This window comes from Sinohyriopsis cumingii, unplaced genomic scaffold, assembly GCF_028554795.1.
Source record: "Sinohyriopsis cumingii isolate HCF-2022 unplaced genomic scaffold, ASM2855479v2 utg002588l, whole genome shotgun sequence".
Taxonomy (NCBI): domain Eukaryota; kingdom Metazoa; phylum Mollusca; class Bivalvia; order Unionida; family Unionidae; genus Sinohyriopsis; species Sinohyriopsis cumingii.
Window position 1 is genome coordinate 179,155 of NW_028316249.1, and position 55,670 is coordinate 234,824.

General features: G+C 33.8%; 2 protein-coding genes across 9 annotated transcripts; both read right to left on the reverse strand.

Annotated features, from left to right (window-relative positions):
* Window positions 1–7,867: 7,867 nt before the first annotated feature.
* LOC149770161 (uncharacterized) lies at window positions 7,868–19,065 on the reverse strand. Of its 5 annotated transcripts, none has more exons than XM_089949310.1 (8): window positions 16,992–19,062; window positions 16,427–16,732; window positions 15,621–15,890; window positions 15,165–15,335; window positions 14,357–14,380; window positions 12,417–12,515; window positions 11,305–11,798; window positions 7,868–10,396 (listed from the first exon to the last, which is right to left on the reverse strand). In XM_089949310.1, the coding sequence occupies exons 1-8, from the start codon at window positions 17,167–17,169 to the stop codon at window positions 10,274–10,276; spliced, it is 1,665 nt and encodes a 554-aa protein (XP_089805436.1). In that variant the 5' UTR covers window positions 17,170–19,062; the 3' UTR covers window positions 7,868–10,273. The 5 variants fall into 5 exon arrangements, with proteins under 5 accessions (XP_089805436.1, XP_089805435.1, XP_089805438.1 ...); XM_089949309.1 differs by having other exon boundaries at window positions 15,075–15,335; window positions 16,992–19,060; XM_089949312.1 differs by lacking the exon at window positions 12,417–12,515 and having other exon boundaries at window positions 16,992–19,065.
* Window positions 19,066–24,767: 5,702 nt separating this feature from the next.
* Window positions 24,768–50,395, reverse strand: LOC149770162 (uncharacterized). 4 transcript variants are annotated; one of them, XM_089949315.1, is made up of 12 exons: window positions 50,269–50,395; window positions 47,879–47,956; window positions 44,150–44,473; window positions 42,042–42,172; window positions 41,378–41,555; window positions 39,909–40,034; window positions 38,026–38,109; window positions 34,733–34,867; window positions 30,139–30,261; window positions 29,088–29,138; window positions 26,783–26,885; window positions 24,768–25,856 (listed from the first exon to the last, which is right to left on the reverse strand). In XM_089949315.1, the coding sequence occupies exons 2-11, from the start codon at window positions 47,922–47,924 to the stop codon at window positions 26,842–26,844; spliced, it is 1,242 nt and encodes a 413-aa protein (XP_089805441.1). In that variant the 5' UTR covers window positions 47,925–47,956; window positions 50,269–50,395; the 3' UTR covers window positions 24,768–25,856; window positions 26,783–26,841. The 4 variants fall into 4 exon arrangements, with proteins under 4 accessions (XP_089805441.1, XP_089805440.1, XP_089805442.1 ...); XM_089949314.1 differs by lacking the exon at window positions 50,269–50,395 and adding an exon at window positions 49,278–49,371; XM_089949316.1 differs by lacking the exons at window positions 38,026–38,109; window positions 50,269–50,395 and adding an exon at window positions 49,278–49,371.
* Between the last annotated feature and the right edge of the window lie 5,275 nt (window positions 50,396–55,670).

Sequence of the window (55,670 nt, forward strand, 5' to 3'; positions counted from 1 at the left end):
AAATCCATCATTGTACTCTCAGTCACCATCTATAATCAACGCTCAGTCGTAGAACACCTCCATGTGTGACATTTCCACACAACGGAAGCATCCATTTGTGTGTTCATGACATTTTGCCCCACGCCAAGAGATTTCCAGGTAGTCAAAGTAAGGACTAGTGTCAATCCGGCTCCTGATTATTTTGTCATTCAAATAAAATCCATTACACTGAACAATGATTGCTCGTCAAAAGGAAGGTAGTAACAGCGCAGACACCATCTCACATGTTTCAGGCAAGCTGAGCTTCAGAATCCCTTTCAGGAGTATCAAACCACAACTAAAATATTTTACTTGATTTCCTTCTCCCAAGGATATAAATCTAAACAATTTTGGAGTAGGTACCTCCTGACGTGTAGGCAATTTCCCTTTGAACGTCATGTATTGACTTTCAGAGTCGCAATAGCCAGGCGTAGCTACATAAAATGTTTATTCTTTTCTTATTCGAATATCTGGAAGACATAGTGGCGATATAGAGTGCTTTGCGTATCCATTGATAGTATTTATATGTAGGTGCAGTCATCAGCAAAGAGTTGAATTAATTCCTATCATGATCTCGGCGACGTAATAGGAGAAACAAAATGTTCCTCATTTTGTGCTCTAGAGTACTCCAGAAGTTACCTTACGTGAAACACGAGGCGTTCAAATTTGTAAATGTAATCAACTACAGAGAAGATTTGGGAAGACTGCACCTACGAGATACAGGACCTTTAGTAAGCTACATAGGGGCATCATTAATCAGTAATGACACATTAGCTCATACACCCATTATAAAAATGTTTTGAGCAAGAATCTCGAGTTTACGATCAACGTCAATAAATTGTGATAGTTTATAACGTTTATTAGAATAAAGCTACAATGATCACTGGGCTATCGCGTTGTTCTTACCATGTGAACTTCAACGGAAATGGTTGCTTTCGATGACGTAGTTCACCAAACCTTGAGCTTGAGTTTCCCATTAAAAACGTTTCGAGAATACGGGAACAAGTATAGTGCCTGAATCAAGTGAACATGAGAGTTCGGTAAATGGAAAATATTGATGTGTGTGGCTGTCTGCAGACATTCACGTTCGTGTATTTACTAATATATTACGTGACAGTCCATTCTAATATAGTCTCACAAGGGATTTTAAACAAATGTTAAATTGCCTTGAAGTGGTTAATGAGTTGCTTGCGTTCTGATAGTCAACATCAACGGTTTAATTGGTTGATGTAAGACTCGAATGGACTGGGGAAGTAACGAAGGCCGCTGACAAATAAGTGTAGCTGGTCTGCAATAAATGCATAAAGCGACGTGTTCACTAGTCTTCCCACCCATAGCTGATTGTCAAAACAGAAACTGAGCAGTTGCGCGAACCGTTAATGCATTTGGAGTATGTGTGTCACGTCCTCAGACTAGTGGAAGATGTGGAACAATATCCCAGTATCAAGGAGGGAATGGGTCTTTTCAATATAGCTGAAGAATTAGTAGTTGCGTTGCTTATGTTATATGAAGTTCAAGTTTTTGTGTACTCGTGTGCGCGCACGTGTGAGTGTGTACAATTTAGAAAGAGGTTACTTTTTATAAGTTTCTTAAGACATAGTCATTATTACTAATATTGAGAGAGGGAGAGAGACAGAAGGTGGGTGGCTAGAAATAACGTTATGAATCAAAGAGAGATATTGAATTATCATTTTAAGGAGTGTCTTAAGATAAGATGGCTACATACCAAACAATAATAATAATAATAATAATAATAATAACAATAATAGAAATAATAATAATATTCTTATTCTTATTCTTATTGTTAGGTCCCCGAGTGGGTAAGTGGTCTAATGGGCTCGCATTTACCGATCACTGCCATCTCACCTCTGTCCGCGTGTGCTAGTTGCTTCCCATGGGTCGGGGGTTCTTACCAGTTTCTGTCTCCACCACTACAACAACAACATCAGCAACAATCAAACCTCAACACTATTATTAATATTTCATGACAAAAGAAGATTTTGGTAAAGGCGGTGGAGGTAGGGAATTAACCTTATGCTTCGATGAGAGACAGGGAATCGGCATTAGAGAGAGAGAGAGAGAGAGATCTTCCCGCTTTAAGATACCTCTAACAGTAGTCACACTGATTAAGTAAAATGTTACTTTAATTTACAGTTTTTTTTAAAGATATTGTAGCGCCATTTCTGTTCGTGGTTGTAAAATCTGAGTGGATAAAATCTTGTGTTTAGCTGTTTTTCTTCGGGGGGTAGCATCTGACATTTGAGCTTTGTTTGATGGGTATCCCATCATGGCACTGCACCTCCGTACACAAAAAAAAATGAACAAACAGCTCTACAGTGTAAGAATAACTTGAGAGTGTTTACTGTCTTATTCTGCACTCTTGTTCTTCAGCCAAACCATTCATTTAGGAAAACAGAACAAGTAAAAATATAACAGTGTATGCTCTGTTTTCAGTTCTTCGATTTTTAGAATGCTGATACAACAAGACATGTTTCTCACTGTTCTCCCGGCCATGGTTGATGGGATTTTATAACATTGTGTGTTGTCTCAAGGTGAATGCAGAAAAACATGACACATCTTAAATTTGAGGCATACAGCAAATGTTACAGCAGTCATTCGACAATAAATATAGTACTTCTTTTTTAAACTGATGAAAAAAGGAACTTGCTTTTTGTTTTGTCTACAATTCGTTTATGCGACAGTTGTATCAACGCTACTGCTTTTTGTTATTTCAAAACGTTTGTTATTTGATGTTGTATGCGACTGCTACCTTAATATACCTGAAGTAAACCATAGTAAACATTTGTTTGAGAAGGACTTCTAACTAATGTGTCCGTACTTGTGCATTTATTTTTCAACAGATGCGCGAATCAATTGTCAGAAAGATGAGACTGAAAGGGTGTAACGCTGAATTTCTATGGGATATTTGAATGACGTGGCCAAGTGTCTAAAGCTCTCGCCTTTACAGATCACTGCCATATGTCCTCTTTCCGCGTGGATTAGAGTCTCTGGCACGGCTAATGTGGTTGTTACTTTAGAGTTTCCCTGGTTTTATGTATAGTTGGATTATCCGCCATGTAGTGTATGGTTATCTTGTACTAAGAGATGTGTTTAAATTCTTTTGTCCATATTGTAAATATCGCCTTGTTTAAATACATGCTTATGACAACGCCACTCAATCATCACATACCTATTTAGTCGTACATTCAAAACCTACCTCTCCATATCAGTTGTAATGTCCGACATGTTATTCACGATTGATGTCAAAAAGGAAATCGGTAATACTCACGGAAACTCCCTAGTCGCTCTAACACACATACACACACACACACACACTATACTTCATACTGTTGTTTGGTTCTTTTTCTGTCCAATTTTCTTATCCTCTCACATGTCCGTTTCCTATCGTACGACTCTGCAGTAGCACGAGCTAAACACATCTCTACTTGGTCATAGTTATCTGGGCGATACTTGTTTTGATACTGCAAAATTGTTCCAACAACAAAACAACCTCTTGGGGGTCAAACATGTATCATATACAGAATATTTTTCCATCTATTTGTTGGACTTTTGGACATATTAAATATTGTCTATGATTTATAAAGAAGTTAATTATACAGTGTAATGAACAATGTAAATTCGATCCACACAGTATATTTCAAACTGACAGTCTGAAGTAATCTTCATCTGGAACTTGGATTTTTCGTTTCAGTTTTGCTAATATTGATCCATATAAATCGATAAAAAAAAGAAAGCTGATTTCTCTGCGAGTACTCGAGACTTGAACTTTTAAATTTCGCAGTGTAAGTTCAAGCTGTAGCTCAACATTTTCTGGAGGTCACTTTTTGGGTAAGCTGATTGTAGCAAAATCTTTCCAAGCTATCAAACGACTTTCTTGTTTTACAAATTTTGATGGTTTAAGTAGATGGTATTGGCTCAGAAGTACTCGTTTGCTCTTAAATATCTCTCGAATGAACTTCTAGCATTACTTCTCTGACCGTATGAGGTGACATAGAACGTCGTCGTTATCTTTTGACTCCTTCTAGTTCTTATTGGAAAGGTTCATCCTTTTGATGATGGTGCAAAATTTTATTTGATCGGGACACACACAAATACATATCTTAAGATAATACTCTCCTTCTGTTTCAATCTGTGAAGACGGAAGAGTTACAACAGATCACACGTATCATTAAAGATTTGAAAGTAATTCCAAAATACAGTTCCAACAAGATTTCTGATTCATCCTCTCGAAATAAAAGTCAATGTTACTAATTTGCCTGTCAAGCGAGGGGACTTTGGGTTCCAGAATTTCTCAAACATCAAGTAGAACGAACCACTAATAAAGACAAAAACAGGGACAAAAGAAAAGATACCAATTATTTTTATTAAGAAAAATGGCGTCTTCAGATTGTCCCAAAAAAAGAACAAAGAGAAGGAGCGTCCAAAAAGAGAATTGAACAATAATAAGAGCCCGTACCAGTAAAGAAATTTACAAAAGACGAGAGAAAGCAGAAGAAACAGCAGCAGCACAGCAGCAGAAGAAAAACCCCATACCGCTGAAGAAATTAAAAAAGAAATACATAAAAATAAATTAAAAGTAACATTATGATGTGTTTTGAAATTTCATTGTGATTCCTACTGAAGATAATGTACCAGTTCACATACATTTGTTAGCCTGTGAGTCTGTCACGTTAGCACATTTGTGTAACGGTGTAAGACTTGTCTGTTTTCCTTTTGAAGCGGCATGAGATACTCTTAAAAAGGTAATTTATAAAGTAAGATTTTTCTTCTAAATTACCTCATAGAAGTGTTTTAACAGGAATCAACAGAGAAAATAATAAATTATGCACAAGGTTCTCCTGACAAATGCACGTACCTCATAGTTCATACAGATTATCACTGATGTAACCCTAAGCTTTAATCCATCTTCTCCGTAATTAGTACACAATAACCTTGAATGCGCACTATCGTTGTTCCAATAACCTGCATATAAATTTCAGTAAGAACGAAGGAAAGCAATCAGACTAAATTGGGCTGCTTAAGCAATTGACACTGGTTCAGAATGTTTCTACTGGTAATCCTCATTGTTTAGAAGCAAAGCCCAGGTAACTTACATACTATTTAAAGAATGGTTAATTCCATTGATTTTGGTATCTGATTCTTCGGTGTAATTTGGGATAGAGACCTTGGTCTCACTTCATATGTACAACACTAAAGAGACTGAAAGTTCCACTTGGTCATTTTTACTTCTTGGACTTTAGAAGTGAACTGAGGGGATATAGCAGATAACCATTTTTAAATCTTTTAAATATTTTATAATTCATTTATAACACTTGTAGAAGCTAATATTGTCAACACTAAATAATGTGTATGCCATATTTTAATGACTGCTCAAAATAGTATAATTTCTATTAGTTCAAGTTCGTATTTCGATCTCAATGGAGCGTCCATTTCATCAGCGGTAAGCATCGGGCACTAAACTGATTTTCGAATACCACATATAAAGAAATTTCAATCGTACTACCTGAAAATAATTTATAGGTATGCACATTCTCTTTTTGGCGCTTGTAGCAAATGCAAACAACTACAGCTGATACCGCGCCCGAGTTTAGAAGTACTTAATGAACCGTAGAGAGGAACCATTGTGATGTATATTTATCGTATGTCAGATTTGGTGGTTTGGTTCATAACTTATATCCGCTACACTTGTGTTTCATTTAAGAGACAACTCATCCTTGGACCGATAGATTATCACATATCGTGATTACCTTCCCTGCTGATACAAACCCGATTCCAGCAATAAACGTGCGTAAATTAAAGGTTATAACTTCGTTAAAACATTTAAGAAAATATTGGGTGATGCAGCTCTTAATCTCATAATGTTTACTGCTAATAGATCATCTAAATCTAAACTAAATATTCAAAGACTATATAAAACAAGCCCTTTAGGCATACCCGCTAATTGTAGTAGTTTCGAGTTACACTGGCATAGTATGGCATTTGTTTGCAGAGGCACGTGTGTATTTCAATTACCTACAGACTCAAAATTCCTGTCATTATCAACCACATAGACCAGAATATATATGTAATTATTATCCACCGATATCCCCAATATGTCATATTCATTGTTTCCCTTACTTCTTTCGAACCGTACAAGTAATCTCGAACTCAATCGACTATTTCTATACAAATTATTTAAATATGTTAAATTTAAAAGCATGTAGTATTATACAACAGCACGTACTATTGTTACTACTACTACTACTACTACTACTATCCCTACTACTGCACTACTGTTGCTAATAGTGTTATACGCAGCAGTACGAATACCTACTTATTGTCAGAAGCAGCCAAGCTTTATCGGTATCATTGTCGCAGTCTTTTTCATTACCACTACCACATCATCGTCAGCATTATTATCATCATCGACAGGTTATTTCATTTTCTTTTTCGGAAATTGTATCAGTTTGCGATAATGGGATGCATTTAATCACCGATCACATCTTTATTACTATTTTGATTGGTAGTGTGTGTGTGTGTGTATGTGTGTGTGTGTGTGTGTGTGTGTGTGTGTAAGAGAGAGAGAGAGATGGAGAGAGTATGATGGACGAGTAACGGGACCAGAGATAGAAATACGAAGGTAGGATGCAACATTATCAGTTTAGATAAGAGATACATATTTCTCACCCAGGCGACAGACAAATCTAACTGTTTTGCTAACCTTACTTTTCTTATCTCAGTCTAGTCGTCTCAGACCAGTCGTCACAGTCAAGGTGTCAACGCGCTAAGAACTACTTTTAGGAAAAAAGAAACCATTGTTGTCTTATGCTGTGCCTGACGTAGTTGTTCTAAAATAAAACAACAACAACAACAACAACAGCAACAAATATATAATAAAAACATAGTAAATTAAGTTCAATCCATCTTTGAGAACACACCATAACACGCACTTCGAGAGAGACAACGACACAAACGCATACGATGTCGAGCATTTTCGGTATTATGCTAGTCCGTTCCACACAGCATGGTCAATTTTATCCTACATACAGGCCTAGCTCAGTAAATTTTCAGGTCAGCGCCATTAAATGTAACTAAAGCTACCCAACTAGTTTTAAATACTTAGTGTGAAACATACTGTTAGTTACATTTAATGACGCTGACCTGAAACATGACTGTGCTACAGACAGGATAAAATTCTCAATGCTGCGTGAAATGAACTATATCAGAAAACACTGATCCGTGCATATAGACTAGAGACCTATACACTTCACAGCCTCCCAACTCTCTTAACAACTACGAAAAACTTAGTAACAGCTATAAATGTTTTATGTAAAAAATGCTTTATTCTAATTTTGTTAAGCATCTCCATTGTGCCCTGGTTGAATAAAAAATATACCTACAACATTTAATAACAAATAATGCATTTATCAGCCAGAAGGAATCATTTGCCCGTCAACACATTAATCCATAAGCAAATTTCACTGTAGCACTTACCATATTTCAGGACAGGAAAATAAATCTTCAAAGAATCTGTGAACTTGAAAGTTTAGCACATGGTTATCCGCTAGAGCCCGTTATTTGGAGGATATATTTATACACGGGGGTAATTTTACAATCAATATTAGGGACAACACAAGTATGTCACAAACACTTTCACCTCCTCCACAGAAAAGAATAGTTATATACGATAGTGACACAAATCCCTAATTACCCATGAATAATCGAAAGCAAGAGATTACTCTTCGTTACAGCTTGTACTAAGTATAACTACAGTAGAGCTGAGTAGAAAATATCGTTCTATTATTTACAATATAACCTTTCAAACTTGGAACAGATGAAAATAAAACAGTTTCTTGTAATAAATATTAATTATTTATTGTCAATTTCATATAACATTCATAATTTAAATGTGATAATACCTCATTACTATGCGACTTTTTATGTTGTTATTTTTCTTTGCTCACGCGTATATGCTGTGTACTTCAGACGCAACGGTCACACCACAACCATCATTAACATATTTATATTTGTGCGCCGCATGTAAACATTGATTGTGAACACTAGTGAAGAATTCTTTTTTCTTTAAAGGAAAATATTGGGTGAGAAAAATAATATACGTTGGAGTTTGGACCGAGACAATGAAGTCCCAGTATCGGGCAAGCCTCGTGGAGAGAGAAATAATAAAACCCTTTGACTAGGATTTCCTTGTCTGGGTCCAAACCCCAACATAGATTATATATACATAGGTATTGTCAGAGAGGGAGATGGATATGAAGATACATTTCTTAAATGGATATAAGTTCTCTAATTAGGATTCACATTCCTTAGCATAGGAAAAATTAAATCCACTTGCACAAGAAATCTCAGAGAAATCTGTTACAAGGATATATAAATCAGGCTATTTATACCTTTCATGGTATTTTTCTGTATTACGTCCTAAAGGCTGTAACATATTTGATTAAACTTGATTCACCTGGATGAAACGAAAACAGATTGTTAAAAGGTCGATCATCAAAAATTTGCACGTTAACATATCCGTTCTGCTAACGGAAGGTATTAAAACAATGCGAATAATGTAGACAAAGTCGAATATGTAATCAGCCTTAAAATGTTCATGTTGAGACAATAAACCGATGCTTGTTTTTATGAGGATGGTTACAGCAAATGCATATTTAATATATGTACCTAGTTAACTTAAAGAGTTTGACACTTATGGTTTGGTTTTGTGGCTTCAACGCCGTTTTATCATTAGTTAATTAAGACCTACTGGAGAACAACCGAGCCACGGGAAACTACTGAACTATAGACAAACTTTCTCACATACCCACGTTGGCGAAACGCGCGACTCGAACCCAGAAACAATTTGATTGAAGGCTAAGGTAAATGCAAGGTACATATTTGAGGAGAACTGCCAAACGAGGGTATGTACTTAGTATTTGTTATGCCAACAAAACTAAAAAATATAATGTATGCTGCTTGAATGACTCATTATTGCATTAGTTCTTCTAAGCTTTGATATAACCTCGCTTGAGAATGTAGTTATCTGAGAATATGAAAGAGTACATATAAGAAATGTCAATGGATATTATACCAATGATAACTTTCAACACACACAAAACAGAGTAGATATAAACTGTATAATGTAAATAGATGTTGACAATAAAGAAACATTCAGTTCAACACGAAAATATGAAACAATTGTTAACTTTGGCAGAGCTACATCCTGACGGAAAATTAACAATATGTACGTGATATCCGGCTATTGTTATTTTGAAAACAATGAAAATGAACTCGATTACACTTACAACGACACATCAAGATTCAAGACCTTGTGATTTTATTTATTTCCTGCTTCATGCCAACTTAATATCCAGTCTTTAGGACTTCAAAGAAGCAGTAGATATTTTACTTAATTAGATGAATCGTTTACAAAATGCTCACGTAAATATGTCACAGCTACTCCCGCATCCAGCTCTTACCCATGATGGATATTAATCCATAATACTGTTTCCGTCTAGCAAGAGTGTGAAACTGGACAGTTGCTTGTACAAATTAGCAATACCTGTCGTATCAATAACGGATGCCCTGTCAATATGCACTCATTTAGATTGTGGTTATTAAGTGTACCAGGTTTCAAGGCAATCTATCAAACTTGTGTTTAGAAGACTGTAACGGACAAGCAAACGCCAGAAATCATACATACCCGGAAGAGGGTGTGTACAAATTGATCTGGCAAATTCGTGGAATGGCGCAATGGCAATAAGCATGTTAATGCAATCAAAAGCATATGAGATAATTTGTAGACATTCTTGTAACCATTAATACGAATTAATGTATTGTAAGTTTCCTTCCAAAGTATGTATGGCAAAATGTATATACATAAAAAATAAATCATTAGACTATATATATATATATATATATATATATATATATAATATATATATATATATATATATATATATATATATATATATCCTACATTCATCGTTAGATGCCTGTATTATCCGTATTCATCATTGTTTAAAAATATTAATTGGTAAAATGGGTTGAAATTTTTTGTTTGTAATTAATCAGTTGTATACGTGGCCACAATAGCTGACAATATTAATAATGCAGAAATAACAAGTGATTGATCAGCCTTGATGAAGTGTGATCCGTTTTCAGTGCACATCAGACTATTAGTGGTGCCTGTAGTTTTAATATTCTGCACGTGTGGGGATTTCCGTAGCATCACAAACCACATTTTTGCCTTAGTTTACGGACCAGGCAAAATAGCATAGTCGTATTCATAGTTTCCTTTGTTAGAGCTTCCAATGTTCTCCTGTACTTTTGAATTAGGTTCCGTGACTCTAGCGTAGTCGTAGACCAAAACGTCAGTCTGTTAGAAGAAGGTACAAATTTAAAGTCATTACATCATAATTATATATATATATATATATATATATATATATATATATATATATATATATATATATATATATATATATATATATATATATATATATATATATATATATATATATATATATATATATTCAAGAACTTTGTTTTGAATGCAGTATATATTTAAGCATCAATTATCATATGGTTAAAAGTAATTTACACATACTTAAAGTGATATCATCAGTTAAACGTTCGTAAACTTAAAAAGCGGATGAAATAATTGGTAAAGCCTTATTTTAATGACCTATTTTGGTATGCATTTTTAAAAAGGAAATAAATACCCAAGGTGAGTAAACACCAAACAGAAAAGATATTAAATACGAATTTGGTTGACATATGTATAATCACAAAAATTATATCATATCTCGATGCAAGTTTAGGGGTCTTAACAAATACTAGTACAATATAACGTTTACAAATGGTTGCGCTTTGCCTGTGTGACTCGCTATGGTTGATTTGAGATACCATGATCGGCAGAGTGTTGTCTGTATGTTAATTATGTCATTTTCTAGTCGCAACAGTTTTGTCCACTTTTAGGACCATTTAACGCCATCATGTGAACATCGAAATGATTTAAATTTATTTTCAGAACAGGATGAAAACATAAATGAAATAAACTTCGTTAAATCAGTGAGTATGATCAATCTAATCAAGAAGATTCTATTCCATTATTCCAGTTGTTCGTTTTTGGTCAATGTTTAATTTGAAGAAAAAAATCTTTTAAAAGATTTAAACTATTACAGTTCCTTTTGTATTGTTACATTTTTCACACTGATACGTGGAGAGAGAGAGAGAGAGAGAGAGAGAGAGAGAGAGAGAGAGAGAGAGAGAGAGAGATGGTACCTCATCTATACTATAATATGGGTCATACTGGGTCTCTAGCCCGAGACTTCCATGTGAAGATTCGTTTGTACCTTGAGATTCTGCGCTAGCACATTGATCAACATTCCTTCCTTTCTTGACCTTTCGATCATTTGAATGCGTTTCCACAAGACATATCCGTGTAGCAGTCCCTCTCATACTAAGCCAGACGCCTTTCTCGGAACCATACACAATGCCCTCTGAGCCATCACTGTTGGCGCATCTTGCAATCAACGTTTGCCAAGATAAGCTTTGTCGACCTGGATTCCAAATGTCTTTGGTGCAATCATCAAGTTGGTTCAAGCTCTTGGATTTGCGGTATATATTAGGATAATGTGATCTCTGAGCTCTCCTGCATGCATTCTCTTGCTTTTGCGGGATGGGAAGGGGTTGATTTTGTTTCTCTATTGTTCGCAATTCTTCACGTGCTTCTTTATTTACTTGTTCAACGCATGGATGATATGATATATGAGAACCTACAACAATTGATTGGTAATATAGGAAAACAGAAATCAGCTTTAGATGTGCATAAATAATCATACACTGAACTGTATCTGAAACACTTCCGCCACGATAGTCATACATAACATTGAAATTTGCATTATATGTTTCAAGGAAACCTGTCAGTTAAAATCTCGAAAATGTGAAATATTTCTTCATACAATCCCAATCGTTAGAACAAATAATTTTACAGATTTTAAGATACATATATTTTATTTAGGCTCACTCTCACACTTGTGAGTTTCTTAACGTAGTGTTGTTTAAGGTACTGAATACAAGTATTTAACTCAAACGAAGTTAGTAAAGTGTCCAGTAGCTGTACGTATATTAAATGTAAATGTATTATCAAAATAATTTTAGTTAGGTGCATACATATAAAAACAAACGACTAAACCATATGGATGTTTTCACTGATGGAATTTAACATTTGATAGCGTCTGAGTGCTTCATACGATCGTAGCATACCATATTAAAATTGTCTATGATGTTCCAATTTCAAGACAGAATTGCACAATGGTGGATTAATCAATATAACGATCAACCTTTCCACTGATATACACAAAAAAGATATCTGAATTGTGAACGTCATATACCTAATTTTATACTGTTGTAACATTTCTTTTTCTTTAATATTAAAAATCCAACGATGACCATGAAGACGACAGCTATCACCAATCCCATTCCGATAAATTCTGGTGAGGGACATGGAAAAAGAAATGCATATCTTTGTTGCTGAGCTTTTCAATACTAGGAATCAAATTGAAACAATAATTCATTACGAAACAAAAACATAGCTTATCAGATTAAAGACTGCAGGAATAAACATGTATACAAAATGACACAATAGGGACACGTTACGATGAACTTTCAAAATGGTGAACGCATAGAAAATTAATATATCCTGACAAGTCATTCCAGGCTATACATTAAAAAACACAACTCTTCATATTAATGTCATTGCAGTTTAACAAATTAATTTAAAATTTATATACCACTGCACACTTCTTAGGTTAACAGTAATTTTAATTATGATTCGAATTTGATACTATTACCACTACTACTACTGTTAATAATGATAATAATAATAATAATAATGATAATAAATTCTTCTAAGGTCAAAAGATGTCCGTTGTCTTATTGTAAAAACTTTGATATAATCAGTACTGTTCAAGAATTTGATTAAGACTGCATTTTAGCTTCGTAATTATTCTCTGTTTGGTTTCGACTTGTTAATTAGACAGAGATTATCATAGGATGGTTTATTCGATTCCATGTTTGGACTGCAGTTTTCATGATATATCCTCTATATATTTTTTCTTTTCCTTCTTAAACCAGCCACTGCTATGTCAGTCTGAAGAAAAAATCCAAGCAGTCAGTTTTATGTTGTCTTTAATAATATCTTAGTAAATGTTTATGTTTCACAACAAACAAATAACATAACTCCATCATAAACGTCGTGGCCCCGGATGACCGAGTAATCTAAGGAGCTTGCCTTTACCGATCACGACGTACCTCTCACTTTTGTCCGCGTGGGTTCCAATCTGGAATCGGCAAACGTGGGTGTGTGAGAAAGCTTGCCAGTAGTTTCACGTGAGTCGGTTGTTATTCTCGAATCTTCCCGAGTATTTCCAAAATCATATTTACTGACCGCCATGTATAGTTTATATTGTGCTTGGTTACGACGTTAAACCCACAAAACTAAACCAAAATCTTAAAGGAAAAGAAACTTTCTAGTTTGTTCATATTTTAGATTTAATAATTATCAAGCTTGAAGAGATTGAATCTAAACATATCCTCAGTTTTAGATTTTTTAAGAAATTCATATTCAGTATAGGAAACGTGGATAGTTGTACTAAAACACCTCATCAGTTATTGAAAATGCAATTAGATCACGTGAACTTGCATTAAAACAAGATTGCCATAAAATCAATATTATGAATAAATCCTTAAATTCAGACATCCCATCACTACTCAAGTGCTGCCTGAGATACGTAAACTTTGACTTAAGCAAATCTGAAGATGGTACATAATGGTATTTATTTCACTTTGCCTTTTCCGAATGGTAACGAGATTCAATCTAGTTCCCAAGCAAGAAACGAATGTTGACCCACACACATTATGTAGCATTACTGATAATTTAATAAATGACACTGTTTATTTGGCAGAATGCTCATCACAATGACTACAGAATAACAGTACATATAATTATGACATAGTATGTATTTCCCAAAATAATTTATATTATGTATTTTTCTTGATTTTTCCTTGTTTCATTGTGTGATAAATTTATTTTGATGAGCTTGATAATGAGCTTTCCCCTGTTCCTGTAATATTTGACATTTCTATTTGATTAATTATTTGCAGAGTCTATCTTTTGATGAATTATTTGCAGAGTCTATCGTTTCATTAAATACGTCGTCAGAATAGACAATATATGTTTACCATTTCAATCTATGCTGCAGCAGTTGGTACATTTTTGTCTATAAAATATCTATATAGTCTAAGTAATGGTCAAAGGTCCTGATCATTTTACCTTCTGTTTGTTCTGGGCTTGAGTCTGAAATAAAATCAAATACGTTAAAACTATAAGACACTATCAAATAAGTATAGCTTTCTGTATTAAACAGTATGTGCAGATCAGAGAAAGTAAGTTGTAAACAAGCAAAATACACAAAAACACGAAACTATATATATGGCTATTATTCTATCTTATAGTTGAATTTAGCAGACTTGACCTTTGTCACGTTAGCAAGATCTGACAAATTATGTCCAAGCAAATATTTACAGATGTGTCTGCATTTTTATGTTTAAAAAATATGACCAACTTTATAAGAACAAAGATAACGGTAATGAATTGTATCAAAATGTATTTTTATTGTTGGAGTAGGGTTTAACGCCATTTTTCAACACAAGATAGGCTCTACATGGCGGTCAGTATAACTGGTGGAGGAAGAACCCTGGAAAATCCAGGGAAGAACCACCGACCCACGAGAAGCTACTGGCAGGCTTTCCCACGTACCCACGCTAGCCGAGCCTTGGACTCGAACCCACGCAGACAGAGGTGAGATGGCAGTGATCCGGAACGGTGAGCGCTTTAGACCACTAGACCACTCGGGCCCCTCAAAATGTAATGAATCGCATCTGAATGTAATGAACTGAATAAAATCTAATGAACTGTATCAAAATGTAATGAATTGTATCTTGATGTTGATCGCTGCATAAATGTAGAAGGCTGCTTTTATACGAGTTACCTTCTGCAAGATGGAGGTAAATGGGGTATGATTTGTTCCTTATGTCTGTTTCCTTATTTCTTGCATTACAAATGTATTGTCCCGCCTTACTTGAATCGAAGTCCCTGATGATTAATTCTTCGTTGTCGCTATTGGTGCACCCTTCCCACCAGAAACTACAAACCGGGTAGCAATCTGCGGAACACTTTACTGTGAAATCGTCATTTTCATTAAGGAAAATATGGTTTTCCTTGACATCTAAATCCACGTTGTAGGGTCCATCTAAATGTAAAATAAAGCACCATTAGCGCCATGAAATATGTGATCAGAATCCTGCCATATCCCATTATATCTATCTCTATTCATGTAATTCTATGTGAATTTATATATATTTTAATTGGTTAGCTGAAAATATATGGTTGATCGGTTGCCTGTCGGCCTCTGACCATTTAATTCGTCTCTCTGTATGTCCTAAGATACTCGAAAGTATTCCATATTGACAGCTGGAATGTTTTTCTTTCCAAAAAAGCAACACAAACTTTAGCAAGTAAAGGTATGTATACTTACAGTATGGATCAATAGAGAAAGTTTCACTTGTTACGCAACATCTGTTTTCTTGGCATACTTCACATGAAAAAATATTTGATTTGTCAACCGTCCATAAACTTTCAAACATTAGAGTAGAGGCATTTGCAATAATGAAGCCAGTGGAATTGAAATCTGTCCCATTCAATTTCCATTGATAATTCACTCCATCGAGTTTACCAGGAAGAGGACATGATATATTCAGTGGCTCCCCACGGATTATTTTGCTTGGTTTTCTAACTTGCAGCTTATCTGAAAGTCAGTATAATATACGATAAAAATAAATTGAATATTTAGCAATAACAGTTGTATAAATTCGCTCCCTTGGCAACTCAAGTACAACAGTTGTATAAATTCGCTCCCTTGGCAACTCAAGTACAACAGTCTATACAACCGATCATAAGTGGCAATAGTTACAGTTAGAGACATTGCTTCTACTTAATTTGAACAAAGGCAGCAGTACTATAGGATATCACTCCCTTTTAATAGCAATATAACTTGTTTTCCTATCAATAACAATCCCATTAGTTTTATTGTTGAGCGCGACCATTGCATGACATAATCGGTTTAATTTTGTGTGTTGAATATTTTATTATTGATTGAAAGTAAATTTCGACCATATGCTGAAAAACATAGTGTTGCCTGTTATTCTAGAACAAAGTTAGTTGGTACAATTCATTCATCTTGAATTCTAGTTTGAAAAGATATATCAAAAAATGCTCTTACCAGAGCCATAGTCAATATAAAAATGGATATTGATACCTTTTTAACCCTTTTTAACAACTTACCTATGACTATTAGTTCTTTGGTGATATTCTTTCGATGTACAAATCCATACTTTATCTCACTCATGTACACTCCACTGTCTGCCTTTGTTACGTTGATCAAGGCCACATGTAATATTTTGACCGCTCCATGCGTCTGTATGTCACATCGTACGTTAGAATCGTTCAGTTGTTGACAATATTTGTCATGCACCCAGGATATTTTGACTCCACTTGGATTCAACACCTTCGCTGTAACGGTGTCAGTCCCATTCCACAGAATCCATTCTAAGGTCGCATTGCATCCAGCGAAGGCAAACATTCTATCTTCTTAAGCAAATGAATTCTTATTTAAAACATAACCTTCTAAATATTATATTTAAATCTTTGTATAATTGACAACTGTATATATATATATATATATATATATATATATATATATATATATATAAACTGGAGATTGCAGTTGATTTTAAATAAAATTCATGGGTTATAATGAATGCGATAAGTATGAATGCAATATTTGATATTTTTAGGTGCTTATATCATAAAGTTCATCCATTAGGTTATCTACGGCTTGCATACTTACTGCTATCTTTCTCGTTTCCTGTAATGTGGGTTATGTATAAACAAAGAGATAATACTCTAATCCAGAACATCTCTAATTGCGAATCGAAATAAAATTGCACGCATATATATCTTCTTTTAAATAAGCAAAATACTAGCCAAGGAAATGATTGTGAATACCACGTCACGCTTCCGACCATAGAAAAACTAAGATAAAGAACATTATGTTATCTTTAGATTATTTGCCTTTGGGAAGCAAGGAGATAAATACAGTATAGCTGTCTCATTGCCGATTCTTATTTTTTTTGCAGAGTTAATGTCGATCAAATGAAGCATTTTTTTGTAGGTCTAATACACAGTTCCTTCATGATGAATGTCATTTACTATGGCAAGGTGGCGCTTAATATGGCAATAATTAATATACCTCAGTGGATCATGTGATTTTATCTCAATTCAACAGGAATGAGGTGCAAAATATAACCTGCAGGGTACAGGATGAGGGATGGAATATATACCGCTCAATAATTAGAACCGTATGAGAAGCATTTGATATTACCTGTTAATGATATGCTATCATAACTTTCCTAATAATTATTTCTTTCCTAAACTCTTTAAGATCCAGGTGAAAACAAATTTGTTCTTTCATAAATATGTCCAATTTTAATAAGTTATATATGTCCACGACATATTTTATCACAACCGTAATTCTATTGAACGAAACAATCACCCACGTCTTTGAGTTAAATATTTATGGCAAATAAAAATGAAAATCTGATTTTATATAAACTTTTATCTTTCTACCGTGCTGCTATGCAGCTTAGGCATTGTCTGTGTCAGTGTTTGAAATCGATAATGTGTCAGGGGAAAATAGACAAGCGGAACTAGTGTGACTGCTGAAGGACAGCATAGCCAGCGCTAAATAAATAAGGACCCTGACCATAGAATTTGCCAAAGGCTACATGATGAAAAAGAAAACAATAAGAGAAAACAAACCGAACAACTTTTTAGTGGTAATGTAAGTTAAAACCTATGGCTTTAGGCGTTTCGAGCTATTATGAGCCAGATAGACATCGTCGTGTATAAAACTCGTCCGCCCACCAAATCCCATATTTGTTTTATTTTGCTTTCCCTAGTACGAATGGAAACAATTCTCATTTTCTATTAAAGTCGCACCATCATCCCAGTCTCTTTCTGATAGGACTTAAGTAATTTTGACCTTTTGAGGAAGATGCGATGTTGACTATAGCTTATTTCTAAATTTTGAACGTTTCTCGCCGCTAACTTCCTCTTACATGTGGGAAGAATATATTCTTTTAAAATGATACGTGTTGAATATAAGACTGGAGATTATTTGGCATCTGCAGGTTTTTTTCTTCTAATTCTCGATGGAAAAGGCGAAATAATTTTCAGGATCAATATTTATTATGCATGACTTCTACATTTATGAGCTGTCAATTAATTCTTCACTCATAAGTTACTCAATATCCATGCTAAGTCCATTTTCATCAGATGAAATTTGATCACTATTGGCTACTGACGAACAAAAAACGAAAACAAATAAAAACAGAATTAGTTTATGCCCTGTTGTTTATAAAGGTGTTAACCTCAAACCTAAGATTTTGAAAAGAATTTCACAAACCCGGTCAATATATTGATCAATAACAGAATGTGTCATTTGACTTGTTGAATTGGTTCGACATAAGTTGCTCACAACACGTCTCAGAATTGATGGTTTTAGATATCAAGTATATTTCAAAGTCTTGGAAATTTGTGCATGATTCTTGCTCATTCTTTGTGCCATGTTTGACATTTTACAGACCTAAAGCATAATAATTTGCAAATGAAGATATAGCGAAGTAACATACTCGCACATGTAATAGTAATAAACCAACATGCTCTCTTTCACTATATATCTCTCTCTGTCTCTGTCTCTCTCTCTGTCTCTCTCTCACCTATTGCATATAGTTCAATAGACGTTAGTTACTGGTATACACAACACAATTTGGACACAACTGAAGTCCCTATACTTAATTAATTCCGATGAGCGTATTTAAATCTTTCAAGAATGTATATATATATATATATATATATATATATATATATATATATATATATATATATAATGTGTTAATTTCCATGATTATATATTGACATGATCATTTACCAAATTATATATTAAATACTAATTTTCCTTGTACTAGTGGATTTGCATTTTAAGATGATGGTACTGCTTTCATTAAATACGTTATATATTCAAGATAGTAGACTTTTGCTTTAGTATGGGGTCATTTCATTGATTAAATACACTTACCTGGAAGCACAAGGCTGATATAATTCCTGATTGGTTGGTAATCGAAAATTCATTCAAAGATCTGACATTTTTTACGGTTCGGTTTTACCTAGAATGAATACGACTCCCATTCATTTCTGTATTACGTCGTACAGTTTTATATGTGATAATTGGGAAGGATGTTTTTTTTATTTATTTAAATTATTCACGTGAATTACAAAGTGCTCATAATTTTCGGATATAGTAGTTGTATTGGATTTACTGTGAATTCGTTTAAGATATGTTTGATTACATCATTGTGATACATTACAACAAATGGTACATCAACACAATAGACGCAACTTTATTCAGATTACAACTTGAACTACACACTTTTGAATTTGTGATAGAACCTTCAAGACTAGTTAGGATTTCATAAGCCATCAAGGAAGCTATTGTTAACTTTTCACTTTGTATTTTAGTGAAATAAAATATTTGATCAAACCTATGAAGCTCATTTTTGCTCGTTTATTTTACTTAGTTTCAGACAATAGGGTGGTAACACTTGAATAACAGAATGTATTTTAAATGGATTCATTAATTCAGTAACAATGGTATATTCTTAAATAAGTTTTTAGGCTGATTTCATTTGAATGTTGTAAGCCAATATTTCCACTTTAAAAATAAAGACGGTGTGGTATATCATATAAATGAATATAATTAGAAGTAGCGTAAATATATTGCTAAACCTTTTAAGTATCCTGAAAATTTATATTAAGCTTGACGTTTCAGATGCACATGCGACTTCAGATGTTTAGGAAGACAGACGGAAACCAATATACATATAATTTGTACAAGACAATGTTATCATATATCCTATAAGCTTTTGTGAACAATATATGTAATAATTAAATACACTTCATGCTGCTTTAGTGCCAAGGAATGTTCGAATGTGGGGCGATAACGAGCTGAAACAAGCTAAATATTTTCTCATTTGTACTTCCAAGTGACGAAGACATTGAATCTTGCTGTATTGAGATACATTTTTATATGATTCGTGATTCACACTTAGTCGAAGATATAAAAGCTGTAAAATAGTGGTGGTCGGCAGCTTATTTGATCATTCTGTACATTATCGGTAACGTAAAGAAATATATTGCACGGATTCTTCGATCTTTTTATAGAATGTCACAAATATAGTCCATACAGCGAAATCAGCCCACTATACTACTAGATTATGGAATGTTCCTGCTCCAAAGAGCTCGTCGAGATTACTAACAAGCTAATGTCAAGGTACAAATCTACACCAGTTCCTACTACCTTCTCTCCAGTCGACCTTCTAGCGATGTTTGCAAATTTCTTCCGAGACAAAGCACAAACTATTAGAGATAACCTTGACACCACAATATTTCAATTGACTCGTCGTCACCATACAGTTGGGATACATAATTTGAGCGGCAACCATTAGCAGCCTTTGAACCTGTCTCTATGGATTTCGTACGTAGAATCCTGATGAAGAGTGCATCAAAGTCATGTGAACTTGATCCAATTCCAACATCACTGCTTCTTGAGTGCTCATTAATACCTCTCTCTCATCCGGGAAATTCCCAAAATTTTTCAAAACTGCCACTGTAAATACCTCTGCTGAAGACACCAACACTAGACCATAACGATTTAAAGAAATACCGCCCAGTTTATAATCTCCCATTCATATCAAAAATCTTAGAAAAAGGTTTTTCTATCCCAGCTTGTATCTCATCTAAATTCAAACAGTCTTTTCAGCAATGTACACTGTGCATATCGCCCTTGCCACAGTACTGAAACTACTCTTCTAAAAATAGTTAATGACATTCTCTCTGCGTTGGATAGCGGAAAGATTACAGTCCTCACTCTCCTTGATTTGTCCGCAGCATTTGACACAATAGACCATGATATATTACTTCACCGTCTCCAACATGTATTTGGCATTCATGATACAGCTTTGCTGTGGTTGAAGTCCAACTTGGTCAACAGGACACAAATTGTATCGGCAAATGGAGAACACTCCAGCCCAGTTGATCTATGTTGTGGTGTTCTTGGACCTGTTCTCCTCATTCTGTACACTCAGTCGCTCTCAATTGTTATAGATCATCATCCACTGTCTCACCAAATGTACGCTGATGACACCCACATATACCAATCTAACCACCCAGCTGAAGTTGATGCTACCATCCAAGGTGTAGAGAGGTGCATTTATGATGTGAAATCATGGATGACATGTAACAAGATGCTGAGGAATGATGATACAAATGAGGCCATTCTGAGCACAACACAAATACTTTCTCATTCACATCCTTTACCTCAAACAATAAATATCAGCAACACCACCATTAAATTCACACAATCAGTACGAAACCTAGGTGTTAGTCTGGACAGTACTCTCACATTGCACCAACATGTCATGAACATATGCAAGGCTGCATATCTTGTGCTGAGACGCATCAGCTTCATTCGCAAATATCTTTCAGTTGATGCCACTAAAACATGTGTGTGTTCATAAGTACTTTCAAGACTGGACTATTGTAATTCAATTCTATCTGATTCATCTCAATATCTACTCAAAAAAGTTCAAAAGGTTCAAAACACAGCTGCTCGGATCATACTTAGAGTACCACGATCAGAGCACACCTCCCAGTTGTTCTGTGCCCTACACTGACTATCCATTCGATCTAGAATCAAACACAAAATTTGTTCTCTGTGCTGTATTTCACTGACGGAATCTAGTCCAACGTACCTAACCGACCTCACCCATGTATACACACCAGCAAGATACTTACGCTCTTCTTCTGACAATCGTATGCTCATTATTCCTACTATGACAACAAAGTCATATGGTCAGCGTTCTATTACATACCAGGGCCTAGCAAAGTTTAATGAATTGCCCAGTGAACTTAGACACAAAGACACAGTGATCACATTCAAGAGTGCTATCAAAACTCATTTATTTTGACTGAAAACTCAAACTCAGGGACCTAATAATGTTTCCTACCTTACATATTCTCAGCATGTTTGTTATGTTTTCTAATTTCATGGTGTTTGTTTTGGTAATCAAATCATTTTATATAAATATGTTGTCTAATGTTGTAAAGAGCTTGGAGCGTCTAAAGATTAGGCGCTATACAAAGCCCTCATTATTATTATGATTAATTATTATTATTATTATTATTATGGATTATCGTTGATTTTAAACATCAGTACTATGCAAGGAGTGAATTCACGTATCTTTGACCTGTTACATTAATCTATGTGCTTGTAAAGTATAACATACTTTCAATTAACTCGGTTATTAGTATGATACCCTATCATAATAGCATTATTATTTGCACCTAAGTGATACTACGTAAGAGGCTCTGAAGATTCTAATTTTACCGTTTTTGTTAACATTAATTCGTATGCATTAGTGTCTGTGCATTTTGCTGATTTAGCTGGTGCTATGTTTCGTCAGCTTTGCTTTGCATTATTTGTAGTTGTCTCCCTTGCACTATAATCTATACATGCAATATGGTACATATATCAGCGAATTAACTATTCCGTTGCACAAGCTAGAGCATATCAGTGGGATAGCCATGTGGCAAAGCATCTTAATTTTGGGGCTACATGTATTTTAGCGAAGCGTATGTCCCCGCTACTTGTGTTGCACTTATCATGTATTCATTTTGAGTGTCTTTCAATTTGAAATTTCGTACCCAGCCTATGCATTAATTTCTTCCTTCATTTTCATATGTTTTCTTTTCGTCTGTAAATAGGTGAATAAAATGTTTAAAATATATAATTTATCGGCAGCGTCACAGATTATCAACATGCCAATAGTATACCGATTAGAACTTATGTCACTCTTCCACATACACATAACTCTCGTTTATTATCTCGATGTCTCTTTCACAGATAAATATACAGTTTGTAAATAGACTAAAGGGCTTGAACAGAACATTTGTGAATGAAAAGATAATTATAAGCATAAAAAGCGATATTTAAAATTTCAACGTCTGAGGTTTATGTGGTTAAACAATTACTGAATCTGACATCAGCTCTATACGAATTATCATTTCTAAGAATTTTGGGATAAGAATTTGATGATATTTTGTGTAATTTGTAATCTTAAAGTTTTGAGAATTAACTATTTTCTTAATAGAAATATGGGGCAGAATGTTGCGCCTATATGTTCCTTACATACAAGAAATCATCACAGCATCTAACAGTCCTGGTCAACCTCGCGGAGCAACATGAACCTGAGATGGCGAAAAGTTTAATATTTATTCAGGCTCTCTCCCCCGGTATTGTTGCTTCGACATTGCAGGTGAGAGTCATAATGAGATTCTGTATGCTGACATATTTTAAACATTTGCGTAAGAGTAACGGTTTATTTATATCACTACATTCTCTAAGGTGGTAAATACAAGTAAATGAACTAGTCATACATTTACACCTTTTAACTGTTTAAAATAGAAATACTAAAATGACCTCATCGCATTCATTGATTGCATAATTCGACCAAATTTAACAGAAACTATACTGGCATGAAGAAACGTTTAAATGTATACAAAAGCTATCAATCTGACAACAATTATATTGCAGATACAAAAGAAGAAAGCATTAAAAGTTACTTCTTCTAAAACACCGCTAAGTAGGATTTGACCAAATTCAAATTCAAAAGGACACGAAGACTTTTCACTTTGGTATAAATATGCCAATCTATAATAAATACGGCTGCTGTTATTATAAATACAACAGATTATACGCTCCAAAACCGTCCAAAAGAATTTGACCACATTGGACAGAAAGCATCCTGCCATAAAGGACGTCCAAGTTTTGTACACATTATGAAGCTTACTAACACGTATGGTCAATTTAACTAGAACTAGAAGTAGAAAAAATGATGGATGGTGTTGAAGTTTGAATGCTTTTACAATTTATACAAATGATGTAGTTATGTTATTAAACATGCAACATCTTCATTTCGCTGAACTAAGATCAAGCTACATCTCGCAGAGCATTTACATTTTATACACTGCAAAAGCGTCATAAGAAGATGTATTGATTACCACTTCAATTCACTGCAGCAGTACTGTCAATCTGTTTTTGACCACTACGGTGGCCTAATGGTTAGAGCGTCCGCTACGCACTAAGCATTAAGAGGCTAGTGTTAGAACTGGTCGGCCTAGTGTCATGATATTGTGAGTGGGTAGGACATCAGGCTACATGTCTGCAGCATGATGCCTCAGTGCTAAACATCACTATAAACTGACACACTACAGACGTCATAAATAAATGACTGAATAAATGTTAAAGTTATGTTAAACATCGAAATCACACACACACACGTCAATCTGTTTCAATACTGAATAATGTAGTTTCGGTAAAGACGTCCTTTTGTACATTCTTGTCATATCAAAACATTGTGGGCAAAGTTAAAATGTCTTCTTTGTATGTGCTTGCCTTATTAAGCTAGATTTATATGTTGCTATATAACTACGTCAAGGCTAGACAAGATTGTTTTAATCATTTTATTCAAATAACAAACCACTATATATAAATTGTAAACATTAGCAATACAGTAACAAGTATGATCAAAACATTTTTACAATTATTAAATACTATCTAAAAAATAGTATTAACTGAAATGATATTTACGTGTTTAGGAATAGTACACATACTACCCAGCATGAGGAGTTTAGTCGTAAGCTGTCCATTATTATCAAAATCTTAATTGTGTTGTCATATAAGTAGGTGTAAGCATAATCTGCAGTGACCGATATAATTACATTTTAGAAATGAATGAACGAAGAGTGAAAACTAACATGTAACATTATAAAAATATCAAGTGTAGCGAAAAAGAGAATGCTCGTGTATACTCTGAGTCAGGAAATGTAATGCGACAGTATCACTGTATCAAAACACTTTGATGCGTGACTTGACCAAAAAGAATTATCTTTCCATCTGGGTTTTTAAGATGTTTATTGCTTGAGTAAACCTAAGCACCCTGTTTGTGATGCTCACAGACTGAACAATAATCTTTGTAACACTTTTTACAGATGATATATGGAAACATTGGATTTTCATAGATCTACTCTGATCTCTTGACAACTTGTTATGACAGCCTCATCAGAATGTTAGTTGTCTAATATCACCGATGTTGAATCATAATGAAACTCTCAGCAGTTTATTTGTGAATTCGCTTCCAAATTTATCAAATCCAGATTCCAAAGATGCAATGTTTGCCTCTAAAACTAGATTTCAACTGAGCTATCCTTTGCGTTTTCTATCTTATCCAATGATTGTTGGATCAGTGGGTTTAGTATTTCAACAAGAGTTTGTCAGCATTCGAATAAAGGCCGGTTCTAGCGCTGAACTAACTTCCTAAACACAAAAGCTGTCGCAGAACTAAATCTTACCAACCTAGGAAAATAATCACAAAGCACACATTTTCCACTTCGCTCCAAATAATCCTTGCCTCCATTATCCTGAGCATTAGCAGGTCATGAACTGATACAGCAATGTGGCCCACTCATTTGCAGTGTTGTTCATGGTGGCACAGACAGAACTGGAAACATCCATGCAACTCGAGTGGAGTGTTGTCAACTTTGCAAATACAAATAAACGAAAATCTACGTAGTCTGTTGTGCATATAATGACATTTTTTCTGAGTGAAGAAACATATTTAGTATTGTCAAGCTCTCTCGCGTCATCCTTTCTTCTCTTTCTCTCTCTCTCTCTCTCTCTCTCTCTCTCTCTCTCTCTCTGTAGTGTGTACGTGTATGTGTTCGTGTGTGGTATAAAAGTACACATAGGTAAAAAGAATTATGCCTATACATCCGTTTCAGAACAACAATAATAATATAAACAGGTATTACTTAATCATTTCTAAATGGAGTTTAGAGGAAGGAGATGAATAATACATAAAAGTAAATATCCAGACTTCCTCTTGTAGGTTGACTGGCGAGTAGCTTTTCCATGACAGAAATACCAATTCACTAACCAATACAAAGACACAGAATAATATATGTATGTTTTAATGGTTTATCATGGAAATTTTCAATTTTTATATTTATTGTATCAAAGAACAATTTCACCCCCTCTCTATTTCTATCCTAATTCTTTATACGTCACATATTTGTTTGAAAGGTAACTACGATAATTTTAGTTAGACTCCGTAATCTAATACAATTTTAATTTCAAATTTACATTAGATTACCAACTGGTAACTGTAAGACACAGGTTCACAAATCTGAACCTCGGTACCTTAGTGTGTCTGGGGAAGCATTATTCTAAAAATCGAAACGCAATTAAACTAAAGTTAAATAAATTTCATCAGCTACAGTTTTCTAAATTTACATCTTGTACATTCATACTGCGCCAGTGTCGATATCAGCTATAAAAGTAACTGACTTTACACAGTTTCAGAAGTCAGTTAACATGTAATATTTTAGCATATAAACATTTCATATAACTCTGCAAACTAGATTCAAAACATGAAACGAGATTTGTTGTCCTGTCACTACACTTACCTTCTTTTCTTTTCGTCTCTAAAGCAGCTTCAGCCCTCTGGTGTTGGCTATGATTGTCTTCACGTCACAAATCCATTATCAGGAATCGCAAATGCCTCTGCATCTAGAGGCATAAGAGGGTTTCAAACAAAATAATGACTAAATACAAATATGTATGTTTTTAAACAACAATAATCCTTTTAGACGATATTCTATTTCATGAAAGCTCAGTAAAGTTCGACACGTTCTACTGCTTTGACACAAATTAACTCGATATTTAGTCATAAATCAAGATTCTAGATGAAACATCAGTTTAGATGAAGTATTATGACATGAATAGGAAAGATTATATTTATCACATGAAAATGATTGATTTTATTTCATTTAACCAGAATTAATGGAGAGAAACGATATTTATGCCTTTGTTCTTCCGCATTCGTTTTGTATGACGTTATGATATTATGTCACGTAATTAATATAAATATTATTCTTATATAGGAAGTTACGATATGGGTATTTTAACCTCAGTAAAATAGTAGGCATGTAAATAGGCATGCTACGAATACTATTATCAGTAATGTAAACATATAATACCTAGCAAGGTGCCATTTCTTATTATTTTGCAGGAACATACACGTGTACGGATATAACTATATTTAAATAAAATGCCTAACAGTGCATGCGCACTGGTGCAGTATACGATTTTCGTATTAGCCAACTCAGGTAAGTATACGATATCAATTACGAAATATTTCAATTAGAGATTGCACAAAAAAGTAAGAAATTAAACATTGCTAGCACGGACGGATTAAAATTAGGTTAACTGTGGAAAAGCAACTGACAAATGTCTCCATGTCAATGAACCTTTAGTGACGTGTCATATTCATATTCCCAGACTTATTCCGGTCTACAATATACCGCTATTTGCATTAGTAACAAATGCACAGCTATCATGCATTCACGAGTATTTGAAACTTTTAGTAACATTGTTACATTTATATTTTTAAGTAGAAGGTACAATTCGTTTATTTTATGTGAACAAGTACGAAGATATCGCGCTGAGCAAAGTTTATCATACTTTCGAGTTCTACTGTATATTTAGCCGAATGCAAATCTGTATATTTACCCACATCAAATACGTAATTTGTACTTCCTCATAATGTACTGTTGCAGTCATTTTGCTACCAGAGCTGTTACTACTTATCTTTAAAGCATCAAGGTTAAATGTAATCAGTAAATCTGCATCTAGACTGGACGATTAGAGTGTACCTTCTTTTTCCGTTTGAGGCCTAAACATTATGTTTATTCACTAATACGCTATTGTACAACGAAATTAGAATTATCCCCATATGCTCATCCTTTGTAAACTCGCAAACAAAGAGCGCTAATTACTGATACTGATATTATTGATTTTAAACAGTATGAAATAGCGTCTTCATACAACATATTTATCATAAATCCTAAATGTGATGAAATATTTTTTTTTAACTTTGTGGCATTATTTATTAAGTACAGCAATGCCAACATATTATATTGTGTTCGTTTTGCTAGTGCAGTAATAGTTGCTTTATTTGTATTTTAGTGTTGTCATCTCTGATTGAGAGGTATTCTAAATGATCAACCCACACGAGTTGGTTGGTGCAAAAGAAATAAGAACTGCATAATGCACTATTGCGCTTGTAATTTGTAATTTTGCTTTATTGTATTTTCTTTTCGTGTATTATACTACAAGATTACATTAATGTCAAAAGCATACCGTGCAAGGTGCTGCGTGCACAAACTAAGATAAGCATATTTCGATGATAAGAATTAAAATTTTATGTTTCATTTGCTATGTGGTGCGTAATTATAATTTTTGACTAGAACATATTTAAGATGTCATAAAAAATAAAAAAGCATAAGGACGTCACAAAGTAAAGATGTAATAACATTACAAACAAGGGAATAAAATATGTTCGTTTGAAAGTGAGCATTACTCCTCCGGATGCATTTATTTGATGCCATTCAAGAGAAATCGACATTGTATAATTGATAAATGTTCTACCCTTGGAAAGACAGGAACGCACAAAACGTTTAAACTGTGAAGATTTATGATTGATATGAAGTTGTTGTTATAATTTTTAATTCAATAAACATGGCATACGTGTTTGTTTGTTTCTCTGCTTTGTTTATATTAAGAAACCTTTATTCCATGTGAGAGTCATAGGAATTTACTTGTATAAAACAAAGCAATATTTCAAATTTAAAAGGAAAATAGAGTTATAAGGAGGTAACAAAGGTAGAAGCGAAAAAACTAGAAGTGAAAACGAATAGTGAGTATACAAACATGAATTAGCGTCTTCATAATCAGTCATCGCTTCTGATGTATCTGTATCATCTGTATGATAACATTATACATTAAATATCAAGCATGCTTGCTGTGTATTTTATTCAAATCATTGGCAACATATTTTGACAAATTTATAAAACAGAAAAACGTTTACAAACGGAAATATGTCATAATTCACCACAGAAAGAAAATTTCAATAATAGTTTCAGATACTCCTTCCACAGTTCGTATACAAATATGAATATAAACTACGCATGCTCTCCTTTATAAACTAAACATATATCAATATTAAAGCAAGAACAATCAGAGATTTTCCATCAAATCTCTTCTATCAGGATTGACCCAAATTAAATTTTGATACATGTAGGAAAATTCAGTCCCAGTTGAACCTCCTTTAACGTTTCAGTAATAGACTGCATTAAAGACCCTTCACATATATTGATCTATTGTTTCCTTTTGTCCGTGTTCATGTCAGAATTAAAATATATGCAAATGATAATTTTCTAAATACTTTTCTGTGGCAATTATTTGCTTTTGGTTTTTCTGATATCAACTCCGACTAAGAATCTTACAACTCAAGTACTCTCCAAAAGTCATAATGACGTTCTTGAACTTTTAATATATAATGTACATGTCTTTAGTTGACACCTACTAGAAGCTTACCTGAATAAGTAATATCATCTCCAGAAAAAACTTACATACTCGAGACCTAAACACAGATACAAATATGAGCACAAAGTAGCCTGAAAATAAAGCCTTGGTTTCAATACAGGATCAAATGTATTGTATCAGATAAATTAAAGGACATTTCTATTTTAATAAAGTAGAATAAATATTTAGATAACTATAGAAAACAAAACTTATTTTACAATCCAATCACATTCAGAGTCATATATATATATATATATATATATATATATATATATATATATATATATATCCATAACTTTAGGAATGTTTCTAAAACAAATTTATTGAAATGCACATGCATACGCAAAAAAATACGCATGTATTGATTTAAGTGCGGAGAAAGAGACTTCTTACTTACCGTCATAAGTCTCTCTATGAACAAGAACTGTCATCTCCCTTATTGCATCGTTGACGTTATGTCCTTTTTCAAATTGTAATGAGTGTTCTAGACCGTACAACTGGCTTTGGAGTTTTGAATTTTCTATGTCAAAGAATAAAAATGATGTACATATCATAACATCGTAGAATTTCAAATTAGCGTTTATTTAGCATTATACGATTGTTTTGTTTTAAAAAATCTTTCTCGTAAGACAGAGAGGGATAAAAATACTGATAGACAAACAGAAACGGGTAGAGACAATTAAGTCTTTTATTACTTTGTTGATAAGAGCTGTATATCTATCTATCGATCATTATATTTATCTACCTATCAATCTCTCTCTCTCTCTCTCTCTCTCTCTCTATATATATATATATATATATATATATATATATATATATATATATATATATATCTGTCTGTCTATATATCTATCATGTTAAGAACTGTATACCTATCTCGATCTATATAAATATATATATATATATATATATATATATATATATATATATATATATATACCTACCTATATATCTATCTATTTATCTCTCTCTCTCTCTCTCTCTCTATATATATATATATATATATATATATATATATATATATATTTATCTATCTATCTATCTTTCTCTCTCTCTCTCTCTCTCTCTCTCTCTCTCTATATATATATATATATATATATATATATATATATATATATATATATATATATATATATATCAAAAGAGAGAGAGAGAGATAAGAAAGAGAGAGAGAGAGACAGAGAGAAACCGATTGAAGAAAACCATGTTGGATGTTGGTAGGCAAGGAGAATGAGAAGTAATGATCAAAATATTTTCAAGATGGATGCAATGGGGCTTATATAGATCGTTAGAATGACAATATTTACATTGAATATACAGCATAAAAAGTTATTGGGTGAAACACCCATAGTGATACGACCTTGTCTTTGTGAGCAGTGATGACGCGATTTTGAAAATCGCTGCTATCTGGGGTTCTTTTTGTTTCATTTCGGAGCAATTAGAATGCCATAAAGTGTTTTAGTAAAAATCATTATATTGATATGACAAGTTATTCAGGAGTATTAGCGACAATGCAGTCGTGGCCATATTGCATGTCCGAGAAAAAATATTTCCATCTGGAATCAACTATACATAACTAAAAACTTGTTGAAGGTAACCCCATGTCGATATGCCTATCCATTAAGGAGTAGTAATTACAAGGATTTTAAGATGACCGTTGTGATGGTCATATTGAACGTCCGACCAGCATCATTTTTATTTAGGATCGACTAGACATTGCAATGAATATATGTAAAGTGTCATGGCATTCCTTGAAATAGTTTATGAGTAGTGGCGACATCACACTTTTGCTAACGGATGGACAAACACATGAGGGACAACATGCCACCCTATAATCTCCACCAATTTATTATATGTAAGTTTATACTGTGTCTTTTATCGTTGGTTTGTGCCTGTATATTGCATATCATCTTTAAAATAGGTGTTGATAAGTTTTAAACTCAGTCGTAATAATTAACCTGCTTAACACCTTTAAAGCTGATTTAGCACTAGATGGTGTCAGGTGAGTTCTGTTTCGACGTAGGGTATTGTGGCATAGGTCACGTAAGAGGAATTGCGACATGAATCGAGTAGACAATACGGAAACGTTGAGTTGTATGGGTGTTTATAAGGGCATAGAGGTGGACAATTAAGTCATTCTTGTTTATTATGTTCTTGTCTTAATATAAGTCTGTAGGTGGGAAGGGTTATACATATAATGGTTTGGGTTTACAATGCGAAATAGGGGAGATATGTAAATAAAAAAATAAACTAATGAAGAAGCTGGAAATACCAAACAAATTTAAATATATTAAAGACATGTTAATTCAATACAGGAATGAGAGGGAGCTATGGGAACAAGACGAAAAACTGACGTATAAATGGTTAAGGGAACACAATACAAAAATGGTAAGATCTAAGGTGGAGTAAGGAAATATGCATATAAATTAAGATATATCATGGGGGCACTGTGCGAAACTAGGCTTCCTAAAAATTCAAAGCTCTGCTTCAAATAGATGCACAATGAGTGGTTGACATAAACTTACATAAAATAGCAAATTACATAACGGCTAATATGATGGCCAGTGGGCAGGTTATAGCAATAGGTCAATAGCCGGCCAGGGCTACCTAACTGTTGAGGGGTGGGAAAGAGACACTGATATAACGCCAAAGGAGGGGCGTTACGCAAATGCGGACCGGAGCCCCGATCATACCCATCTACCCTGGATGAAACAAAGAATATAAATGACAAAAATTAAATATTAGCACAAAAAAAGAAAGCATATATTCAAGCTAAACTATAATATAAAATAATATATAATTTAATGAGAACTCTCTTAAGTATTACTTTCCTTACCTCACCACGTCCCCTTAAGAGGAATTGAATAGGGCAACTCTGTGGGGTAAAGTACGAGGTAATGACGCAATGGGGCTGTATCACATGGTGCCACGCGAAGTGGACAGGCCCATGAAAGAACCTAAGAAAAACATCTCACATAGAACACAAACATACACATGCAAACATAACATAAATACAGGGATTCGGAACTCTTTCAAACCCTTCTAACTTTCTGTATTTCCTCTGAACAACTATACAGCCCCCGTTACTGTATAGTTAAATAAAAAAGATTTGGAACACTGTGGCTAATAACCCAAATTAAGAGCGGGTCAAACTCGGGTCTGGGGATATACAACAAAATAAAAAAAAGTATGGACCCTAACTCGAGTACAGCCACCTCATTTTAAGAACAAATTCTAAGAGGAGTTACACGTATGATCACACACATAAAACAATAGGTTTTCTTTTTATAATCATAATTAACGCACCAGTCACTCGTCGAAATTCGAAATTATACTTGTATTAAATATATATATATATATATATATATATATATATATATATATATATATATATATATATATATATATAATAATAACAATAATAATAACAATAATAATAATAATAATAATAATAATAATATAATTCAGTATGACTACTGGGGTGATTGAAGAATGCTGCTGTCCCGATACGAAAACTATATATAGCACTCACACAATATAGCAAAATACACATATCAAACATGGGACTTAGGAGACCTCTAGCAAAGGTCACAAATAAATTCTAGAGAAGGGATTTCGAGTAAGGTGAAGGAAACCTAGCTTGGATGAAAAACCCTATAGAAAACAGTAGGAAACTATAAATACCCCATCAACAATTTAATCACAGAAATATTTGATCGAAATTCTTTATTTAAATATAACAAACAGCATACATTCACATAAAACAATTTTTGTTTCGTTTTCGGAAATCGGGGGTGGGATCTGTATGTTGCCCCTCACCAACCCCACAAAAGTAGGTGTGCTTAATGCTGCTTTTAGATTTAATTAGAGACGAAACATTTTTTTGTTGTTATTCATTGGAATGACAAAGCGATTATTGACTCTACACTAAAATATTATTCTGGGATTTTGGTGAATTTATCCAAAGGAGTTCTGGGTAATGCTACTGAAATACATCCAGACTGTGGGCACATCCGCACAATATAGGTCATATAATTCATTCGAAACACTCGATTTATTTTGGATATATGTAGAACCTCTGAGGAATACTTGGATTTAATTCGTAATGCTGTAAGTTCCTGATAAAGTTTGAAATTATAACTTAAAGAATTAGATTATTCGTTACGTTTTACAATAATTGTTTTTCTCTTCCGTTAGTTTAAAACCGAGGAAAAGTAAACCCAGAAGAGATAAAAATGGATGGATTCTTGAATTTTGAACTAAAATGCCACAAGGAAGCAATGACAGAGATCTATTCACTAATAATATAAAGATGAAAGCTATTTGTTAAACAAACAGACATAACTATCAGAATAAAATTTATCTGAAATATGATTCGACAACTACAGAGAGATTTGAACAATCGTTGGCACGTACCTTGAATATTCCAGTTCGCGCGTTTAAAAGTTCAATAGCAGACTATGTACATATAAAGATAACATTCCATGTCTTGTTTTGTCTAGTACCCAATTAGACAGGTTGTCATATAATATAAATTTTATATTTCCTGACCTCGTTAACACAAGATCTGTTCAACAAAGTGACCGATGATATGTAGTGATGTTTAACCGTAAGTACAGTTCATCTGTCGGATGTAGGCTTGATATCTAAATCTCAATCTCAGAAATGTAGTTGTTTTAGAATTCTCAGTGAAAACTTAATTCTGCATGAAACACAGTTTCCTCGTATTGCACGGGTAGCTAAACGTATAAGTCTTTGGTTCATTTGAGCAAAGAAAGGGCAACGTTTTATACACCAAATATGTTAGGGTGTTCACTAATATTGGCCATACAAGTCCCTAATTTAATTGTTTACTTCTTTTTCTTGAAGATATATCACGAATTTAAAATATTAATTTGAAAATAAGATCATTGACGTATTTGTTTTATCTGATAATTTGCTCGCAAAACTTTCAATAATATTCAGAAAAAGATAACGAACAAAACATATACCTTTTCTTAAAGCATGTAGATCTGCGGTTAAATGAAACTGAGAATCGAAACTGCGTTGGAAAATACCGGAATCCAAATTAACGTTGTTCACTATTTGAAGCCTCTGGTTCATGTTTCTCTCGAGCAAATCTTGATCTAAAAGTAAACATTGTTTAATGCAAAACAATCATATAATGATGCAAAAGGTTGCATTGCTGGAACGGAAACTGCCATGTCACAACCACGGGTATGTTTGAGGGTTTACAAAACTTTTAAAAATTTGTATGTGTGGAATTGAGTCCAGAAGGCTACTTGTTTAGCGAAACCATATTCCTGAAATATGCCAATGCTACGGTCATTGATTGAAGATATTTCTATAAAGGAAGCAGTTTAAAAAACAGACACACATGTAAGTGAATATTGCTTTTATAGGTCTAATTGTTAATAGTTTTCATATTAAATAAGTTAACAGATCGACTCAATTTCTTCTTCTGTCACACATAAGTCTTGAGATGACTAGCAATTCTAAGTGATATAAAAACTAATAAATTTCAAAGCGAGATGTTGAAATATATCAGTGGGACAAAAATGATATCGCCAAAGCACCAATTCCACTTTTACTGCCACAGTGGCTACCAAACTGTTAGAACTACTTTTGTTTACTCATTTAGGAAATGTATCTGCTCTTATGTATTTTAATCAAGCTTGTATTTCGTAATTTAGGCATTTCATTTTCTTCTAATTCTGCCCCTTCTCTTCTCCCCCATCCCAACTGGCTGAACAGATCATATTATGTTTCAGCGGTAGACCCTCTAGTATACATCTATGCAATCAAAAAGGTGTCACAAAGAAATGCCTAGGAAACGAACTTCGAACAGCAGGAAGATAGTATACTTTATGTACTATCCTTTTACACTTAGTTTTCTGCCTGAACTGCTAAAATTGTCAGTGACTGAATACACATAAAATGTTATTATGTGTTACATATAAAGCATTGTTATAAGGCTCTAAGACAGGGGTGGGCAAATTACGGCCCGAGGGCCGCTTGCGGCTCGCCAAAGGCTTTCATGCGGCCCGCCAAGGGTTTTCATGCAGCCTAGAAACAAGTCATCATTCGCACTGACTCTGTTTATGTTACTCTGTTTATGAAATAAATGTGCTTTTTTTGAAGTTTAAGTTTAAGTTTTCAAATATTAACAACATTTTAACAACTAAAAATTAATTAGATGTTATTTAGAAAACCCTTTTGTTTTTGTTATTTCAAATATTAATTATTTTACTTAATGAACTATGCGGCCCGCGACAAGGTGTAAATTTGTGCATGCGGCACTTGCACTGGAAATTTGCCCACCTCTGCTCTAGGACAAACAATACACAATTTTAAGACAACAGTTTTGTTTTTCAATATCGTAAAAAAAACTTGTTAAAATGTGAATTTTAACTTGCATCACAGTCGTGTTTCGTTATTTAGCGCCGAAGCAATTGGAGCAAAGTGTTTGCCCCCAGACACACCACAGTAGATGATTCAGGCTAGTTCGATGGTATTATTCGAACCCTCGCTCTTTTGGTCATTAATCTGGTACGTTAGCGACTGAGCCATCCGGCACTTACATTTGCGATTAAAAATGATGGATATAATGAGCAAGTATTAGTGTTAATTGTAAGTTAAATTAAACAGCAAGCGAAAATTGGTTACAGTTTCCGCTACCAAACCAGACTGCAAAATTACCAAGGCCGCACACAAATTAACATTAGCATGTATAAATCAACAAAATAAGGAACGGAAAGCCTTACAAGAAAACTCAAAGTCATCTAAATCATATTTTTAAAGATGTTTCGCCGATGTCGCTCAAAAACAACCGCCCTGTAATGAATCTGCCTTACCGACTTTAATGTACTAATCCACCCATTAAGTTTGCTAAAAGCAATAAAACAAATTCTCACAAATACAGCCATTATTTTAACCAGATGCAATGCTAGGTACATAATTACAAGTAAAACTTGTAAATTGTCTCTGTTCCGAAATTATTGATGAATAATGCTGCAGTGAAGCGCACTGGTACAGAACGGAGAAAACCCATTCGAATTGACGGTTTTGCTTTTAATAAATATATAATTAGCAGAAACTCGCCGTTTCTGAGTAGATGTACGGAAATATTCCACTTGTGAAATGGAAACATTTTGCATTGTCGCTCATGACAATACAAGGTGTCCACTACTCTCCTAAACAATATGTCTCTGTATATACTCCAAAAAATAGATATCATCTTTTTCCAAGAAATACACTTCATTATAAACAACATAAAAGTCATCTAAATTGCAAGAATTGTAAACAAATTTGAAAAAGACATTACCTAGTTAATGATAGTACACTATTAGCTGTACATACCAAATACATACAAGGCCTTGAAATTAGCACTATTTCCCATACACATCAACACATATAAGACTTTGAAATGATACGATTTCTAAAACGCACCAAACACATGCAAGAAAAGTTAAAGGAGTATGATTTCCTGCACTTAGAAAATACAAATAAGCTTCATTTACTGTATCCACCAAGCACAAAAAACCTTTAAATGATCACTATTTATTGCATGCATCAAACACATTCAAAATTTAGAAATGAACACGATTTCCTGCATGCGCTAAGCACACACAAGGCCAAAACCAAGTACGTACAAATGTCCCTTTAAATTTACACACATTTGGTAACAAAAGCTCATGGTATAATGTAAAAAGCATAACAATACCATACAAATAATTGAAAGCTTTTCTATAGTCATCATTTTGTAACCTCTTTAAATCAGATTTCGACTGTGGAATATTGCAGATTATTATTAATCATGCAATTGCATTGCCGAACGGTATAAAATTTCTTCTTCATAATAACCATTCCCAATTTTAGAGTTTAATATTTGTTCACGGAGTTTTAATTAACTTTGTCTTCAACGTGAATCTTTTACGGCAACATACATACATACATACATACATACGTGTGTGTGTGTGTGTGTGTGTGTGTGTGTGTGTGTGTACTTTTTAAACAATCAGTTTCCTTAGTAGTTCGTAGATACTTTTGAAACGACAGGAATATCAACTGAAGGTACAGTCAAAGACCAGTCGCATAGAACTAATATAATGAGTACTATATTTAATAAAAGACTTTTAGGGCCTTATGGAGGTACAACCTTTTTAATCCGCATCAGAACTGTTTAATTATAAACTATAAATGTCGTGCAAAATCACATGAAGTATCGTTTTAGTTTTTAAGTTGAAAACATAATGGCCCCAAAGTCAAGTCTGAAACTCCATACCTGTCGACTCACATACATCTTTAAGAGTATGTATTTTCTTTCGGCATTCTTCATCCATGTGTGCACTGGAACGCATCGTAGCAACTATGGAAAAAAGCTAAGCATTTAAAATTGTATTTACTAATATCATGCTAAATTATAGTAGCTATTGTTGAGCTTTCTGAATAATCATGAATATTTAGGGACAATTATTGCTTATCATTAAAATGAAATAAAAATGTTTCATTTAAAATAAATATAAATAATATATTAATCCAATGTGTAATATTGCCACGTATAGTTAATTTACATTGTCTGAATGGTCTTTGTCCCTGATTAAGTGTCAAGGTTTTGTAGAACTAACTAATGACATGTTTTTCCTATCTGACGTTTGTCATGATTGTAAGTAGTAAAAAAAAAAATATTTTATAGCATTTAAGGTCAAGGTCTAACCTTGCTTATTAGTTTGTGAACTTGTTTATTCGTTCAAATGCGGAAAATATAAATTGTGTCGCAGGTCAAAAGAGGTGTTTATATAGATGTTTGATAAAAGCATGTTTCTTCATTACGGTTTCATATCCAACTTTGTGAGACTGCGATAAGAGTTTAAGGTTTTGCTCCAATATAGTTCTAGAAATATGATTTATTTAAATTATTCATTGGATTTACAAAGTGATTTTTGATACCTTGGACTAAAACACTACGTCACGTGTACTGAGGACTCATTCAAAATACATTTTAGACCATATCATTGTTGTACATCAAGACAGTCATGTCTAATGGGATTCATTGGGAACATTCTATTTGTCTGTACTTGCGATAGAACATTTAGGATTATTTGGGATTTATTTCACAATACTGTAAGTGTCATTTGAATTTTCACTCTGTATTGAAGGAAAAAAATTCTTTGTTGAATATTACTTTAATTGTTTGTTTCACTTCGTTCAAGTTACTTATTTTAAGACCTGGAAAATTTATTAACTTGTCCAATTCCAAAATATTTTAACATATTAACATTCTTATGTTTCTAGATTTATTTCAGCATTGATCTTACCGTGTGTTTCGATACAAGACATGCAAACAGTCGTCAATTAAACTGAAATGTCGCCAATGAGTTGATAGACTCTAGAGATTCTGCCGATGCAATAATCTTTTCTCTTTGTTTATTTCATGAACGTAATTTTATTGTAAACGCATTTCACAATATTTTGGTATAACATATGTGTCCAAAACCTTAAAAGGGTTATTTTACTTAAATGATGTGAATACATGAAAGGAATATATGTTAGTATCTGCTACACATTCAATATTACATTTCTCACACATGCATGCGGTTTTAGTGTCTGTCTCATCTGTACAATAATTACGCAACATAAGCAGACAATAGTTTTCAATATTAAAGTTTCGTGAATATGACATAAACTGTTCGTGAATAAAAAATTCAGTTCTATGAATCGATTAGTGAAATTTAATATTAAAACAGATCTGTTCCTGTTGACTCGTGTTATCAGTTGCTTCCCTTGAATCGATGATTGTTCACTCGGCCACCATTTTAAAAGAGAGTTACAATTCAATAAGTATTGGTGATACTTCATATATCAATTTATTTCGTACGAACGTAAGAGAAATAAGTATCCTTTTCTAACTGACATGTATTTGTCCAATATCAACATGTTTTTGCACATTCGCGTTACCAATGTTGCACCGAAGAATCGTAACTATACTGGGTAGGAGAAGCGATCAATGGATTCAATCTCTTTTGTAAACTATATTTGATTCTATATACTTCAGTGAAATGATTGAAATAATGAAACGCTTGTTGGAGTTTTCTGAATATAACAAACACAAGATGAATATATTACATGTTTAACCTTTATGTTAAAATAGGAAAAAAAGGAACTTACCTAGTTTGTGCCTTCTCCACATGTAAAATATAAATGCGATGAGAAAAATACCCATCACAAGCAAAACTGACATGATTATAATCGGCACAAGGATCACATGATCTTTCTTTTCGGTATCCTTGTGAGCTGAAAGTAAATAAATAAAACAAGTTTTATTAATTCCAGGAACTATAGTATCATCTGGAAATGAATGGGGGATTCCCTAATATTTAGATCCTTTAAAATATTAGCATTGGCAAATCTGTGAAACAAATGCATGATTAATTAGATACGCTGAGAAGTTGTGTTTTTCTATGAGTATCTTCAAGGACAATGGCTTCAATGAACATATACACGTATATTTTATTCATTAACAACAACAATAATAAAAAATGAGCTGTCAACGTATTAGTCGTTACTGTTACGTTTTGTATTTTAGAACTGCGAGATTTATACTGATCCTTAAATGTGGCATTCTCTATAGTATAGGGATTTAATATATTAGGTCAATAGTATTTGTACTGTAATTGCCTCTAGAAGAGACAAATCCCACCCCGAATGATTTATTTACTCTTCTGCAAATGCAAAACCTTTATTAATGTTTGAATTGTTAATATAATTATTTCTAACACAATTACGCCATCATTATCATTTAAGGTCAAGTTATTTGCTTGCTTACTTGATTCCTGGGGTTTATTTTGCATCGTTTCGTTTTCCTTTGGTTTATGATGGTTGTTATATAACTGACACAACTATCAAAATCGAATTTGCTTAACCATATTCCAGAATAGAAAGTCCGCAAACAATGCCCATCATATATTTAGGGTAGTTTCATAAAGAAATGTGAATTATCCTTGCTATACCCTTATACCATTTCCCATGTCGAAATTATTAGACCATTTTTCATGTGTTTGGGCTATCAAGAGATCTCATTTACTTTTAACTATTGTTGTTTCAAGTACAAAACCTAGTTACAGTCTTCGTTATATCACTGCATTCAACTTCGTAGTAGCAATCATATAACTCCTTGACAATAGGTACTTTAAGAAACGCTGCAAGTGCTTCATTTGATTTATTTAATAAATGCATATTCCTATAATAGGTAACCAATTTATTCATCATCAGGAAATAAAGAAACCACATGCAATTATTTTACAAGCAGGTCAAACCACATCTATCAGTTTATGTCTTATTATAATATTCTCAAGCTCAATCTAATCGCAATAATATAACTCATTGGAATATAGTTTTTTTTTTTTTTTGTATTAGCAATTTCACTAGGTACACGAGCTTAGCAAGATTTACATACTTTTGTCTGTGAAGCTGTAACATTGTGAAAAACATGTATCTTATAGGCAACGTTTGCTTATGTTAATCTGAAACGAGAACTGTTTGAAAAGTTGGAGGCGGTTGTCCTCATCAAGCTTTATCACATACACAAATTCATCCGATTATAAACATCAGTTGAGATAAATATTTAGATTTCAAACCTTTTAAATCAGGAAGATCGTCATTCAAATGGTTTCCCTTGGTTGTGGAAACGATGGAAGTCGTTGTACAAATCTCACTTTGACTCCCATTATAACAGTTCATTATTGAACTCTGTGGGCAGCAAAACACTTGTTCCGCTTTCCATGAAGAATTGACTTTCAAGTAACTTTTATTGCCCTGCAACGATGTTTACACCCTGATACACAAACGCTGTATACAATGGATGATTTTGATTATATATATATATATATATATATATATATATATATATATATATATATATATATATATATATTGGCATGCAAATTATTAATTTAATTATCGAATATTTTAAAGAAAAGTGTGCTTAAAATAATGAAAGATCTATTTACTATAATACTTTGGATATAAGCGAGCCAAATGCGTAATAGCGGTTTTGGTCATTAAGACAGCAAACATAAGAGGTGATACGCTACGTAAAAGTAAATACTGCTTAAAATCCGGATATCACACACATTATCTTTAGGATTTTATACTGCTTAGTAATTCTTATTTTCTTAATATATTTTAAAACTATGCATTTAATTTTATTGCGTAAAACCGAATGTTCGGATGGTATATGCAGCAGGTTTTACATACGAAATGGTTGGTGGTAATCTTGTAGAAAATTTGTAAAGGCTATACCACAGGTTCTGGTATTCCTGAAATTCTCCATTCAGGTAAAATCCGTTGTCTTCCACAAGAATTTACAGAACATGATAGGATATTACTAGAATGGATTTTAATAGTTGGTTTACAGTTGCGTACTGGTGTTTCTGAAAGAAAAAAATGTTAAAGCATTTACCGAATTGAATTGTGGTTAAAAAATAGAACACTGTCAGGTTAAGTGATCTAACTTAATTAACAAAATTCCTCCACGGGAAAAGTGCCCTAAATAAATACCTGGTTAAATTTATTTAAAACAAGAAAGCATAACTACAATCTTAATAAATGTCCTCATCTGCAACATCTCTGATCCTGTATAACAAAAACGACCACAATACCTGTTGCATATCGAGCAGGGTCTCATAATACGAAATTATATTACATATTTTAACCCGAATGATTTCATACAAAATGAGAATATAAATACATTTAAGCAACAGGGGATATTGGCCTAAGCAATAATTGACTTTTCTTCGACATTAATACAGATATCGTTTTGTAAAGAAAGGTTTTAATCTCTTACGGATATAACGTTTGGAGCAGATGTTCATATTTACTGTGCTAATGTAGTAATAGGAGAATTTATGTGATTGGAATCAGCCAATATATTGTTTTAAATACATTCCATTGCAATACTATTATGCTGCTATCAATGTTGGCAAAGCTATTATAATAATATCTCAATACAAATCATCTAATAAATCATCACAATATCACAAATAACATCATGGCGTTATGAAAAGTAAAATGTAATACCAATGGTATCCAAACATGCATCAGTGTAATTTCACTGAATTACACTATTCTTTTACAGAAAACATTAACTGTTTTCTTGGGATAAACAGACTGTTATGCTTTCCCCATTTTAGGAAAAAAATATTTGTCAAATTCGTCACGTAACCTTTAGAGTTTGTTCAATATAAATTCAGGGTAATCACCTGATTTTTAATAATAGCATTTCACTTAAAAGGAGCAGAACATAATATCCGAATCAATTGATATCATAATCTCATCTCTGAAATCGTGTTTTCTACGAGCTATAAAATTTTGTAATTGCATTATTAGTTATGGTTCTATTGATTGATTTGATTATATTTGCCAATGCATACACGCTTAAAGAACTGTGCAGGTGAATGTCGGTTTGTTTGACTGACCAAGGAACTAACATGGCTCAGTCGGAAAATACCTTTTTAATAGCATCTGAAGTGCCCGTTTTTTATTATACCAAAACCATAACAAAACAGGCTTTCTGAGGACTTTGTACTGGCATATGCCTTGCATTAAACTACCGACGTCCTTTCAAAGAAAAAATAGAACTTCTTCTAATGGCACATATTGATCACTTTATCAGCCTATTTTTCGTATACTATTGCGTGAACGGATGGTGTGTGCACCCGAACACACACACACACACACACACACACACACACACACTGACGCTCGCCTTTACAGATCACGCACATCTGTCCACATGGGATCGAGTCTCGACCAGGCCAAAGTGGATATTTGAGAAAGTTGGCCAGTAACTTTCCGTGGCTAGGCGGTGATCGCGTGCTCTTCTTGCACCAAATATAACGGCCGCCATGTATCGCCAATTATGTGCTGAAAGATAAATGCCATTAATCCCCCTTCCTCCCGTACACTAATGGTAGGTGTACTGTACTTTACCCAACCTCCCCTCACTTCATCCCTTGTTTAATTACCACTCTATGCTTTTAATTTAAACAATTAATACGACGTAAAAGATTCTGCAAAAAGTAGAGGATTATTGAAATTAACAAATTTACATGCGCAATGTTTAACTTCCATGTTGACATTGTTATACCTGTATAAATCAAAAATCTCTCCAGATAAAAACATCATTTTCATGTTGCCTCCTTTGAGGTTTATGTGCAAGTTATGCTATATTAAAACGAAATTCTAATCTGATACAGGATTTCCGCAAAAGGATGAGTATGCAACATAATGTGAAGTGCGTTTTTAAAAATACCGATTTTTAGTTACAACATCGCAAAACGAACGGATTCTCGGGCATTCCAATTTTGCTGTTATATTATGACCAGTGTAAACGTGAAAACAATACATACTATAAACAGTTAATGAAATTGTCTGGACGTTTTCGGTTGCTTCCTCAGCTAATTTTGGGTATAAAGTATATTCCCCTGTATCCATCAAGGACACGTTTTTCAAAAGGATATTCGTTATTCCTTTCCGCTCAACTCGTCCTTTGTACAAATCTGTGATGTGAAATCCCGTGGACTCTGAATTATAACAAATCAGCGTTGTTGTATTGTAGTACCAATGGAGCTGCCTTATTATATCGTTTTCTCCTTTGGAAAAATTCCATATCAATTCATTGTCCTGACCATCACAACATGCAGTGAACAATGTCTCTGTAGTCCATACGAGTTCTGAATTGGACAAAGACAATGAGATTATACAAATATGCAACTTTTGCAACTGCTGCAGATTTTTTGATACAATTAAATTCGCTTTTTGTCCTCTAACTCAGACCATAATTGATATAAGAGGAAAAATCATGTGACTTATTAATCCACATTTTCATGTGCATATACAAACACATTTATCAAGTATGAAATCTAATAGATAATGGTAAATAATACAATACCTCAATACAACTCCATAGCCTACTGCAGTTATTTAAACTATTCGTGTAATTGAAGATGGCGTTCGATATTTCATTAATAATTTGGAAACATCTGTTAAGATTGCCTAAACATTTTTGATTGATAATTTGGAACCACTTGCGCAAGTCTAAAACATTAGGTCGTTTAACGTTATGAAAAAGTTTAAATTATGTGATCACCATGTACATATTTAAACCAGAAATGCAGGTAGTAGCCAGTATTATGTGGATATACTGTGCATTAGACCAGTTTACTTCTATACGTTGTCAATAACTAGATTTAGGTTAATCAGATTGTATTATTAAGAAAACAACATTACCGGTACAAACACAGAACGCATGAAATATAGTCAGAGTGACCAGCTTTTGGGACGATGGTGTCATAATAACGCCAAGAATCTACATAGAAATACATAGCCCTGCAATTAAGTTGGCTTGAGACATTAAGCTTAATGTTTTGAACAAGTAAAAAGTAAATGACATTGTCCTACTTTTTATGATAAGCTAGTGTTCAGTCTTACTGATCAGTATATTAAGACACATGACTGTACACTCAAAGTTACGTGATACATTGTTCTTGGACAGGGTGAAAGAAGTCATTAAAGCTTGAAATGTAGGTCATAGTGACCTAATTTTAGCATGATAGTTTAGTTTTCTCCAAACTGGAACCACACTAAACCGCAAGACCCGAAATGTCAGAATGAATGAAACAATCGCTAAAGGTAACGCACAACTAAACCAATGGATGATAGAGAGAGGGACAATATAAGGACAGACCGTTGAGTAGATAGATGAGATTAGCATTAAATGCCCTTTTCATAGTATGTGTATATGCAAAAATATTTCTTATGTGTAATAAAAGTAATCACGGCGTTGACCCTGTGGTAACTAGAAAAAGGGTTTCAAAACACTGACTTGCTAAAGCAAATATTAACCTGTAACTTTAATCTCATACATTCTTGCCAAGACTTTTAATAAAAGTAAGTACAAAAGAGATACAAAACCTGCATAAAAGGCCGGAACACCTTTACAAATACATAAACTAGACTTAAAAAATAATATCCTGCTTCCGTATATAACGAAAACTGTAACAGAAACTTTAGCCTGTTGTCTACATATAGAAAGCCTTGCACGCAAACCTGATCATCGATATTCTTGACATAATTGTTCACACGAAAATCAGTAAGACTGGATAAACACGTATTAGGTACTGCCAACCACGTGCTATCTAAGAGAAATAAGCGAAAACGCATGGTTCCTTTTATTAAGTATATTTAATTTGTATTTGTTAGTTGTTTGCATTTTAAACTTGTCCATGTACAAAATCAAGTTCATTGTGTTCCTGACTAGATATACTGATGTTGCTTTTAATTTGTAAATAAATAATAGAAAGCTAATCTTTTCTCAACGAGTTTGGGTTCAATATTAGGACCATTATCAATAGGGTTAGACGTATTTATTTGTGTCTGGGTCTCCGATGTTGGTATTCCCCATAAACAATACCTAGACTACCTAATTTATACCACATCCTTATTATATGTTTATTGACAGATATTATTTTGTTGACAAACTCAGAATATAAAATGGAAACTTTCATTAATTCATACCATTTCCAGAAAATACTGTTGTGAACTATGTCAAGTCTTTCCTTAACAATGAACCATCTTTGCTGTAAGATCTAGATCCAGAATCGTTGGCATTGTTCTTATCAATTTATATTTGGATTGTTTGCATTTAATCAAATTATTTTTGACCTGAAATACATAGTGGTTTTTAAAAAATATCCTTGAACAGAAATATTAATTAGAAATTATAGTGAATTGAGACAGAGACGTCTAGGATTATATTATTGTGATTAATTGGAAGACTGTTAGTACGTCATCACCTATCAGGCTATTGGTATGTTAATACACTCAAGACTATAGACAAATCAACGCCTTCAGCGATGGATCTTCTTTGGAACACCGTTGAAATTTAAATACAACTTAATTCATTAGGACTGGTGATAGAGCTAGTTGGACTACGTGGGATTTAATTCGCAATACTGTAAGTTCTTTTTAAATTTTCACATTGTATTCTATGTAAATTTTAAAAAAAAAATAATTTTACAAAACTTGTTGGTTTTCGCTCTTTTCTGTACTTAGTTTAATACCATAGTCGTAATACGTCATATATGCAATAATCAAACGCCCTGAACACAAAATTGAACCTATCATATGTACGCTTAAATCACAGTGAATATCCATAAAACTGGGTAAGCGACTATATAATACGATACGGCCTTGAACAGGACATTTAATCCACAGAAGTGAAATATAATTACATATGTACTTGCACAAACCACAAACAAAAACTTAACAAAACCTTTAGGATACCGTCTACAGGAAACAAACCACGAATTCAAATTAGAACCTCATACTGTACCAGACAATATTATCAACAATAAGTACATGGTTAAGTAATGGGTATTAACTTAAGTCAGGCATTTGCTAATGAATACAAGTTAGATTGAAAAGCTTAGTTCCTTTATATCAGCAATGATCAACACCTTGTACGCATACTTTAACCCCCTGTCTACATCCGCTTACGGCGATGACGCTTGTGTTACAGTATTCTCTATATGGGTCTTCTTACGGGTTCATCTGTAAAATTATTTCATTGCAACATTTTATTAATACAACATTTTATTACCCATGTCTCTAATTGACTTGCTTGAGTTTCTACAGATGCAATTTACCTGGTCTCTTTTGAGTTGACTTCAATCTACGAGATTTTCTGCATATCAACATTGTCGTGGTTTTCGTCAATACAACAATAACCATTACATGGTGTTTGGACTCCAAAATTCCACTCTTGTCTATTACAATACAATACAATACAATACAATACGATACAATACAATACAACACAATACAATAGAACGCAATAAAATTATATCAAATGATAGATAATTAATTCAATAACACGTGTTCAAAATAAAATTAATTACATTAATTATGCTCCTCTTTATAGTCACAAATTTAATATGCTACTACTTTTGATTTTTCAAAACTCTAAAAATATGCTGTGTATTGCAACTCTTAAGGGCCTCCTAAGCAATCTTTATATAATATACTAATAGTATCTAATTAATTTGATTTATAAACACAAAACTATATTCTCTGCTTACCGGTTGCTGCCCTCGCAATCACACACAGCATAATCACTGTAAACATTGTTTCTGCACTCAGTTAGATCCCTACAGATGCTGGAATTACAAAAGTTAACATATGATAAAATACGTTGTCATTTTCATGTGATGTACAGAATGTTAAAACAGGAAAAGAACAGAAAATATGGGTTAGCTATGCTACGTGTATGTGAACTCACCATTTCATTTCGTGTCTTTACAATTCATAAACTACTCTCTTACAGAAATTAAAAGACGACAATAGAACGCACATTCGTGTAATTTACTGCACATTCATCTCGTACATCTCAGTAAACAAGAGTCGTGTGAAGGCACTGACGCTCTATTGTCTGGAAAAATATACTGGTGTTGAAATCATCTGCGATTTTCAAATTTGCCACTGTTGAAACCATATAGTAAGATCGTGACTATTACAATTAGGACAAGGTAGACTCTGTCAGAATATATTGGTGAAGAGCCCATGCTGATATGACCATACATTCATGAATATTAGTGACAAGGTTTTTAACTTGTACATTATGGCAGCCATATTTGAGGTCAGAGGGTAACATTTTTAGTTAGTACCAACTATGACAACGGCCGCTCATGTAACCATGTTGGGTATCTAGACAGCTGCATTATCGTAAGTCTAGAACCGACTAGACATTATAAGTCTTCTGGTAAAATTCCATGATAATATGACATTTTGTTCAAACGACGATGTGATAACACTATTTTAAGTTGGCCATAGTCGACGTCTGATCGGCACCATTTTCATTTAGGACCAGGTAAACATCATACAAAGTATTTTTTATTTTAAAATAATGTTTTATTTTTTTTTTAAATAATTTGGCTGATGTTTACCGGGTTATACAATCATTCATTTAAAAGGAGCAGCAATAACAAAATTTTCAACATGGCCACTGTGACTGCCATATTAGATGTCCATATGGAACCATTTTTATTTAGGTCAAAATAATACATCACAAGAAGTCTTCTGGTGAAAATCCCATGTTGATATGACTTTCCGTTCAAGAGGAGAATCGATAACAAGTTTTACAAACGTTACTGCCACGGCCTTAACGCAAAACATATCTTTTCTTAGATCATCAGTTTGTATTAATATTAACATCGAACGCGCAGACATAGGTAATTTGTTAAAATACCACTGTTTCCTTTTAATGGAAAATATGCCTTATGATGACGTATTAAAATGATACATTTTCTTTTGGTATTATTTAACAAATTATTAGTAGAATAAAAAGTAATAATAGTGGTGGGGATGGCGTGTAGGTCTGGTGTTGGCAGTAGTAGTACTAGTGGTAGTGTTTATGATAGTAGTAATGATTGCAGTAGTTGTAGCAGTAATAAAATCAATAGTAGTAGTTGTTTCTCTTACCGGTTTCAAGATAGCTATATCCTTATATTTAGTGCAAACAAAGTCAAAACTATTTTATTTAACGATTAGTGTGATAATAAAACCTTAAATACTAGCATTGTCTCCTTGTATGCTATTCTCATAGTAATTGCTTAAGGTACGTCACACGGTGACATCATGCCTATGCCCACACCAACCATTTGCTTCCTTTCCTTCCTTGAATTTGTCATCCACAAATCGATTAATTGTTTGACTCATTCTGGAAACATAATTGTATTGCATCTCTCGCAAAATCTTTGCAATCAATAAATCAATCCATATTTTCATAGTTCATAGGTCTAATATGAAAATAATAAATATACGAAACATTATTAGCTCTTTTCTCCATTATAATTGTACAATCATTGTTACCCTGTTGACTTTTAATGCCAGACTGTTACATGTATTTAGAAATGGGGTAGTCTTTTATCGACAATCTCAACAATCAATACATTTTATCATATGATGGGATTATAAAAGCATAACTTTTGCAGATATTTATCACATAACAGTTTCAGACCAAGAACATAAGATATTCATCTTAAATACACTACAAACGGACATTGACTTTACAATATTAACAATACATTTCGTTATTTACTATACCAAAATCAATGCGTGTATTAATCATACAGCAAGCGCAGTCCTTAATTGGAAAATTGAACTAACACGTTTGGAAAATTAGGCACACTACCTCGTTTTCTTTACATTACAATCAGATTAAAACATTTGTAGTATTTGCTGTGAGGACGTGAATCATTGGTAATGGTGATTCATGTTAAATGAAACAATTTCACGCAGGTCACGTGAAGTGAGCGTTTTCCGTAATAGGAAATAATGAATTGTACATATGAACATTACAGGAAGTTCTAAATTTAGATGACAAATACACATGTGTATTTAAAGAATTGTAGCCAGTGAGCAGATACACTCAGTAGAACGTTAATTTTTTGTAGACACAATAAATAAATACCTCGTAGGGTTTCCAATCACTATGCTAAAGTGAACAATCCGGGTGGATTATGCATACTTTATATGAAAGACGCCATATATAACATTGCAATTCGTATAACCTGATAAAAGCGTGCTGTGGAAACAAGATGTTAAGAATCGATCGTACAATTGATCTACTTCATAAATTATTGGGATAAGTCCATGTAATAGGTGTTACAGGGTAGTAGAGATATCTTAGTGATATCATATAGTTGACTCATCCACTAGTGACACATAATACAGGTGCAAGTAATTCTCCGTTCAAAGCTCCGTTATGTTGTTAAGTTTAGTTAAGCATTACTATTTTGACACTGTATAAACAGGTATCAAGTTGACAGGGTGTGTCAAGCTCTGTTAAGCAGTGAATAGGACTATTTAAACATCAACCTTATGTTACGAACCAGGTATTTTAACTAAAGAACTTGTTTGTAAGCAGCGACACAATATAACATATCTCCTATTCGTATACCAATGCTAAAGCTGAATTAGAAAGAATTTATGCTTAGTTTTCGCTATGCATTTTCTAATATAAATCCATTTCGAACAATAATGATTATTATGCTATAGAAACGATACAAAATGACATTAAATCAAAGTGTTTACAGTCAAACACTGCAGTGGTCTTCACGACAAAATGAAGACAAATATTGACGACTACAACGATTTGATGTGAAGAGGTTCTTTGTTGAATATCAATGAAGTTTCCGGATCGGAGGTCCACGTTTTGTTTATCGGTGGAATAAGAGCAGAAAACATTTGTGCACTTTTATGATTTTTGTTTTTGTTTAAAATTTTGATCTCGGTTTTCTCTTTTTATTTTTAACTGGGGCATGATTGTTTCAAATATACATCCCCTTGTGCACATTGTTCGCATTTGATCATTTTAATATTTACAACACAATATGATGGCTGCAGGTCGAGATGATCTGGCCCATTAAACTGCAAAGTCTTGAAACGTTTCATTGTACAAATTATGTTTCCTTTATTCTTTATATTTAACCAAGCACTTGACTGCGTCCCACTCAAATACGCTTTTCTTCCAATTTACCACGTTCCGCCAAAAACAGTTCTACGTTTGATTTATAATGACTTATTCAATTTATTGTTATATGTATGCGAACTTCAAGTCAATTTAATATGTATTATTAATGGCCGAATCTTGGGAATGGGTGTGGAATGAATGTGTGGAGTAGGGACGAAAACGTTGCAGTTTCTTGCCATTAACAAAACAAAGCATTACTCACTTTCATTGTATGTACTGTATTACTCATTTGTAGCTTTCATAAACCTTTAATTATTTTAATGAAAACCTTTGACGTTAACGGGTTTTGGGATATTTTTCGGATATAGTTTGCTGTACAATTCCTTGATCTATATCAAATATATGTAAACAAAACTAATCCTTGATATACACGTTGTATCTTGTTATGTTTATTGGGAATCAGAGTTTAACAATGTTTAATATCAAATATTGATTGCGTGATATCAAATATGTAATCCCCTCTAACACAATTTATTTACTTCTTTGTTGTTGTTGTTGTTGTGGGGTTTAGCACCATTTTTCAGCACGCGATAGGCTATACATGGCGTCCAGTATTAATGGTGGAGGATGAACCCGGGAACATCCCGGAAAGAACCACCGACCCACGAGAAGCTACTGGCAAGCTTTCTCACATACCCACATTGGCCGAATCCGAGACTCGAACCCACACAGACATAAGTGAGATGACAGTGATCTGTAACGGAGAGCGCTTTAGACCACTCAGCCACTCAGGACCCCTTACTTCTTTGTCTCCTTCTTCTTCTTCTTCTTATTATTATTATTATTATTATTTGGGGCTTTAAACGAGCACCATGTTTTGATGATCGATGTTACGATCTTTTTGAACACATATATAATATAGGAACATAACTGTATTATAAGTGAGTCAATGCGTTTGAGATCCGAATTTCAATCCTTACAAAACATCCCTAATGATACATAAAATTTCAGTTTTGTGGGTGGTGAAGGGTAGCGGTGGGCTAGGGGTTTTCTTCTGGCCCCCAAATACCTTCACAGAATATTAGTTCTCTGATCTGAAGAAGTAAATATTATTAATTTAAAAAAATTAAGAATCTTATGGTAGTGGAATAAGCAATAGTCTGGTTAGAAAGACAATGTTTGACATCATCCCCCGAAATGAAATGATTGTTCCCTTAATCTCACTCTGCCATCACGTTGAGCGTACGCTTAGTTTATGCCACGTGTTGTCTAAACACAAGTTAGAAGAAAAAGTCTCCCATTCAAATATTTATATATCGCATGACTCATTCTTTAACTTCGAAATTGGGCCGTCAATACATAATGCATGCATTCACTGTGTTGTGGATTCATCAGACTGGCTTCTACCTTTAACTTGTGTATGAAACTCAAGCCGAAGTGCTTTATGGCTGTAATGTAGTGCTGAACACACATACCGCCTATGTATAGATTGTAGCACTGTCTTGAACGAGTTTTGTGTTGTCATGATCGTAGAAGACGAAAAGTAGAATCATATAGCATCTATCTTTCCATTCGAAACAAAACAATTGCCCTTATCCCATTATCAGTTAAATTTACTCCATCTAATGGAATGCGTGCGACCAGTGAAGTTTCTTTCGGAAATCGTGCAAATGCTTTCAAGTACCTGTTTAAAATCTGAGTTTTCCGCCCGTTCACCTTTACATTCAATTTTTATATACAGCCGTCAACGTTGCTTTTCTTGTGACGCTAAAAGAAGCAATAGGCTCTGAACTCTGAATCGCCTGACAAATGAAATGTTTCATGAGCAGATCAACTGGGCGTATTTTAGTATACACACATATGTATTTTGGTAAATGGATTTATTTGTTTGTTTTTTTTTTTGTTTTTTTTTATTGTTTTTTTTTTTTCGCTTTAATAAAAACACTAGACACTATCCGGACAAACAGAGGATAAGAAACGAACAAGATACATACCGACAGGAGGACCGACATGCTGACTGAGATAAAATTACTTCATGTTTTCGCATGATAGGGCTGGGCTTTTCTTTCTAACCAAGGCTTTGGTTTCGTTTTATCTCATTATAATTTGTGTTCAACTAACATGATGGATGCAGGTCCTGTTCGTTTCTTCAAATAAGAGTACGAATACTGTTAAAGCTGGGAGGGGGAGATTTTTCTAAATAAATGACCAGCCTCCTCTTCCGCCTCACCCCCCCCCCCAAAAAAAAAATGAAACCGTCGGTTTCTTACTGTAATCATTTTGACACGATCACTTACTCTTTTACTTATGTTCTCCTGTATGCACTCGATATAACTTGCTTTAAAACTATGATTTGTCCAAAGTCACAACAAACTATGCTTTGTTCAAACTCAATGTAACTATATTGGTCTTTTGTTTCGACCAACATCGTCGGCTCTCTCAAACTGGTCGATCAGTCTGTCCCCAGACCTGTATAATCTCTGATAAATGGTTAGATCTGATCTGACCTATTCCTAAAATACCGCGAAGTATTTGCAGACGCAATTGTTCGCAATGTATGAGTGCACATATCGATTGTTTTGAGAAACGGATATTTCTCACTACTCTTGAGTTAATGTCACTAGAAGGGAACTCACAGTGACTGAACAGCATATTTCCGTATTGAATCGGATGTCTGACAGCTTACCCACGTGGAATAACAAAACCCCTACCTCCTGTCGCCATTTCATACTAGCGGACTCCATCGGATGGTAACCTGATGTTATGAAAATTTGGAGGAAAGAATCCGACATTGGCAATTTAGGCCAAATTGCTTAAAACGCTATCAACTAATCAATTTTTCATGTAGGGCGTTGTTCAACCTTGTTAATAGTCCCATGCGAAGACACTGATCACGTGTGTCACTTGACAAATAAAAAGATTTCTCCGCAACGTGTGCATATCAATCACTTTTAGACACATACCGGCATTTCTTTCCGCTCTGGAATTCCGGTCAGATTAAGCATAACTTTTACGAAAGAACAAAGTGGCCGAGTGGTCTAAAGCGCTCTCCGTTACGGATCACTGCCATCTCACCTCTGTATGCGTAGGTTCGAGTCTCGGATTCGGCCTATGTGGTTATGTGAGAAAGCTTGCCAGTAGCTTCTCGATGGTCTGTGGTTTTTTCCGGGGATTTCCCGGGTTCTTCCTCCACCATTAATACTGGCCGCCATTTGTAGCCTATCGTGTGCTGAGAAATGGCGTTAAACCCTACAACAACAACGAAGGAACGAAGTCGATTATGACTGGTTCCTTCATAGTGATGGAACAAACGATTATACCCAAGTGGATAGAGTTAAAATGCTACTCCAAGTTTAAACTGATCCAAAAACTTTGTCAATGTCCGACAATTAAATTTCAATATCAGAATTCATTAACCATAATTTAAAATCCTTGTATTTTTCAGTGAAGTAAAACAATATCATCATATGGTACATATTACTAGTCCAAGGTTAATTATTACCTTAAATAATCGCTCGACGTTCTCCATATAACTATTACATGTATGAAGAATTGTAATGTGTTTTATCAGTTTCTAATGCAATTTAATTATAAATCTATAAACTGTTTTGCTTGAAAATCGATTTAATTTTAATCATAATTATTTAAAACATTTCCATTTATTCTGACGTACTGTCGTCATTTGTTTAACACGGAACACACATTTCAAGAGGAAGTCGGGCTTTACAAGTCCTTTGTTTACAAGAATGTAATCTATTGCTTTCTCACTCTCAAATGCATGTATGTATGAATGTTTATATGTATGTACATTCGTGTGTCTCCTTCGCTTATTTGTTCATTTGTTATTGTTTATTACTGCTAATTAATAAACAGGGGTGTTTATACACTGAACCTATTCTTAGTCAACACCGTTAACTTTTATTAGACACAGTTCTCCATGCACCAGATAGTTCATGTGTGTCTACAACTTTAAAACGTGTAAACGAAGGATTTACAAACAAAAACTCATTTTCTGAGGCAGATACAACCTAAATGGCCTTAGTCTTTTGCATTTCACGAAACTATCTACTTCGGTCATTTGTATCTATCGGAGTTAAGCCCATAGGCCCTTTGACCGTTAGAAAAATATACGAAGAGAATTGCATAATTCTGAATTCGATGCAACTTTAATATATTGCCTATGTATTGAGCAAAGGTGGACAATAATGAGACATAACGATCCATTTATTTGGACCTGAAGGAGAACGCCTACGTGATATACTTTCACCTTCTGCAATTTTGAAAGGTTAGCACAACTGGAAGGATTTTACACCAAGCGCGTTCGTGACAGTAGCTGGTATTGCTGAATGAACTGTTTATTACAAAGAACCTCTAATTACTTATGTGGATTAAATTTGTTC

Coding starts and splice junctions, on each gene's coding strand:
- LOC149770161 (XM_089949309.1), bottom strand. CDS start 17,169: ATGGTCGGAAGCGTGACGTGGTATTCACAATCATTTCCTTGGCTAGTA. Junction 12,516..14,356: donor AAGCCCAGAACAAACAGAAG/GTAAAATGATCA, acceptor GTCCCTCACCAG/AATTTATCGGAATGGGATTG. Junction 10,397..11,304: donor CATATTATAGTATAGATGAG/GTACCATCTCTC, acceptor TTCTTCTAACAG/ACTGACGTTTTGGTCTACGA.
- LOC149770162 (XM_089949315.1), bottom strand. CDS start 47,924: ATGTTTACAGTGATTATGCTGTGTGTGATTGCGAGGGCAGCAACCG. Junction 44,474..47,878: donor GATTGCGAGGGCAGCAACCG/GTAAGCAGAGAA, acceptor TGTCCAATTCAG/AACTCGTATGGACTACAGAG. Junction 29,139..30,138: donor TCATAGAGAGACTTATGACG/GTAAGTAAGAAG, acceptor GTTATCATACAG/ATGATACAGATACATCAGAA.